The 71,187-nt window shown below is 41.5% G+C and overlaps 3 protein-coding genes across 6 annotated transcripts in view; 1 reads left to right on the forward strand and 2 right to left on the reverse strand.

Annotated features, from left to right (window-relative positions):
* Window positions 1-23,471: 23,471 nt before the first annotated feature.
* Window positions 23,472-39,797, forward strand: il12rb2 (interleukin 12 receptor, beta 2a; the record flags this gene model as incomplete). Its single annotated transcript, XM_080024490.1, has 15 exons — window positions 23,472-23,548; window positions 24,049-24,284; window positions 25,329-25,452; window positions 25,605-25,795; window positions 26,483-26,625; window positions 27,072-27,216; window positions 28,790-28,863; window positions 31,554-31,761; window positions 33,069-33,251; window positions 34,055-34,153; window positions 35,362-35,514; window positions 36,148-36,282; window positions 37,173-37,263; window positions 37,802-37,865; window positions 39,420-39,797. The coding sequence occupies 15 exons, from the start codon at window positions 23,472-23,474 to the stop codon at window positions 39,795-39,797; spliced, it is 2,301 nt and encodes a 766-aa protein (XP_079880616.1).
* A 2,948-nt stretch (window positions 39,798-42,745) lies between these two features.
* LOC307228723 (SERPINE1 mRNA-binding protein 1-like) lies at window positions 42,746-54,568 on the reverse strand. Of its 2 annotated transcripts, none has more exons than XM_079998492.1 (9): window positions 54,195-54,568; window positions 51,842-52,025; window positions 50,665-50,814; window positions 48,320-48,388; window positions 45,699-45,773; window positions 45,343-45,514; window positions 45,100-45,147; window positions 44,553-44,744; window positions 42,746-43,923 (listed from the first exon to the last, which is right to left on the reverse strand). In XM_079998492.1, exons 1-9 carry the CDS (start codon window positions 54,448-54,450, stop codon window positions 43,864-43,866), a joined length of 1,206 nt encoding a protein of 401 aa, XP_079854618.1. In that variant the 5' UTR covers window positions 54,451-54,568; the 3' UTR covers window positions 42,746-43,863. The 2 variants fall into 2 exon arrangements, with proteins under 2 accessions (XP_079854618.1, XP_079854617.1); XM_079998491.1 differs by having other exon boundaries at window positions 48,320-48,391.
* Window positions 54,569-63,411: 8,843 nt separating this feature from the next.
* Window positions 63,412-71,187, reverse strand: part of LOC307236376 (discoidin domain-containing receptor 2-like) — a 45,335-nt gene continuing 37,559 nt past the window's right edge. For all 3 annotated transcript variants that reach the window (XM_080008774.1, XM_080008775.1, XM_080008773.1), the window contains exons 14-17: window positions 71,112-71,187; window positions 69,418-69,652; window positions 67,572-67,721; window positions 63,412-66,957 (exon numbers count right to left, since the gene is read on the reverse strand). The exon at window positions 71,112-71,187 is cut by the window's right edge and continues 122 nt beyond it. In XM_080008774.1, coding sequence (XP_079864900.1) covers window positions 66,817-66,957; window positions 67,572-67,721; window positions 69,418-69,652; window positions 71,112-71,187 — 602 coding nt within the window. In that variant the 3' untranslated portion in view covers window positions 63,412-66,816. The remainder of the gene's footprint in view (window positions 66,958-67,571; window positions 67,722-69,417; window positions 69,653-71,111) is intronic.

Consider the following 71,187-nt stretch of genomic DNA (forward strand, 5'->3'; position numbering starts at 1 on the left):
TCAACCAATGATCAGGAGTTCTAATGTGACATACTGTAATCTATGATTTTTATGACAAAAAAATCTCCGATAGGTCGGTAATGAATAACAGTTATAAATAACTGAGCTAGCAGCCCTAATTTTGTTTCTAACTTGTAAAATAGAGTGCATTTGGAAATTTGGACAATAAATGACAAGACATGTAAGATAATTGTTTTATTAAACAGTTGTCCAAAACATCTGGAAGAAATAATCAAACAAATATTACAGCATTTATAAAGATCACATGACAATTAAGTTATTAAGTGTGTATTATTAAAATGGCAATCTTAAGTAATGTATAGAAAAAAGAAAATGGACGGCTTGTATTAAGTTGTCAAAGTAAACAGTGCTTATAAACATTCTGTTATATGTAGTTGTTTAACAAAAAAGGACAATGTTTGGTATGCACATTTTTACATCGACAGCTTGACATATGTGATGCATGTATTACAAAAACTAAGCCATCTTAATAAATGTAAATAAAGAAATTATTCACCTCAATTTTCCTTTTTTATCATTTGCTGTGTAATTAATATGATTAATTTAATATGTCAGTCACCATATTGTTGTTGGTGATCCTGACACAGAAGTAGCCACCTGTGATAAATTGTCGCTGGATGGCTGAAATGTTTGTCATGAAGTTGGTTTATTTTCTATTTGACCAGGTAACGGTGCATGACAGACACTATGTAATAGTGACTGTAACATCCAGCTAAGGTTGCATTGCATCATTGGTGACTTCTAGAGTGCCACTAATATTGCAGTTGTATTTCTCCGTGAGTTGGAATCTATTACAATTTTGGCAGGTGTGGTCGTCATTGTCAGTGTTGACATTTTCCTGATTTCCCCCACACTTAGTGCATACATGTGTGATTGTCAAATTAGTGGATGTTAGAAAATTGGTGCCGGTCAATGTGTGCTGGAAGATTACAATTTCCCAGATGAATGGGAGCGATTCCGGTCAAATATTTTCTGTGTTTATTGAGCTAAAAAATAATTGATAAGCAGGGTACATAACGAATGACATCAGTAAGGCATGATACTGTAGATGTATAAGAAAAATAAATAAATAAATAGAAAATATATTTATTATATCAATATAATATATATTTTACTATTTCAAATCAAATAATTTCCGTTCAGTCTTGTTGACATATTTTACACAATGAATATTTACTGTCTGCTTTGGGTCGGAACTTAAATATCCAAAAATGGCCAAACTATGGATGTATGTGGCCCTGTTGTCAACGATACTTAATCTTTCTGCCTCTCGTCTGGACGTTGTGCTTTGTCTCCACTCCGTGTTTGTGTGTCTACTGTGTTTACAAGTGTAACCTGTACAAGAAGAGGCCGGGAATTAGTTCTATATCGACAAACTTGGTTGCTAAGAGGTGAAGCTTTTTGGTCAGCTTTAGATCCTCCAAACCGATTGGCTTCCTGTTGCAACTTTCTGAGCACTGAAATGAAAAGATCTGCAGACTTTTTTTTTAAATCTAAATGTTCCACCCAGCATGATTCAAATTGTGCTTGGAAGGAATTATTTTCATCGGACATTATGACCAGGGAGATTTAAATATGTCCGACTTCAACAGATTTTCCCGGTCAAAAATCGTGAATTACTGGATAACGGAAACGTTAATTATGCCCACTATTTCTAACATTTCCTCCTCTGGGAGTTTCATGTCAGTTTCGTTTTCTGTGACTTCTACGTCTCGGCCCTAAAGAAGCAGTTACCATCGGCCACAATGGATTTTGTTTCACAAGGGTACTTCATTACTATAGCTTGATATATTATAAAATGATTATTTGAATGACAGATGTTAAATTTTAAACAAAGTTTCTTTTGTTGATATATTGTCAAAGGAAGGAATTGGTTATTATGAAGTATTTTTGCAGGTTTATGTATTTACGGAGGTTTACGATAGTCAAACTTATGTCATTTTAGTGGTGACTTCTTTCCTTGGATTACATTTTCAATAAGTTACATTTCCATGAAATATGAAAAACGTTGTGGTATTTCTGTGAGTAATTACCATATCACGGCTTCTATTTTTCGGACGCCTCGCTGGATCTTGAACGCATCACTCACTCCTAGAGTCGAGTTCACTCGACTGGACGTGGTCACAAGTTTTTGTGGATTCATGTTTTTCGTATTTTTTCATGAATTCCTTAAATAATGGGGACCAAAGAGATAAAATATCAATCGAACAGATCCACAGACATCTACCTGGTAAGAAGGTACATAAACATATACACAGATGACTAGTTTGTAATCACTAACCATTACAGCATAACAGAGTCTACACACTGGACGCAGTGCCAATGTACATTCTGCATCAGAACCTGCACATTTATAGTACATAGTATGATGTCATAAAGCGTCTTACTGTGAATCTCATCTCATTCATTTTGTTTATGAACAGTGGCGTGTCGGTGAAGCATCACCGTCCGGCTACTGTGGGGTCAAATTTGGTCGGTTTTCCTAATCCTCTTCTTCTTCTTCTTCTTCTTCTTCTTCTTCTTCTTTCGGCTGCTCTAATTAGGGGTCGCCGCAGCAGATCATCAAATTTCTGCTCTGTATGCGGATAGATTTGGATGAACTTAAACCACAAGATTTTTGTGACTTACCGGTTCAAACAACACCTCAACTGTGTTCGCAACCTCTGTCATTGTTGTGTTTCAGATACTTTTAGCCCTGTTGTAGATACTTTGGTGTTTGATGACTTAGACGTGTCTGTGATTTGGGTAAAATTTGGTCGGTTTTTCACTAATTTCAACTCTGTATGTGGATCAATTTTGATTAAAATTGAACCACGGGACAGCCGCATTTGTAAATTCTGCTGTTCTTCTGTTTCAAATAGTTTCAGCTTGAACAATTAAGAGAATTTTTCCCAAGCAATTACAACAGAGGATCCAGCGCTGCGGGTGCGCAGAGCACGGAGAGAGATCAGTTTACACGATCTAAAGCTGACCTTTCACCTCTAACCCATCACATTTGTCGATATAGAAATAAGCCCCACCCTCTCCCTCGTGAACAGGTTGCACTTGTAAACGCACACACACGGAGCAGCAACAGAGCGCATTATCCAGAGCTCTGAAGAGATGCAAAAAGATGAAGTATCGTCGACAGGGACAACTTACATCCATAATTGGATGGATATTTAAGTTCCGACAAAAGCAGACGGTAAATATCCATTGTGTAAAATATGTCCTCAAGACTGAACAGAAATTATTTGATTTGAAGTAGTAATATATATATATTATATTGATATAATAAATATATTATTTATTTACTTATTTTTTTATTTTTAAAACTGCGTTAACTGATGCGACATATTTTATTTTGAATATTCAATAGAAAATATTAAATCTACACTATCATGCCTTGCCGATGTCATTCTTCATTCTTTATATAGCCTGCCTATCAGTTGTTTTTAAGCTCAATAAACACTCCAAACACTCCAATCTCTTCCAATGGTCCGGGACACGGAAATCTTCCAGGACACAGCAATTTTCTCTGACGGAAACTCTGCTAATGATGCTGTGTAGTTTTAGCACACCCAAGATGGCGGACGAGGCTACTGCCTTTTTTTGGGGGGGCTGATAATTCATGTATGTGGACGTAATATAAACGAAAGAGTGGAAAGGAATATAAAGGAAGGCAGAAAGGAGTATGAAGCAGCTACAATATGCTCCGTGCATGAAGATCCGCACAAAGGTAAATAACTGGCGCATGATAGAGACGTCATCAACGCGCGACACCCACTCGCTCGTTGTAAATGCTCTGGACAATTACCTGCTTCGTTCGGACATGGGCTCAATCGGACATTACACAGACTTTGTACTAGAGTGCTGGCTGGGTAAAGTCTGGGCAATGTCCTGTCCAAATGATTTGGACATTTGCGTCCACACATACAGCTCCTCCGGGTAATGTCCTGATAATTTCAGGGTTGCAGTGCATGTGTGAAAGCAGCTATATATTGTCAGATGTTATTGATGCCATTTGCCAATACGCAGATTGGCAACACACACAAATAAAAAGAACAAAGAGCCCTTCTTTTGAACAGCTCTTTGAACAGAACCATAAGATCCGGTTCCCTCCAAAGAGCCGTAATTCCCATCTCTAACTTGCACCAGGCGCTCACCTTCTCTCTCCTCTCCTTTCACACTCCCCAGAGACCAGCCCCCTTGACACCTGGGCCAACTACCCACTATCCTGCCCTCCAATCAGATGAACTTATGCAAATTAACAACCCACCAATTAATTTGAACCTCTGTCTCCCCTCAAAGACATACACACAGAGCGTTACACTAGTTATTTATGGCAGACCAGTATTAAAAAAAGAGGGTTTTTTTATACCGTTTAACTTTTTTTTACCATTTAACACCTTTTCTATAATATAAAGATACTGAAACTGTACCGTTACAGTGGCCCAAAAACCGTGATATATAGCGAACTGCAGTCTCACTTTACCATTACATCCCTTGTGGACTTACGTCTGGACCAATCAATGTACACTTATGTCACTGCATGTTGCTCTTCTGGCGTTCAGTTTAAATATCCCTGGAGAACAGTAATTTAAGAATTACAATCGTTCCTGGATGAGGCAATGCGGACACAAAGGAAAACATCTTTGAGGAATTATAGTTTCTGGGATTTTGTAAAACGCAGCATGAGCAACCCCGGCTCAAGCTGTCTGTCTAGACACCGCACTCCCAGTTGGCTGGAGGGGAATAAGTTCCGAAAGATGAAGCTTGGACTTATAACTTCGGATGATAATATCACAAAGCGGCCCGCTCCTGACACGTTAAGCCCTAAAAAATGCCAAGGAGAAAAATAATAATAAAAATCCCAACAAAAACAATAGGGTTCCAGCCATGCGGACTGGACCCCTTATAACAATACATTTTATTTTTTAGTATCTTTCAAAGCATGAAGCACTCAATTCACTTTACAAGTTGTAAAGCTCGTTTTCACCTGCATCTGGATCCTCAGCATCCAGATTGAATATCAGAGTGAAAATCATATCTACACACACACACACACACACACACGCACGCAAGCACGCACGCACGCACGCACGCACGCACGCACGCACGCACGCACGCACACACACACACACTTTTGGTTTAGCTTCTTGCTCTTTGATCTTGTCTGCTTATTCATTTGATAGATCATCTGTCCCTAACTGCCAGTTATCGTCATTTCAGATTATGTTGTGGTTTGACTAAGCTGACCCAGTTATCTTCGATCTACTTCTTTGGTTTTGTAATGTCTCAGCATTGAATAATTCCACCCAAAACCTTAAGCACTTCTCTTCTAAGTATTTCAGCAAACTTGATCTGAGTCGCCTTTGACATTTCATTTTCTCAGCAAACCATTTGCTTGTTTGGAAACAAACCGAAATGATGTCCCATTCATGTTTGCGTTAAATAGTCAAAAGTTAAGTGTTCTACAAAATAACATTTTAAAAGGCCTGGGTTGGAAAAAAAGTGAACCTATCCTTTAAGCCAGTATTTAAATGAAAAAGAAAGACCAAGCCAAAAAACAGCAACAAAAGGAAGAGACAAACTTTTAAAGCAGCACCATGTAACTTTTGGTATTTGGGATTTGGCACCCCTACAGGTTCTGAGTGCAATTGCACTTTTACGCCACTGTAGTAAAACTCGGGTGTCCATAAATCAATTATTTTACCGGACAAACTTTAACCTTATTGGTCACGTTTCAATAACAGTCCATGTTACAAACACAAATATAATGTATTTGCGTAAAGCTGAGTTGGAAGCTGAGTTGGAAGCACTTTCCCCGTGTCATCAAGTTGCAAAACTCTTCCCAGGATTCCTGCTGATAACCTCAGTGAAATGCTCAAGCTGTGGTGGTTGCAGCATCTTGGGATCTAACATCAGATCCTGAGTGTTCAGATTGCAGTGGCTCTCAATGTGGTGTCCAGGGACCCTCGGGGTGTCCCCAGCAGAATGATGAACAGTTAAACTTAACAATTATTACATTTACAAGACATTAGAGAATGGATAATAATTACATCCTAATTACTTTACCTTATGTCATTTTGCAGACACTAGTTGCACTGATATCTATGTAACTAGAGTTCAAACACTAAATAATATCTAACAATAGGCGCCAGAAGATTGGGACAAAATTCTATCAAATGCCGTCTGTGGCCTAATGCGTATCAAATTGAGTTTCCTTAATCTGAAAAATATTAAAAACCCCCTTACGCATCTTTCACTCTAAGAGATATCCACATTAACATGCCTGTTGGGCGCGTCTGTTTCGCAGCCACACCAGAGACCCCCCGCATTGTGCACGTGGAGTTCTGGAAGGATGCCACAGCCGCTGTGCTACGATGGAACAGCCCGGAATCCGCAGATCCTTTCAAGTATTACACCAGGATCAGGACACGTAATGGACCCTGGGTAAGAAGTGCATAAATCGCCTTTTTTCCGGTTCAGCAACGCACCCCTCAGTTTTTGCAGTTTGTGGTGTATGACAGTTGATCCCTTTCATTTCTAATGGCATCAGCGTGTACAAAGGTAGGACTTTTTATAAAACACTCAATCAATAAATCAATCTTTATTGCCTGTAATGACATTCATGGCACTCAAAATAGAAAACACAATCCAAAGTATAAAACCACGGTACACAATGGTACAAAATAAATATACAAAATTCATGACAATGAACTTTGTGGAAAAGGGTTGTTAAAGTTGGCTTAAATGTCAATTCTAATTTGTGCAGATTGATGCGAATATGTCATTGAAAAGTTATGTTGAATATTTTAAAATTTTCTCCAAATGTAGCTAAGGAGGACTTTTTTAAAGTTTCGATGCTATTTGGGAACATTTAAATGAGGTATTATGCATACATTTGATGCAAAATTGGCCCCTTTCTATGCAAATGAGCCTCATTGCAAATAGCTTCCAATTCACAAACACTGGCGCTAATAGCCGCACACAGAGTGAAATTATTAGCGTCCGTAGAGAGCTGGTGGTAACTGCGCAAGACCAAAAAAAAGGCAGCCCTGCGCAATCGTCTGCAGAGAGCTGGTGCAACAGAAATGCATTAATATGGAGCGTCACACCCAGACTTTCCAGTGATCTGTAAATTATATTTTGACATTATTATTATAATTATTGTTACTGTCACCGCATCTGTAGGTAGAAGAACGAGCAGCAGTCCGTGGTGTCCGTGGTCCATGGTGCACTCCAAAAGCAACTTGTTGAAACTAGCGAAAAAAGCGTCACGAATGTTGACAAAACTATTCCATAATTCCTATTAAACTCAAAAGATATCAAGAAAACAACTAGAAGTTATCGGGAATAGTGATAGTGTTCAAAAGTACCATTAAACGACAGATGGCATCGACTCTCATAGGACCATGGACAGCTCAGCAGGAATGGTCTTTCGCAGCGACCCGGAACTTGGTAGAGTAAAATATATGAAATTAACCGTCAGAATTTCTGCATTGCAATATTATGATTCCGTGAGAACTACAATTCCTTAAGTAAAAATGTAAATATTTACACATTTTATTAATGCAATAAATGAACTGTGGGAAGAGTACGTTTTATTATAGGTTTACTTAATCTATTTGTATGTTCTATAGTCACTGCGCATAAACCTGAAAATACTCATTAAATCACCCAAACCTTCGCGCTGCCCCGAGTAAGACCTGGTGCTTCGGCCCAGGCTGTGGTGCGCTGTGCGGATGGAGCCTCTCCCAGACCGCTGCGTCTCTTTGTATTTTTTACCTTTTTTTCATTTACTGAGCATAAAGTGTGTACGTGGACAAATGGGCGCAACATTTTTATAAAAAATTACTTTCTGCTGAAACACTACATATTTTTTTATGTTAATTTTCAGATTCGAACAAATACAAGATTCAAGATTCAAGATTCAAGATTCAAGATTCAAGAGGTTAATTTATCAAATACATATACATACTTTCATACATATATGCAGTGAAATGTCAATGCAACGCACCCGGTGATTACACACAATATGTTCTAGACTGAACACAATAGCTACCTAGACCGGAGCGTCGGCGCATGCGACCGCAAGGGGCGGCGCCACTATCGCCTCCAAGGCTTGAAGTTAAATCAATGAGTCAATATTCTACTGTGATTGAAGGTTTTTCTTTTTACAATTCAATAAAAATATGTTATTCATATCAATTCATGCCTCAAAATAAATCGAATCCCCCGTCAAAGTCCCCCACAAGGCTTTCCCTACAATTTGACATTTTCATTATACGCTTTAGATCAAAAAAACGATTGTGCAACAATTATTTTAAGTCTTATATTTATTTAAGATCATTAGCCAAATAGGTTTTGCGCCAAGACAGCGCAGATAGCAGGCGCAATTGATATGTAATTCATGGTGTTATTAGTGGCCGCAATCCATTTCTTTGTGAATTTACCCCTCTGTGTGCAGGTCTCTGCTGGGAGATCTCACCTTTGGGAAGGCCTGGTGCAGCTGGAGGACCTGAAGCCCCTGACGGAGTATGAATTCCAGATCAGATCATGTTTCGCTCTGCAACGATCCAGACGTTGCACAGAACCTTCCTCTGATTTCGGGTTCACCCCAAAACCTCGATCCGTTTCTGGCCAGAGGCCGCTCTGTAGTAGATGGAGTGCATCGGAGAGGAGGATCAGCCCAGGAAAATGTAAGTTCTCATCCTGGCTCTGATTTCCTAAAGCTGGTGATCCTTTAAGTGTTTTTCTGAAGTCAGAGTTTTTCTGCTTGCTGAGCTTTAGGTCTCCACGTGTGGAGGACGGTGGGACACAGGGACAGCACTGGGATGCAGAATGTCACCGTTTTCTGGAAGGTAATGAATAAACACCTCAAGTTTTTTGTTTTTCATTTACATAAATAGATTAGCTATTTTATGTTGTTCTGTGGCAGTCGCTGTGGCAAGACGTTAGCAGCAAATCCTTTAAGTCCTGTAAGTTGCGAGGTGGGGCCCCAATGGATCAAGCTTGTTCCAGCACATCCCACAGATGCTCGATCACATTGGACCCTTACCCTGGCCATCTACATGATAGAGAGGAAAACATAATTCATCAGACCAGGCCACCTTCTTCCATTGCTCCATGGTCCAGTACTGATGCTCATGTACCCATTGTAGGTGCTTTCGGCGATGGACAGGGATCAGCATGGACACTCTGCAGCTACGCAGCCCCACACGCAGCAAGCTCTGATGCACTGTGTGTTCTGACACGTTTCTATCATAGCAGCATTTACTTTTTCCAGTAATTTGTGCTACAGTAGCTCTTCCGTGGGTTGGGACCAGATGGGCTAGACTTCGCTCACCACGTGCATCAATTAGCCTTGGGGATCCATGACCCTGTCGCCAGTTCACCGGTTGTCCTTCCTTGGACCCTTTTGGTTGGCACTAACCACTGCATACCGGGAACACCCCACAAGACCTGCCGTTTTGGAGATGCTCTGACCCAGTCGTCTAGCCATCACAATTAAGCCCTTGTCAAACTAGCTCAGATCCATACACTTGCCCATTTTTCCTGCCTAATATATCCCACCCCTTGACAGGTGCCACTGGAACGAGATGAGCAATGTTATTCACTTCACCTCTCAGTGGTTTTAATGTTGTGGCTGATCCGTGTGCACTCAGCAGGAGAAGATCTTCGCTGGTTGCAGGAGAAGAATGTTGCTTTTTTTCCGCCAATTTATGGCGGTGTTTTGCAACAAGTGACAGATCTTTCCTGATACTAGTCCCTCTTGCATTTCGCAATGTTTTTTTCTGATTGTTATCACAGATTACCCAAAATGCTTGATGTTGCAACGACTTTTCTCAAAACTTGCAATTTGTGAACCTTTCTGCCTTATCTTTCTGTGTCTTTGCAATAGAATTATGGGAATTTAACCGAAAATTGCACGTCAGAGAAACAAATATTTCTTTCACTTATGTAACTACTGCCAATGAAGAAGCATTTCACAAACATTTCACAAAATCACAAAAGCACCTGGAAATATTATATCTTTTTTATTTTCTAAACATAAAGAACCATGGGCTCAAAGTTACAAAAAAAAAAAAATACTGTGATTTTGCTTTTGAATCAGTGATAAGTCTATATATGAATAAACGCACAGTAAGCAACGAATTAAATCAGTACTGTATGACAATGTGATGTTGCCAACAAATTTAAGGGCTCTGTTGATTTGAACATTTAATAAAAAGAAGTTGAGGAAATTTTACAAAATTGCAAGATCTCACAAATAAATCTCGCAAGATTGGTGGAGTCTGCATTAATTATTGTGATCGCAAAATGGCAATTTTCTTTAGGGACTGTACTCAACCTTGTAAATAGCGTTTATGAAAGATTGAAACTTCAACTGTTGGTCTGCAACCCTTTATCTTCAGCCTCCGTCTCCAGAGGACTACAGTGGTGATCTGTGTCGCTATGAGATCGTCCTGGACGACGGTCGGGAACAGGAAGTGATGTTTTGTCCTGCTGCTGCGAGCCAGTGTTCAGTCCAGGTGTCTCATCAAGTCAAGACCCTGAATGTTACTGCTGTCACCTCGTTCGGAAGATCTCCCCCTGCTTGCGTGGACCTCAGACGCTCAGGTACAGCAACATGCTAAAGACAAGTCCCTGAAAACGTTGCTTGGGTGGCGTGTGGTTGTGGTAATTCTCAATTAATCCTCAATAGTTTAGGGCCCTTTTCAATGTCACATGTCTGAAACAGCCAAGACAAGTGAATAGTCACAACAATTTTGAACATTAACAATGAGTATAACGTCCCTTGAGTTGTAAAATAAGATATTCTACTCTGAATTTATATGAATCTAATCCGGTTTTCGCTTTCTTGGTTTTGGTGTAGGTGTTGCTGGACCTACTCTCACAGAGCTTGTTCCTGCAGGGAACGGTGACGATGTCTCCGTGTCCTGGGTTTGGCCTATGACTGACACCGGGTCAGCACCTGCAGGGGAACTGTCCGGCTTTGTGATAGAGTGGAAAGGCTTACACGCTGAGCTACACTGGCAAAAAGTGGATAATGTTCAAACCTACGCACTTATCACGGGTAAGGTTTTATCCGTTCACTGTGGTTTAGATTCCAAAAGCACCAGTGTCACATTTCTTATATTAAGTTAATTATAATAGCATAATTATATTATTTTAATTATATTAACACGAATAAGTAAACTTTACCTTTACTGCTATATTTTTGGCCAATGTTTTAAAGGTCTTCACGTAAACTCGCTGAACTGAGAATTTCGTGAGTCACATGGAAGATGTGGAAGACTGTGGCATCAAAAGATGAAATTGTGCTCTCTAGTGGTCATTTTGGTAAATCACATGTTTGTGCAGTAACCATTCAATTTAAGTGGTGGAAGAAGTACTCAAACCTTTTACTTGAGTAAAAGTACAAATACCACATTAAAGCCACCGCTAATAACCACTTATATTATGTAGGTCCCCTTTGTGCCCCCAAAACAGCTCTGACCTGTAGAGGCATGGACTCCATAAGAAGCAGTAGCAGATCCTTTACATTCTGTAATACCGTTTTCACGCCGAAATTAGTGGGTTGATCCAGGATTTTTAAACCTGGGTAAAAGCGCTAAAAATAGGCGATTGACACCTTTCCCATTGGCAGGAGAAATACCATTTTTTTCTGGTGTGTCACATTTGACGTCATGAACACATTGGAAAAGCGGTGTGTCATGCTTCCAGTGTGATTGGGAACAAAACTGAACGGTTCTTGCATGCACCGGTCCTTCAGCGTCGAGGAGCGAGGTGTGGCTGTCCGATGCTGGAGTGACTCGGAGCCCGGTGGGGAGCGTAAGTGTGCGTTCCCCACACTCCTCCACACCTTTCATGGTGCCCAATGGGGAAAAAAAGTCAATAACTTTTCAATAACTGGATTCCAAATATTTAGGTGCGGTGGGAAAGGGGATAAGTTGCGAAATGCAACTTATCCAACAGATGCTTGATCGCATCAGACCCTCATCCTGGCCATCTACATGATGTAGAGGTAAAGGTGATCCATCAGGCAGGCCACCTTCCACCTTCCCTCCTCCATGGTCAAGTTCTGACGCTCATTTTAGACGCTTTCAGTGATGGACAGGGGTCAGCATGGGCACTCTAACCGGTCTGTGGTGATATTGCCCCATACACAACAAGCTGCGATGCTCTGTGTGTTCTGACACCTTTCTTTCGTAGCCACCAGCATTTACTTATTGAGCAATTTGTGCTACAGTGGCTCATTTGTGGGATCGGACCAAACAGGCTAGACTTTGCTCCCCACGCGCATCAATGAGCCCATGGCCGCCAATGACCCTGTCACAGATTCACCGGTTGTCCTTCCTTGGACCACTTTTGGTCGGTATAAACCACTGCATAGCGGGAACACCCCACAAGCCCTGTCGTTTTGGAGATGCTCTGACCCAGTCGTCTAGCCATCACAATTTGGCCTAGATCAATGTCGCTCAGATCCTTGCGCTTGCCCATTTTTTCTGCTTCCAACACATCAACTTCAAGAACTGACTGTCCACTTCCTGCCTCATATATCCCACCCCTTGGCAGGTGCCTCTTGAATGAGATGAGCAATGTTATTCACTTCACCATGTCAGTGTTGTCTATATATATATATATATATCCTGTATATAGTAAGATTCTAAATCTAATGGCTAGTGTGGTAACCTGAGCATGTTTGAGAGACAGCCATAGATGAAGTAAGAGTCAAAGGTTTAAAAATGCAGAGCTGTTTTATGTTCCCTTTCAGGGTATATATGTGGTTAGCGGTTTAAGCTCTGCAAAGAGAGAACAGAAATGTTAACATCAAATAAAATCTCGGAAATGGTGTGCGATAAAGGTAAATCAAATATTAAATAAGGAGATTCACTTACAGGACGCACACAACATGACTGACGTCAAAAGAAAGAACAAAAGGAAGTGAAGGTGAAGAGAGAGAGCAAGCAACATCCCCAGTCTTCACTGTAGGTGAGTTAAGGATGAGAGCAATCTCACTTTGAAGCAGTTGACAGGGCTGTCCATACCTGGAATCCAAAGCTCTCACTGCTGCAGTATATGGTTGACAGTCGTAGACATAAGTTCTAGCCAATTGATACGCATGTGGATTCTTAAGGCGTTCAAGCGGGATCTAATACTTACACTGTTCGGAAAGACGGGGTTGATTGCTGAGCAGGCTATTGAAGGCCAATTTTAAAATAAGAAAGTCACTCTCCTTTGCAAATCCAAAGCATGGAAGCCACGGCTTTGGATTACCATAATAGGAGGAAACTAGGAGTTCACTTAAATTTGGACTGGTGTCGGGCTGTAGAAAGGGAACCTGCTGTCGAGGTGGAGGAGGAATGCTTGTGGGTAATATCTAGACCCACTGGACTACTGCTGTAATGGACGGAGGCTGAACTTGGGAAAGGGAAGGCCCCCTAGCTCTAGCTCTAAGTGAATGGTGCACTGGAGGAACAGACAGCAGCTGTGAAGGCTGAGAATGAAGGCCACTGTGGAGGCAGGAATGGAGAGTGTGTCTTGTAGCAGTAAAAGTCTTGGAGATCAAACCTGTGGCTCTAGTTGTGTAAGCTTATGGGCACCAGAGGGCATTTTGCCACCTAAAATGGAAGCGAAAGGAGCCTGAGAGAGGCTGTAACTCACACGGATCTCTACATTGGAGTTGGAACGTTTCTCGTGAATTAACAAAGACAGAAGCTTTGCTTCTTCAAGATCTCGCTCAGCCTGCCTGAGCGTCCTCACCCTCGACATGTGGTTAGTAAGGTATTCGCGGCCTTGAGTAGCCTGCTCATCAAGCTTTCTGTAATATTTCTCTGCCTCCTCCTCATGTTGCTGCCTGCAGAGTTCATGCAGCTCCATCTGTTTAACATGTTCCTCCAAGGCTGCTAGCTGTGCAGGATTTAAGGCCTCTATTAAAGCCTGGTTGGATTGCTGGCTGCCGGGTAAATAAGAACTGGTCACAGATGTCTACCTCTTGTGCGTGTTGATGTGGCAGACCTCCATCTTGGTTTGTCATAAAGCTGACCTCATAGTCTTTCAAGTGAGTTGAAATTCTCTTTTGCCTCTTATCGTGAATGATACTGGGGTCTGTCAGGTGAACTTTATGTCGGGCTCTGGGATCAGGTAGAGTCCACGCTGTGACTAAAGCTCAGGTTGTGCTGCTATGATCCGCGGGTGTGGTAGAGACTCAATAAGAACATCCGGAAGCTCTGGTAGATAGGCTTGGCAATCTTCATCCATTCTCTAAGTCTCTCTAAATTCCAGCTCGAAGGACTAATGTAAGATTCAAAATCTAATGGCTAGTGGGGCAGGCTGATGTATTTAAGAGAGAGCCATAGATGAGGTAAGAGTCCAAGATTCAAAAGGGCAGAGCTGTTTTATTTTCCCTTTCAAGGTGTATATGTGGTTAGTGGTTTAAGCTCTGCAAAGAGAGAACAGGATTTTTTCCATCAAATAATATGTCAGAAATGGTGTTGCAATAAAGGTAAATCAAATATTTAATAAGGAGAGCACTTATAGGACGCACACAATATGGCTTAGGTCAAAGGAAAGAACAAAAGGAGGAAGGCAGTGTGTGTGTGTGTGTGTGTGTGTGTGTGTGTGTGTGTGTGTGTGTGTGTGTGTGTGTGTATATATATATATATATATATATATCTCCTGATATTAGAAATATATTTGATATTTTCTGCACCGTTCCAGGCCTGTCTGCCAGTCTGAGGTATAACATCTCACTGTACGCTGTGACCTCCAGTGGCGTGAGCGACCCATCGTCTGGTCTCGTCTACACCAGAGACCAGAGTAAGATTCACACCTCACCCTTTACCTTCAACTCAAAATAACACCTGATACGATCTGATGTTTTGTTATTTACACAGAACAGTCCTTCCTAATTCACGTTACAGGTAATGTGGAACATGGATGGATGGATAGATGGGAGGATATAGACAGAGAAAAGTTATATAAACTAGGTTGAAATGCCGTATGTCTTATGTCTTGTTATTGTGTGACTGTTCAGAATGCAAGTTGGCTAAAAAGGAACGAGACTCTGTTACGCAAATGTCCTTTTAATTGAAGCAGTTATTACATACCTTGTGGTTTAGAAGAAACTTTGTGTCGTACAAACACTGCCGTCCTGGCCTTAAAGTAAGGACTTCTAAAGCTGGTCTATCAACGGGAGAAATGAGGAGTTTTCACTTCATCCTTTCTGTCGCCGTCATCATCTCTGTGTGTGTTGCAGGATTTTCAAACATTTGTCTCTCTTAACAACACTGGATAACGCTGACGGGCTGTGTCTGTGTCTCAGAACCGCTTTCGGGTCCTAATGTGTCGGTATTGGTGCGTGAGGCCGGACGGATTCTGATCCAGTGGGAGGAGCTACCGATGGAGCAGCAGAGAGGTTTGATCTCAAACTACACCGTCTACCGCCGAACACTGGACTCCAGCCACAGGGAACACCGCAGTAAGGATTTGTCTCTCTTTCTTGATTAAAAAGAGAAGAAAAGAGATACTTGCAGATACAAACGTTGTTAAGTGGTGGCTTAGGGACTGAAAGAGAGCCTGTGTTCCTATACAACATTAGCTTAGTGGATCTTCACGAAAACAATACGGTCAAGTTCAAGGGCCAGTGAGCTCAAAATTATGCTTTATTGAATTAAATATGTACACATTGTTTTACTCGCCAGGGAGGCTGTGTTCAGTCTGGCTGATTGAAATGTTCCTTCACATATTTTAGCGCTGCGCCCTACTCGATGAGTCAAATAATCAGTCGGAAACCTCTCAGCCGACTTTGATTCTTCAAGCTGAGCAACGTTGAACACGAAACATTGTCGTTTTTTTTGTTTTTTTTGGGGGTTTTTTTTTGTCACTCAGTGTGTATAACAATAACAGGATAAAACAGATAGGAGATTACAAAATGTGCAGGGACAACATTTCAATAAGGAATCATCACTTTAATTGTCAGGGATGCGGGTACCTTAGCAAGCGCTACGGATGTTAGCGACAAAAACAACAGCAAATTATGTCATAATGTCAAATGACGTCATAATGACCTAGTGCTTGTGACGCAGTGACACAATTAGAAAATTCCCAGAATTCCATTTCTGCATCACGAGCGTCAGACCACACTGCAAGTTGGTCAAAGCCTCCTCGACGATGAGGAGGGAGGGCTCGGCTTGAGGACGGTAGCTCCTGCTGCTGGCAGTCACACACAAGCACACGTACACACACTCACACACATACACACAAATACACAAACAGACACACACAGGATATAGAACAACAGAACAACAAAACAGAAGGAGTAGCAATAGAAAAAAAAAAGTTTAGAAACAGAAAACATTAAAACACATCAAGGAGTCCTCCAACAATGATCATTTAAGAGGCTTTCAACAGATTTGTAATAGCCAAGTTGAACACGAAACATTGTCGATAATGGCCACCGAAGAGATTTTGAGAAAAAGGGGTTACAAATGTTTGGGGACAATAGGCGAAGGGAGCTTCAGCTGCGTCAAACTGGCCCGGTCGAGGAAGCATCGCTGTAACGTTGCCATCAAGATCGTAGATCAAAGAGCTGCCTCACCAGAGTTGGTCAGCAAGTTTTTACCTCGGGAATTGGAAATACTCAAGATGGTCAAACACGACAATATAATATGTGTGTATGAAATCATCATATCCAACAAAGGGAGGATATTTATTGTGATGCAGGCAGGAGACACTGACCTGCGACAGAGAATCCAACAAGAAAGCAAAATCCCAGAGGAGCGGGCCAGGACCATGTTCAACCAAATCATCAGCGCTGTCCAATACCTCCACCAAAACAACATCGTCCACCGAGACCTGAAGTGTGACAACATCTTACTCACAGCCGACGACCAGATCAAAATCTCTGACTTTGGATTCGGGAGGTTTACAGACCAACAGCTGACTCGCACGTTCTGCGGCTCTTTGGCGTATACCCCGCCAGAGCTGCTCACTGCCGTCGCGCATGACCCTAAGAAGTCTGACATTTGGAGCCTCGGGGTGATTCTCTTCACCATGACCACAGGGTGTCTGCCGTATGACTTTTCCAGCCGCGGCAAACAGCTGGAGGCCCAGCGTCGGGCGGTGGTGTATCCGCATGATGCAGTGCTGTCGCAGTCCTGTAAAGACTTAATTTCTTTTATGCTGCGCATTAGCCCTGCTGAGCGACCCGACATACAGCAAGTGGCTCAACACCACTGGTTACAACAAGCCGTTCCCAGATATACTGGGGCTCATTAAAGTTTGGGCTGTCTGCGTACTTACCTGACTGTCTGTCCATGATTACATTATTACACAGCTCTGTTGAACACTTGATTCATATTGGACAATTACATCAATCAGTGCTCAGCTTTTTCTTAATGATTTCCCAAATAAATATTCTCTGCCTCATTTAGCACCAGCATAGGAACTACAATGGAAGACTTAAATCAATATAGAAATCCCCAAGAACGTATCCTGATTCTGATCACATTATCCTATACTACCCACTACATATTATGCCATATTTTCCATATTTCTTTCAATAATTGTCGAACAATCATACATGTATCAATTTAAATCAATCGACTCCATAAGTGATCCCCCTGTAGAACCTTTTAATTGGGGTAATCAGATGATCAGAGGCCGGCAAAGATCCTGTGTTGTCCCACCAAAAAGGCTTGAGCGTTTGCTTTTCGGGATGTCCGATCGAACATCAGGCATACTCACACGAGGTCAATGGATCAATGGACTTTGTGAATAATGGTCCAGAAGTCTTAAAAGCTGCTTATTCAAACTAAAATGAAAGGGCTACTTTTGGGAAAATTTGTCTTATCTTTCCCATGATCTGATGAGGCCAATTTCACCCTTGTGTGTCCGGTAGCACGATAGCAAGGGGCTGCATGCTAACTGTGGCTCCAACTAAATTTCCCACAAAACTGGAGTATCCCTTTTAAAAACAGTTTGGAACTTAATGTATAGCCATTTGCTAGAGGCTATAAAAAATTTGGTATATGCAAACTCTGATGAAAATGAACTACTTATGTCATTACTAAAAACACAAATGCTGTGTACGGTAAATCTAGGAACTACCCTGAACGTTGGTCACACCTTCCACCTCTTTTTAGCTGAAAGAGAAAACAAGCCCCATTTGGTGCCTTCATAAACAAACAAGAAAACGGACAATTCAAACCCCAGCTTTCATATTTAGAACTCCGGCTGCAACTTTAGACAACTGCAGACTATTCTAGAAGTCACTTTAACCACAAAACAGGAAGTTCGCTGCACGTGAAACTGTGGTGATGGTTCCGAACACGAGAGGCCGAGGCGCCAGCAGAACAGCGGGCTCTGAAGGTGCACATCAACCTGCAGCTGGTCTTCACTCAGAAGCGACCATTTGGAACAGACGCTGCTTACACAAAACACATAAGGTGGTGGAAGTAGTACTCAGACCATCTGCTTCAATACAAGTACAAATACCCTGACACAAAATAGTTTTAATAAAAGTGAAAGTAGCCCATTGATATTTCTACTAAGGCAAAAGTATATAAGTACCTGCTCTCAATTGTACTTATCAATTGTAGTATGTACTTAGTATCAAAAGTACTTATCATATACAGTGTCCTGATTCTATATTACTTCATGAAGTACTACTGTAGCTTTTTTCCTGCAGATGCTCTTGCTGATCCGGATTTATAATTTCCAAAAAATGACTATAGGTGGTGTCCTAGTCATTTACAGATATGAAGGTAAAGAATCATTCATGAGCAGTTTGAAGGCTCCAGTCCCCGATTCATTTTTGCTGTTTGTTGACTGTGTTATAAATGTAGTAGATCTAAAAAGTATCTATCTTTGAAATGTGGTGGAGTAAAAGACAAAAGTCCCCCAAACGGAATACCATAAGTAGCGCCACTGGAAACTGGAGCTCTGAGGTCCATTACACATTGTCAAAGAATCACCGCTGGGATTTAGCATCTTTTACATTTTAATTATTGTCCACATGGAGTAATCTCTCTCTCTCTTTCTCTCTCTCTCTCTCTCTCTCTCTCTCTCTCTATCTCTCTCTCTCTCTCTCTCTCTCTCTCAGTGACTGTCTCTGGGCCCGGGCAACTCTGGCTGGACTGCCCTGACCAGGGTTTCCTGCTCTGGATGACTGCGTCCACTTCAGCTGGAGAGGGACCACAAGGAAACGTGCTCTCCCTTCGACCCGTGGAGCATCCAGGTCGGTCGGTCAGTCGGACAGAAACGGACAGTCAAGACTGTCATTTAAGTTACTATTAAAGCCCCTCTCTCTGTCCGTCCCGCTGTCTCACTCTCTCCCCTCCAGTTGGCCTGGTCACTGCCTCTGTCAGCTCCATGAGCCTCTTCATGGTGATCGTCGGCAACCTGATGTGCTGGAGCTGTGTGAGGAAAAGGTCTATAGCCATACATCACTTCCTAAAACTCCTTTATACAGAACATTTCTTACACATGGCATTTCCCGCCTACTACACATGAAATATACTGTACATCGAAACAAACAGAATGAATAACAGAATAAATAATGGTTCTAAATAAACAATAACAAAATAATTAACTTTTTAACTAAAAACAAAAGACATAAAAGGTAGACGTAGCGCATATGGCAGATGGAATTAGGACCCTAGAGACTGAGAATGGAAATAAAGACAGCAGGCACTTATTTCAGGAAGTTGTATTTATTTTTAACATTGTGGATTGAGTTACTGAAATTTGTCTCTGGTCATTTGAGACTTTAAGCAAGCTACTGTCAAACTGTAACATACTAAAATGTTGTTTATTTTCAATGCAGAATCAAAACGGCATGTGTTTCACTGGGACCCACTGTCTGTCTGGGTGAAAACTTGCCAAACCTTGGAAACAGTAAAGCCATCAGAATGCTGAAGGTAACAGGCAGTTACACAAACTGCTGACACTGATGCTTTCCTCTTTCTGCACAGCACATACTCAGAAAAACCACAACACCAGCCACTGCAACTGACAAATTTACTTTTTATAATAGACTCTGGATATTTGCAGAGCCACGAAACTGACTTTCAGATCTGGAACTTTTTATTTTATAACGTAATGTGGTGCACTAGGAACCTCTGTGTAATTTGTGGGCATGCAAAGGGTATGAGTTTTGTGCATTTAATGACGTTTCTGACTCGATCCTGCCTCTGCCAGAAATGTTGCCCATTTCAAGCCCTTTCTGTCAAAACTGCAGATGTTCATCCATGCTTTTATTTCCTCTCCCCTAGACTGTGTTTAATTCACTTTTCTCTTGCCTCAGCTGGTCCTCCCTGGCCCGTCTAGAAGTGGTCCAAATCGTGCTGCTTGGCTATTTTTCTCCACCCTAGCTTCCCTACATTGGCTTCCTGTTAGGTTTGGAATTTAATACAAAATAGTTGTGATCAGGTATAGAGCCCTATATTATGCGGCACCTGCCTACATCATTGACCGACTCCATCCTTACACCACAAAGGGATCACTCAGGTCTTCTGAGTGATGTTCGTTGACCATCGCTCAGCCAAGACTGAGCTCCAAATCAGTGGAACTCAGTTTGTTTGGACTTCACATTACTGTTCTTTGTCGATACCTTTAAAAAGCGGCTAAAGACAAAACCTGTTCAAACTGGCCCTTGTGTCATTTCTGTCTTTGTATTGTGTGCAATAGCAGTATCTCTTTTCTTTTTCCGTTCCCCAACAGGACCACAGTGACCCGGATCTATTCTGGTCATTGAGCCACAGTGACTCCTCCCTCTCCCAGCACTTTGATCACGTGGAGGTCGTCTGGGCCGAGCCTAAAGAGGACCCAGCATCTCAGCAGGCTGACCGTGGGATGGATTCTTCTTATAGACCGGTGGAAACCGTGAGCTATAAACCCCAGTTGTCCAAGTACACTCTAGGGGTGGAGGACGAGGGTGAGGCCGAGGTTGCGGCTCGTGACGAGGATCCGAGGGACATATCATGTGGAGTTTTATGCGGTGGGGATGAGTATTTTTCTGGCACCTTTCTGAGGCTCGCTGGCTGCTCCGGAGGTCCTTCTGGTCCCAGTGCTCCTCAGACATCGAGTCTCCTCTGTGAGGGGTTCCTTCTTGGGGAGCTGGCGGCCGAGGGGGAGGCGCTGGGGGGGGCTGGTTCCCTGGGGTCGCAGCAGACGGACGCGGTGGCTCCAGACAAGGGAGAAGGTTTCCTGCTTCAGAGTTTGGTCCAGACCCCTTCGCCCAGGGGTTACTTCCCTCAGGTCGCTGCTGGGAACGGCGAGACCTGGGGGAAGCAAGACAGTGAGACCTTTACTTTGAAGGGACACACTCTGAACTACTAAACTAAAGAACTTTGTGAGGCATTATCCAAAATCCCACCCATTTAAAAGACCAAGCACTTGATGCCCTTACTAATGAGTTTGTCGGTGATTTTATTGTCATGATTTGAAGAGAAGAAACGCCTCAGTTGTCCATACCTCAATAAACAAGAAATAATGAATATGCAGTTTTGATTTGGAAGTTGCTGACATACTGACAGGTACTGACCAACACATTGGTCGTTAACCACTTTGGGTCTGGTACTGGGAATGTTTGATGCCTGGTCATTCCCTTATGGTTCTACCACTAGAATAACCTCTGACCACACAGAACTGGTAAAATGTCACTGGGGCTTGATCATCTGTTTCTTTGTCATGTACATCTTAGTACTGTGCGCGCTAGGAACAACCATGGTATTTATCTTCGGTTCTGGTATTGGCACCATGTGAGGGTTTAGCCGGCTTAGTCTGTTTTGCTATGATTTTGAATCCAGAATAATTTGAAAAATAGTCATCTTTAAATTATCTCTTGAAAAATGTATTGAGTTATTAAACCTAAGCTTAAACAGTCTACAGTCTGGATCTGTTACCACTTCGTCCCCATGTACCACCTGCTCTAAAAAGCCATTTTAAAACTTCCTGATTGACCCTTTTCACTTCCTCACTGAAGATCTCAACCCGACAACTGTCAAAATGCCCCAAACATAGTACTTGTTGATATTTCAACTGGTTAACACCTTGATTTATATCCCCTCTCAATACGTTAGTTGTGCACGTTTAAATGGTGGGCTAGGGGAAAACCCCCCAAAACAACATCATCCACCACATGTGGGTGTGGGGCGGCAGGGGGTTAGTTGATGATTCAAAGCCCTAACCTACCAGTTTTTCATGAAGAATGAAAACTAAGGTTTTTAGAAGAGTTTTTCAAAAACATTTAAAATGACAACGACATGAGAGTTGCCATTGAGCTTTTATAGTAAGGAATCGAGATATATACTTATGTTTGATATTTCTATGTTCAGTATTGTATAGTTCTAGTTGGGTTTGGAGTTTAGTCATTTGATTATGGACCTGCGACCTGTGGAGTCTGATAAAAAAAATTGACTTTTTGTTTATTCTTGGGCATCTCCTATTTGAACGTGAAGGCTCGCACAGTGTGAGTGTATGACTGTTGAGTGCTGCTGGATTGCTGCTTTCACTTCTGGGGAAGTGAGATGAGCGACAGAGCTCTGAAAGGACGAGCAGAAGCAGCTCCACGAGCAAAAGACTAACATGAGGATTCGTCGAGTTTCAAGTTTCAGACTGTCTGACCAGCCAAACAGCTGAGATGCTGTGGGTGATAACAGCGTGCCTGCGTGAGTAGTCCAGTTTTGGCAAATTCTTTGGCGAGTATGTAATTTAACGGACATTATTTTAGCCGTTTTCATTGGGCAGCGTTGTAGCTTTAAGTCAACTGGGTGAAACCAGAGATCAGTGTCAAAGACCTTCCATTGGCTTCTTCCACATTAAATAGGTAACATTATTTTAGCATCTTAAAACCAACGCCACTTTCGACTTACTTCACCACATTTTAAGAAAATAGCTATGCTTTACTCCACTGCATTTCTAACAGTCATGCTTAAACAGTTAAATATAGATTTCAGCAAAAACGTACCTATCAAACTGCTGATGCTCATCATCGATTCATTAACTCCATATCCTTGTAAATTGCTATGAAATAAGCTATGGTATTTTCTTGTAAATTGTAATCATGATCTGCATGTGGTACATAAGTACTTTCACAGCACTGGATAGGATTAGTACTTTTAATACTTTAAGTATATTTAAGAGCAAGTACTTGTGTACTTTTACTTAATTACGAATGAAAATGTGATACTTTCACTTTTTACAGTCATTTTGTGTCAAGTAAAAGGTCTGAGTACTTATTCCACATTATTATTGCCCAGGAAATCTGCCCATCAGTCTCAAAAACTGTTGCTCATAGTACGCAGCACAGGCCTTATACTGTAGGTGACAATGCGATTGCAACAGAATATCTGACTCCTCAAATAGTATTTTTCTTTTATTTTTCCTATTCCTGTTTTCATTCTGTTATGAATTAGTCATTGGGGGCCATTTAAGAGTGGCATAGTGGAGCGTTCCAGATGACTGATGGCTCCTATGTCCCCGACATGGTACCTCCTCACTGTCCTCACTGCTCTGGCTGCCCATTGCTGTACAGGTGGGTTTTATCCTGTTTATATAGATAATTATTTGACATCCGTACTGCAAATATGTATGAACGTAGGCCCACACAATAGTGTGACATAATAACAACTGACTGAACAAGGTGGTTCATCATCATTGCACACAACTTTGCCCAAGAATTAACGTAAAGGTCCGCTATTTGGAAATTTACCACTCTGCTGAAGCTTCTCATTGTGCTTAAATGCAGTACATTGTGGTGACGGCTTTAGCGTTGAAACAAACCTTAAACCTTCTTTTCACTGTTTAATTCCTGCATTTAAAAACTGCAGCAGAGTGTTATGTTTCTCAACAGTCAAGTGTTCAGTGAGGCTGTGCTATAAACAGTTATGAATCATCAACATTTTGATAAGGATTGGTGTGAAAATAGCAAACCTATCCTCTAAAGCAAACTACATTCACATCTCACCATGAAAGTTCAACGCAGTCATTTTTTTTTGATGTTTCAGGTGATAAATCGTGCGTCATATGGTCCAGCGCTGAGCCTGTGGTGATACGAGGCTCCGGTTTTAAAGTGTTCTGCAGGTTTGAATGCAAGTGTGAAAAAGCCATGTACGTAGGCAACGCCTCAAGCCCACGGAGCCACGGGGTGTTGAATTCCAGCACCTTCTACCTGGACGTGGAGAAGATCGCCGAGCACACGACCTTCAGCTGCAGCTGCAACAGCTGTCGCCGACCCCAGGAGCCGTGTGGTCTAGATGTCCTGGCCGGGTGTGAGTATGGGATAGTCTATGTGGGAAAGAATGTGAAATCTGTCTCATGTGAAGTGGTGGTGGTGGGGGGGTGGGGGGTGCCATCTCTTGTACCTGGATTCAGAGGAGAAGGTCAATGGGAATTTCATCCCTATGTGTTCAATACAGCGATACCATCGGGCTGCATGCTAACTGTGTTAGCGCAATGCATGGCTGCAGAGGGGATCAACTAGCCTAGTTCCTTTGAAGATTTTTCAAATGAAGGACCCACAATTTGACCCCAGTCTGAGCAGATTTTATTGTCAGATATGATTCACTGTCTAAACTTGGATCCAAACGGCACCGTGAGAGACTGCAAATGAATGACTAATATCTTAAATTAATTAATGGTGAAGTTTGGCTATTAATTGTTTTGCTGGAGACCCCCCTGGGACGTCTTGACTGCCCCCTAGGGGTCCCCGGACCCTACATTGACAACCACTGATCTGTTCGAAGTCACACTTGACACTGTAACGTCAACATCTGTGGGTGTGTCAACACCCACCAAAATAAGAGTTTGGTCAGAGGGCTGGGGCTGTGAAAAACAAAATACCAGCACAGCAATCTGCAAAAGCTCACCAACTGCTTGTAGAAAACGATTCATGGAATACAAATCCAGTGTTAGGTTAATATTAAATAATTGGAATCAATTATTATTAAATAATTGGAAGCAGAGATCCGATCAGAGAAATAGAGACAGGTACAGAAAAGCATAGATTGTCAAGAAGAAAATGAAGTTGTTTTTCTTTATAAGACATCAGAGTATGGCTCTTAGTAGGCTATAGGATTTTTGCATTGAGGCTATTCTTAAATACAATACAACCGTTTATTGTGTTAAATGCTATCCAGTTTGTATGTAAACAGTGGGAAGAGGTGAATAACATCAGTAATTCATCTGTTAAGGAAATACTGCTATTTTTTGGAAAGGAATTCAACATGTTTCTGAGATAATTCAGCTGTGAAGTTCAAGCTTGGTTCCTATTTTACCTGATTAGTAATTTTCCTCGTGTTCCTCGCGTCCCGCAGACCCTCCAGCCAAACCTGTCAACTTGAGCTGCGTCCACAGCGTGGTGGACATGGGAGTGGGAGACGTAGTGTGCACTTGGAACGGAGGAAGGAAGACTTACATCCGGAATACCACGGTGCTCCGGTGAGTCGGCAAGGAAAACGAAAGCACTACGATGATCCAATCCGAGCTAAGCTTGATTCCCCGATGTTTTACGCCAGTTTTAGTTGAATTGGTATCTACGGAACATGAGTTCATGGTGTTACTGATGGAACGCCGCGGCTCTTGTGTTCCAGGGTGAACACCACTTCGGGGAACCGGACCACCGGGCCCCTGAGCCATTCAGGGTCCGGTATCGGCTCCAGTTTGGTCTCAGTCAAGTTCAATGTGTCCAAATCCGCCCGGATGATTTCCGTGCGGGTCCAAACCCACAACAAATTGGGATCTGCAGAATCCGACACTTATAACTTCACGCTGAGCGACATTGGTATGAGAGCACTGCGTTGCCAGTATTCCCTTTTTTTAACATTTCTATGAAATGCTTGAGAAACGTTTCCTGTGATATCACACGTGGGTTATCTCTAGAATGCATACGATGGATAAAAACAATTTCCTGGAGGGTTGTTTTCTTGATTTATGTTTCAAACTTAAATATTTTAATTATCTAAAATTCTAAGAATTCCTTAATCAAGATTTTTTTGACCTTGTGAGCTCATTGGGTCTCAGTTAGTTGCATTAAACATGAATAAATCCAATAGTATGTACAACCATAAAAATTAATAAAGGCTAGTTAGGCTAGGCTAGTTGATCCCCTCTGCAGCCATGCATTGCGCTAACACAGTTAGCATGCAGATGGTATCTTGGTTCTGGACATGGATTAAAGTGGTATCGACCTTCTCGTCGGAATCTGGGTACGATGGACAAAAAGCTAAATTCCCAAAAAACTGGAGTATCCTTTAAGCAACGTAACATAATTGAAACGAGACGATTATGTTTGTTTGTTTTTTCCGTAGCTTTTTTGGTGAAGAAGGCGTTTGTGAATCTGAATGTTTTTGGCTCATAATGTACTTTCCAGCCAGTGGGTGATGGTCTGTAAGAGTGAACTCTACATCTCTTATGTCATCCAGCCCTCCAGTAGTCTGATCATTCCTAATAGCCGTTCTTGCTCCACCAGTGATGCCGGCTCCTCCTGTGTTGGTCCCGGCTCACTGCTCCTCCAGGGCCTGTGAGTTCAACGCAGGTCACTCTCTGAGGGATCGGCATCTAGAAGTCCAGTACACAACAGAGGAGCAGGCCTGGAGGACCGTCCCAGACCCAGTAGGTCCTCAGATGTGAGCTTCATGTTGAGACTTTGGTTTCTGATTTTATCCGAAATTCTGTCCGTCTCCTCATGTTTACATCTGTTTCCCCTCGGTGGGAATTCAATAGTATATTTGATTGTGGCAGTTCCTCCTGCCACACGCCACCTGAGTGGCCTTTTTTGGGCCCTCTGGCACAGACACAAAGGCGATGATGTTGCAGACACACCAGTTTATTGTAGCAAGTGGGCTAGGTGTAACAAGCCCAGAGCAGATGGACAGCATGTCATAACAAGGGCTCGTGTGTGTGTGTGTGTGTGTGTGTGTGTGTGTGTGTGTGTGTGTGTGTGTGTGTGTGTGTGTGCGTGTGTCAAACAATAAATCTGAACTGGCTGAGGCAAAAGGTGTACAATACTGCACAGTATAAACTGTTGAGAATACTGAATTTGATCCATTTATCCACAGCACGGGCAGGCGAGCTCCCTGGGTGTCCTCTCTGTCTCCCCACTGGATCCATACAAACTGTACTTGTTCAGGGCCAGAGCCCGGTTCAGCACTGGGCTGTGGAGTCACTGGAGCAGTAGTATCTCCGACTGGACACAGGAAGAAGGTCATTCATATCAGCTTGTTGTTTTGTTTTACTGCATAACGAGCTATGTATTTAAACCAGTGATTCTCAATGTGGGGTCTGGGGACTTCCACGTGCCCTTTAAGGGGTTCCAGGGGGTCCCTAGCAAAATGTTCAATACTTGAACTCTTGAAATTGAACTTAAAATGATGTTAGCACCATAAGAGAATGCACAATAATAACTCCCTAACTACAGTATAGACACTTAACGATATCCTACAACAACAAAAAGGTTTTCTCAGATTGGATCCCGGAGACTAAATCTTGCTTTTAGACAGAACAACAACCAGCCAACGCCTAGCAACAGAGGTCACTGTGGTTCAATAGAGAAAACAGTTCCTTTATTGGACTGTACATAGTAGTGTGTACAGTATCTTGTTTAACGAGAACGTGCATGGAGTGTCACTCTTCTTTCTCACTTTCTCCTCCACATTAGATGTATTCCAGCGTGTGTATATTGCACGTCATACTGTAGATCATAGTTCGTTTAAGCAGCAAAATATTCATGGGAGTTGCTTTAATGCTCCTGAAGCCTTCTTCTTTGAATATATCAATATCAACCAGCAGCTTGTGTGCGTTGCTCAGACAATTGTTTCTGTACCTGCACACACACACACGCACACACACACACACACGCACACACGCACACGTCTCACGCCTCTTTATCGTCCCGTGGAAACCTCAGTCAGACCTCTGGTGCCCCCGGAGCAGTTTGGGGAGGCAGTGGCAGGATACTGCAGGGCTCAAATGTGTTGCTGTTCTCCGAAAATAGTATCTGATGCCATCTTTCCTACCGTGGCAGTATATTTTTGTGTCTCATGTCTCTTCCTGTGTGCTTAAAAGCCACTATACGGTTAGGTGTTAGTTTTAGTTCGTTTTTTGTTTTTTTTTGCTCAGATCCAATTTTATCCCATTTTATCCCACTTTATTTACTTCCCTTTTTCTTGCTTCGGCGAGAGCTTTATTTATTTGTTTATTTGTTTGTTTGTTTGTTTGTTCATTTATTTATTTATTTATTCATTCATTCATTCATTTATAGCAGCAGTTGCCAAATGCAGAGAGATGCGGCCGCCTTCCGCACAATGTGTTTCAGTATCATGGTCTGAGTCACAGCATCTTGAGCATTTGCCGTCAGAGGAAACGGTTTTTAAATCCAAAAGCCTTCGTCTCACACCTGCACCATGAACGGAATGAATTAACAATCATTTCAACCAGGAGCACTGTTGTTGGATGGTTTGATTGATTGATGTTCCTATTGCCTCCATTTTTGGATCAGTTTTCATCAGGTTTTGGTTTGGGGGTCGTCAAGTGAAATGTTTTTGAAAGCTCGTTTAAAGACAGTGGAGTTTGGTCAAAGTGCCGCGCAAAGTGTTTTTGTTTTTTTGTACGCTTTCAAATGTAGAAGATAAAATGACAACGCACAATAAGATTGAATACAGTCTTTAAAAGTTCATGATAAACACAAATAAGCAACAGTACAATGGAGCGCGGGGGTTATGAACCCGACTGTGTTTGTGTTTACAATTGCTCTGTTTATTGAACCGTTGTGTTTCAGCTCCGGACACAGCGCTGGACGTGTGGTTTTCTGAGCCTGGCACTGGATCTGATTCCCTCACTGTTTTCTGGAAGGTAAGGAGCCTCAAACCACACGGAAAATAACTTTTTTTTTTTTTTAATCTCATTTTAGAACCTTTACTTAATACAAAAATCCAGATGCTAATACAGACTTGTCTGTATTTTTGTACCACGTGTTCCTTCAACCTGCTCCACCTCTCTTTTATAAGCACTGAGTTCAACTAAGTGTTTCATTTCGTTTAGTTTCAGGGTTAACTAGCGAGCGTCACTTTTAGATTCGGTTTTCTCTTGCAGTCATTGGCCAAAAATAACATTTTTAGTTTCCCTTTCTGCTCTCGCCGGAGCAGCAAACAGTCACAGCAGGGAGTCGCAGCCTGGAGTTTTATTCTACTTTCTACTTCCATCACTGCATTCAGCTTCATCTATTGTTCATACTAATTGCACGCATGTAGATAATAACTCAACCTGATTTTTTTAAATTTATATATCAAAAAAAAAAAGAACACCATAATGACTGATACATAATCCATTTTCTTCGTGAGACTCGTGAAATGTGTTGTCACAAAGCAGACATTGTGCTACTGTAGCTTTTGCTTAATATCTGACACATTTGATGTGACTCTTGGTCTTGATGATTGTTCGGAACATTTAACAATAGTTTAGTCTGGTATTGCAGTATTAGTACTGGTGAATCCCTACACATCTGACTTAACTTAACAAATATACATCCTGTCAACCTTGTGGCTGTGTGTACGTGCGTGCGCGAGTTCAAGATCAAGAGGTTATTTGTCGCATACGTGTGTCATTGAAGATTTTAACCACAGTTACACATTCAGAGATGGCTGCTTCACTACCCTTGTCTATACAAACTAAAGGTCAACCCATCACCATTGCTGTGGTTTCTCACCCACACACACACACACCTGATGAAGTCATGGTATGAGAAGGTTCTGAAAACCCAGGTCCGACAGACTATCAGTTTACAAGAAATAGAGGAGTTTTTCAGTCTTCACTTCAACACTATTTATTTTTAAAGTTCAAAATTAGTCACGGATTCCGCGACTGCCAAACTCTGAATCCACACGAGGTGGATTTCCTCTTGCCTCTAAAACTGTTCCTGAGAGTGAGCTAGAAAAGATGACAGCTAGGTTACCATGGCAACTAATGCAGCAGGATGGATGGACCACACACATCCATTTTTAACATTCCTCGTTTCTGAAAATATGTTCCTACCTGTCTTACATTTATATCATGGTATAGTCTATTATATTAGTGGGACTCAACATACACAATATGTAGTATACACACAATGCAACAATTGGTCAAACATTTAATTTTTCTTCTATCTGGGGTTCAAAACTCCAAGTTTGTGGACTTCTATCAGTTTAACTACACCTATTATGCAGGAAAGCAACTTGATATACACGGAACGTGCAGATCACTTGAGTTAAAGTGGAAAGGCAATCATTGCAACATTGTAAATTTCAAGCAATCGATTGCCAGGTTGCTTCTCTGTCTCTATTAAGAGCCACAATGTTCCTATTTTAGTATTATTGTGTTTAAATTTGAATTTAAAAAAAAAAGCACCACATTCTATTGATTTGCTTGAGATGAAAGGGTGGTGGCTTCAAAACCATAATAGTAATAATAAATATAGCTGCAGGCAGCAATTAGCGGTGTCCACAAGAGTCGGCCCCTCGTTAAAGTTCAACGGACAAGTGTGCTTTGGCTCTCTGTGTGTGTTGTGACTGCAAAAGTTCATACATTCCGGCCTGGTTCCAGTGTTATTCTATGATCGGGTGGTGTTTGTGGCTGTGGGTGGGTTTCCTGTGCTGCAACTAACGGCAGTTATCATTCTGAAGTACAGCTGCATGGTTAGGGCTGATACGATAATCATGATTATTTTAGTCAATATTGTGATCACGATTATTGATCACGATTATTAATCCATATTCTGGCACAGAATTATTTTATCGCACTTTGTAAATCAACAGAAAACTGAATTCACAATATTAATGTATTTTAGAAAGCCAGAAATAAATAAACTCAAATGTGTGCCATCTTGGTGAGGCTGCGATTGTTGATCACAAACTTCTTCCACATTACTGAAGCGCTGATCTGGATGAAACTTGAACAACGCCATGTTGGAACTGCTCCAAATACATACTGTATCCCACAAATTTTGTCTGTGGGTTCGTCGGATCCATGACATCTATAAAGTTATGAAGTTTTTTTATTTTTGCACATTTTAACTGTACATTTTACACTTTACCATGTGTATATAGATATGTTTGTATATATATTTATATATAAATATGTTTCTTAATAATTATTATATGTTGTATGTAAATATGTTGTATGTAGATTTGGAGTTGTAACAAAAGTAATTTCCCCCTGGGATTATTAAAGTATTTCTGATTCTGATTCTGATTCTGAAGTCAGTCATATCTGCACGTGTCGCCATCTTAGTGATGTCCCGACTGTTGAGCAATCACTAGGACTGCAATGATATCATGTGTAGGTGTATGTGCCGTCATTTACGCATGTGCGCACATTACGGCAATGATAAAAAATATATTTTTTCCTAAATTATTCCACAATAATCGACCGATCTGGATCAAACTCGGACAATGGTGCGTCAGAACTGCCCCGAATACACATTTTATTAATAGGCCTCCCACCTCTTCGGGGCTGGACCCCTAATGAAAATACGAACCTTGCCCTAAATGCGTCTCCACCTCCAGAAACTGAGACACCGCGAGGCCCGAGGGAAGGTTCTGGAGTACGTGGTCTGGGTCCACGACCCTGAGACGGGGGCGGTAAACGTGACCGCTGATGCCAACGCCACCTGGATGACGGTGCGGTGGTGTGCCTCCTGCCGGGTTACTGTGTCAGCACGGAACTCTGGAGGCCTTTCTCCCCCCGCTCTGCTCCCCAGTCTGACCACCTCTGGTAGGATGCTTCAACCACTAAAGGACTGGTTTGGGCTTATGTCCAAAGAGTACTCTGTTGAAAACAACTTAAACCAGACTTGCAGCAGTTAGTGAGTTTGAAGACTGTGTTGTAATGCATTATGTCATAATAACATTTATAATAACGTACAAAAATATATAATAATAACCGATTGTAGATACTAGAATATATACGTATATAATACACACTCTCTACTGGTCAAAAGTTATAGAACACCCCAAATTTTCCAGTTATTATTGAAATTTACGCAGCTTCATGTCTCAATGTACTCTGAAATTAAAGCATAGAACGAATGAACAATTGGAGAAAAATAAATAATGGAATCATTTTATTGAACAAAATTGTATCTACATTTTAACTCCTCAAAGTAGCCACCTTTTGTAGACATAACAGCCTCATTCTTTCTACAATGAAAGGGAAAGTTCTTCCCAACACTGTTGCATTAGTTCCCACATATATATTGCACATATGTAGGTTGCTTTGCTTTCACCCTTCTGTCCATTTCATCCCAGCGTAGAACAACCCTGCATGATGAACCCTCCGAAGACTTCAAACTTTGTTCTGTACTGTACTGAGTGACACTCGGGCTTTCTTTGAATTAATCTGAAGGAAAGAACTGCACTTTTAAGGATTATAACAGTCTTCCTTTGTTAATTGCCTTTTTCTCGCCATTATGACCATAATATACCACTTCCTGAGGTGCAATAATGTCCAAATAATGCTTCAGAGGGAGTCTGTTCCAACACTGCTATTATACAGACAGAGACACCTGTAGGAATTGTTTGCATCAAATTTCAAGGCTTCATTTACTTCCAATGCTGCAGAACAGCTGTAAGTTGTTAACCCATAACTTGTTCCCAGAAAAAAAAATCCCTATTTTAGTTACTCAGAAATGTACATTATTTTTCAGTGTTTGGTAAACTAAACTTTATTTTTAACCTCTGGCAGTTTCCCGCTTACCTTCGTACCATTTCAGGTTATTCACTGGAGTTGAACTGCTTAAATTTTAATAGAAACTGGAAAAATGGGGGTGTTCTAAAACTTTTTAGAACAGGGTTAGGGTTAGGTTTGGTAAATGCTATCTCGATGATCCCCCCTACCCGGTCCTTTTACCTGTTTACTTTATTGAATAGGAGAGATGATTTGTCCAAAGCTAAGTCAAAAGTGTTAAAAATTGAGTCTCTGCAGAAACCCTGGTGATAATTATAATAACTATTGCTATTAATTTGGTTATATACTTCCTCTATTCCCTTTTTAAAACGCCATTTGTCGACGCCTTTCCTCAGCCCCGCCCCCTCAGGATGTGCGCGTCATCACACATAACAACAGTGTCGCCCTCTCCTGGAGGACCCCGGGCCCTGAAGGCCTGATCACTGGGTGCGTGGTGGAGTGGCACCCACAGGACCCAAAGCGGGAGGAGCTGCACTGGGTGCGGCTGGACAGGAACCAGAGCCGCGCCCTCATCACTGGTACAAACACATTAACACTGTGCACAGGCCCTTAAAAAGTCTTAAAATGTCTTTCATTCAGTTTCCCAAATATTAGGCCTTAATCAGATTTATTGGCCAAGTATGCTGCACTCTCAATAAAGGTACATATAGATGAATACATAGATAAATATGGAATATTTCTCGTGGGTGAATGTTTACAGGTGTGTGGTGAGAACAACACATTGATTATTCTGGACACAGGTGTTGGAGTGAAATGGCACGTGGGAGTCTTTAAATGGTATAAAATTAAAAGTAGAATCAAAAAATAATTCATAAATAATTTCAACATTTTGTTTGGTTTATCCTTTTTTTTTTTTTCAAGGTCAGTCTCAAAATTAGATATCCAAAAAATAATTCCTAAACTTCATTAAAAAGTATAAAATGTAATTCCTGACATAGAAGTTATACCAAATAGCCAAATATAGTCCCTATGTCATCAACTTATATAATTTTATTAAAGCTAAACATCTTTTGAAATGTATTTATTTTTTGTTAGCCGATAATTATCCCTCTTTAGCTGCTTTGAACCTGTTTAACTGCAAATATAAATATCACACTATATCATATAGTATCATATAGTCATCATAAATATCACACTGATCCCTAGCAGGACTTGGAGTCCAGCAGATGGAAGAGACGGATGGAAGATCATTATTCTCATGTTGTTTTACCCACAAGTCTGTGACTTTCGACTTGATCACATTTTTTAATCTTCCGTTTTTTTTAATAAAAATCTTCATGTATCTGGTTTCTCTCCTCGCCTTCCCTCTTCTCCTGTGCAGATTTGGAGCCGTACGAGTGCTATGAGGGAGTGTTGTACGTCTTCTATAAATACTCTGTCGGCAGGACACGGTTTACAGGCGTCAGCTCTCTGGAGTCAGGTGAGAGCCCTCATTTATTTAAGATGTTAAAACTGAAGCAATATGTTGTATGGTCACATCACTAGGGATTATATGAAAGACGTACCGCTCTCTGGTGAAACACATCAATCCTGCGCTGCACGTTTCTTCACAAATGGGATTAAATCGGCGTAAGTGAGCGTCATCTGCTGGTCGAAAAATGGATACGGGATTAGTACCGCACCTTTTAGTGGCTCTGGTCCAATCCCCTAACCTGGAGCCATGTTTCACTGGCTCTGCAGAGTACGTCTGGTCACCCTCCCATTCAAACAGATAATCCACCCGACCTCGCCAGGGTCGGATCAGTCACAACCGTTTATCTAAAATGAGGCGGGTTCGATACGATGACGATGGGGAGGAGTGCCGTTGAGGCACCTTACCAAGATGGCTGCCGCTGACGTGGAACGGTCTGTTGTATCCACTGTCCTGACAGGATTAAACAAACTGGATGGTATATTTTCTCTGAAACGCTTTTGTTGATAAGAAAGATGTATTTACCAACTCACTCGCTCAGTGTACGTCACATGTTTCGTTGCACCGATTGATTGTGGGTCTATCTAATTGCTTCCAGAGACATTTTGGTGTGCGCCCGTTGATAACGCCCCTTGGAAAGCGAAAATGAACCGAGAGATTCCAGACTAATACGCATTTGCAAATAGGTCTGACAATGCAAGGCTTCCAATCCCCACCAACTGTCCCATATTGACTGAGGGGGCACTGTGAAGCCACGCCCCCTTCTGGGCAAGTTCAAGTTCAAGAGGATATTTGTCACAGTCATATACCTATGGTCATACATAAATGCATTGAAATGTCTTGACACCAGGTGTTTACGCACAATAAGCTCTAAAACTATATTTCCAAACTGCACAGTGGGTGGAATGGGCATCAAACCAGAGGGTGAAACTACTCTGGAAGCAATTCAACGTCATGATTTTAATTGCAGATAACTTGGAAAGAGTGTTTGTCATAACCCCGTACCTTGTATCCTTGTTTTATGATGTAAATGGACCATATTAATGTAAAAGAATCTACTGATCAATACAAAAGATATGAAAGATATAAAAGAGTATAAAAATAATCATTCAGTTCATTCACATTCAGCCCTGCACAAAGTCAGGATGGAGCCTTTCTACCATTTAGTTTTTCCACATCTGTTCGGACCAACAGTCTTTTGCTCTTTGGGTTTTCAGCTCCGATAGGGGTTCCGTCCATCAAAGAGCAAGTGGAGGGTGACGGCGTGACGGTGTCGTGGACAGCGGTTCCCAGGGGTCAGCGCCGAGGCTGCATCAGCGATTACACCATCTACATCCAGAACAACAGGAAGTCCAACGACACACATGTTTGTGAGTAGAGCATCGCACAACACATAGTGGGAGATGAACGGCTGCTGGATATCAGCTCGATAGCAGGATACACACCAAACAGAGTCAAAGACCCATATAACTATAAACTTACACAAAAAAAAGGAGCCCATGTTTTAGACAAGATATCCAAATATTTCAGATGCCTGTTATGGAGAGCAACAGATTATTCTCCACTATTTCAAAAGACTAGAAAATTAAAATAATTCAAGAGCAGTATTTTCCTGAGGATTGACAGTAACAGTGACAGTGACCGACATTTTTAGAACTGCTTGGAAACTAATAACTCAAGAGAAATAATGATGGAAGATCAAGTCACGTTTATAAGCAAGTGTTGTATAAAGAATCCATCATGGAGGAATGATCGCTATCCTCCATGGTCTAAATTGACGTTGACTCAAAACTGAAAGAGTAATGTTTATTATACTATTGATGCTTATAAAGTGAAGCACTTTGAGTTGCATGTTGTGCATGAAAGCTAGTTTACAAACTCATATTATGAGTCAATTGTTTTGTAGTGACCCCAAACTACAACTCTCTTATGAAAACAAAGGAGCGATCAGTACTCGGTTTCGATCGATGGGTCAGATCAATCAGCGGCCTCTGTGTTTTCAGATCACATCCCAGCGTCGGAGGAGAGACGCTTCCGGGTCTCCAACCTTCCTTCTTCCTCCTACAACCTGTGGATGACGGCGTGGACGGCCCAGGGGGAGGGACCGCCCAGTGTCACCATCAAGTTCATCATCCAACGTGAGAAACTTCATCCACATTGAGAGCAACTATCAGGGTTTTTTTTGTTTTTTTTTTAACAGTTTTGGCCGTATGGAGAAGATGGTTGGAAAAAAAATAAGAGTAAACTTTTTTTTAGAGGCAGAATGGGCAAAACTACAGGAAACGTGTTTGTAGCCGGCTGGCTTTGCAGAATGATGGAGGGAGACAGTTGGCCGGGTTTTATTCAGGTGTGGAAATAACGATAATAGTAATAAAGATGTTGTCCCAGCGCCAGTCAGTGAGAACTCCCTCAGGCTCTCACTGAAAAACAAACAGACTTTAAGAAACCTCTCCCCAGCCGCCGTCAATGTGGGATGCAGGGAGAGCCAGCCTATGGCTCGACCCCCACTCTGCCACACTGTGAAGTTCGTCGGTAAAACCCCCCCCCCCCCCCAAAAAAAACGAAGCCAGTGATGTCACAGTAGCAGGGTGGTGGTCAGCCTTTAGTGTCACAGATATTTATGATGGTGAAGTGCTGCGTTACTTATTTAGAATTGTAAGAGTTTTTACAAAAAATAAAGTCCCACACCGATGGGTGTGATGCGGGTTTTGTTTCGCTCGAGTAGAAAAAGAAGGAAAATAAATCTTAAAAAAAAAACACCACCATCACTTTTTTTCTATCCGGCTCTGCAGCCCGTCTAAACGGATGCTTACATTCCATTCAAGTAGGAAACTCTGAAATAAAAACACTCTGAGCATCTCTTGCCACGTAACCGCTCACTGGAAGCGCTAGCTCCAGCCCCTCTCTCCCCGTTACGTCACATGCGCGGGCAACACAACTATCTCCCGGTGAAATGTGGCTATTTCCTGTATCCCAGTTTTACAATAGTGATAAAAGTCAATTTATTTGTACTTTCTGAACATTCCAGTGGAGAGCCAGGCGCTGCTGCTGGTGTTGGCCGCCATCCTCCTGGCCGTGGCCGTCCTGTGTGTGTTCAAGGTCCTATCTCTGCACCACAGGTGAGGAGCGCGGGGAGTCGGTTCTTGACGAGTCGTTCTACTTTCCAACGCACTGCACTGTGAGCGAGATGACGGCGCACACAGGAATCCTGCCAAATACATGTATTTGTGGAATTCAAAGTGTAAATCAGTCACATTCAATATCAATTACGTGAAATGCCTCCCCCCCCCCCCCGCAATAGTTCCATACCAAGTTATTATTTTCAGTTTGTGAGTTACAGCTTCTCTCGCTCGCCCAATCACTAAATTGAAACTTTAAGCCGCTTGATGAGCTTGTGGCTGAAATGTTTGCGGCTGTTCTCGTTCGCAAATGGTGATTCAGTCTCGGTGAATGTGTCTGCCTGTGGGTACAGTCATATAAAAGATTTGAGTCGTGCGTCGCTACAGCCAAAACTCAACAGTCCTTGGAAAGAGAGAGAGCAACAATCATGTGTTGAACCCCTTGAGGTCGCTCCCATTTCTGTGGCACTGTGATAAGGGCTGACATCAGATAAATCCACCAGGAGGCCGCAGATAACGTGTCTTTTTGTTCTAACAGCATCTTCCCAGACGTTATAGACCCAGGCAACAGCAAATGGGCAAGGGAGTACGTCGATGAAAAGGTAAGCAGTTCTCAAAAACATCCGTTCGTTTACACGCCTTTGAATAAGCCGGGTTAAACCAGAAATAGGCGCAAGCGCGACCTGATGAACAGGCCTGGATTTCTCCTCAATTATTCCATTTATTGCGGCATGTTGCACCTTAACCCAGATATGATCGTTGCCGTAAACTGCCGCGAGTTATTTCGGCAGATAAACATCAGGCACCATGGCAACCGCCACTAACCGCATGCACTTTTGGTCAGAAAGTGAAACTCCGGCAGTAGATGGGGGTTTTTCCCGACTGGTGACAATCCCATCAATAGCTTGACTCCGCCGTGTTAACTTGTGTTTTTCAGTACAGTGGTACTTTGATATACAAGTTTAATTCTTTCCGTGACAGAGCTCGTAATTCAATCTGCTCGTATAGCAAATCAATTTTCCCCATTGAAATGAATTGAAATGGCATTAATCCGTTCCAGCCCCCAAAAAAACACCCCAATTTTTTTCTGTTACGTGTTTTTTTTAAAAAGAAAAATGTATTTATAAATAACAAATATTGTATTAAAACATAATAAAACATAATAAAAGAGAATGTGTAGATCATTTTTGCCTTCTCGCAGATGATACCCTCCGTCCTGCGAGCTGCTTCTCCGTCAACCACACCAACAGCAGATTCTCCATCTTTTCATGGACAGCGGTCTGCAGCCTAGACATTATTTTAAAGCCCTTGGCTGGCGTAACACCCTTTATCGTCTCCTTCTGCTTCAGTATGGTACAAATGGTAGAAGTACTACGCTCGTACTGTCTCGCCAATTCCATCACACGCACACCTCGCTCATGTTTTTCTATTATTTTGTGCTTTAAGTCAATGGACATCATCTCCTTCTTCTTCTCAGCACTTACTTTTTTCGGACCCATGGTTCGAAATTTTTTTTTTGGCAAAATAACTGCACAAAAAGCACAAAACGCGAGCACAAAACACAAAAGTAATGCTTTCACGCTCAGGTAACCACGTGAAGTGAAGGAGTGAGACGCGGGATGTGGCCGCATTCGCTCGCCGCGCCGACCAGCGGCGGTGCACCTGAAGCTCGCTCCTCGTAACTCACATTTTTGCTCGCAAATCAATACAAAGAAAATCGACGGAACGACGGCTCGTAACTCGGAAAACTCATATGTTCGTGCGCTCGTAACTCAAGGTACCACTGTATTTCGATTATTCCAAACACCTTAATCACAGTGACTACCTCTGTTTCCCAGTAGAACAGTTCCTTCTCTAGAGCTTCGTGGAGCAAATGCAGGGGGTCCTCAGCAAAATGATTGCATTTGTTTATTCATTGTTGTTGGACATCATTTAGTTCAAACATCCATAACGGTCTCTACCATAGTTGGGGAGATACATAAAAAAAAAAAATCATCAAAATTGTTCTTATTGCACATTCTTTAACGGCACTAATGTCTTAAATACAATAAGGAAGTTTTAATCATTTTGCTGGGAACCTCTGGAGGCTCCCAGACCAGTCGTTGAGAACCACTGCTTTGACGCATCTCGTTCAACCTATAAATCTCCCTCTGCAGCTGAGTGACTCGACCTCAGTGCTGGAGGAGGAGGAGGAGGAGGAGGAGGAGGAGCCTGTTGTCCTAGATGTGGAGGAGTTGCCAGAGGAGGATGCCACACCCTACAGCGAGGCGTCATCATCGCTCCTCTGTGAGCCCAGCCCGGGCTACGCCTGCACCGCCTACATCCAGAGCTGCTCGCACGACTCGGACAGCTCCCGGGACACCAGCACCACGGTGGGCTACATCTCCTCGCACAGCCCGGAGGAGAACGGAGCGGAGGAGGAGGAGGAGTACGAGGAAGAGTACAACCACATGTTTGAAATGTTACACACTGGGGCGGGGCTGACGCTGGACGCCGTCAAGATCGACTGCAGAGACCTATGGCTGAATTGGTAACGCCTGGAGCAAAGGTGTAGGGCGGTTGAGGGACTTGGGACCACACTGAGTAAAAAACTGTACATAATATATATTTTTAGTAAATAAAGGAACATAAAGTAAATGTAAGTGATTATGGTTTAATTTTATGTTCTAGTGTCTTGTGTTTATTTTTTAAATATGGTGAGTTTTTAAAAACAATCCCCAATGTAAACTCCCAATGTATTGGGAGTATTCTCTGGGATACCAAGATCTGTCCCGGTGAAATTAGTTGAAAATTGGTTTAGTTTTGCACCATGTATATTTTGCATATTTTCTTGGGGTAAACTGTGATGCGCATTCACTATCATTTGCACTATTACACCTCATTTTAGGGCAGACATTAACTGCAAAGATTAGCGCAATTGATTCGAATTGTGAGTTGCAGACCAAGGCAGAAAAAATACACCAATACATATTCTATACAGTTGTCTCAAAAGCTACTGGCCAGATATGGTAGACGTACAGCGGGGGCAATAAGTATTGAACACGTCAACATTTTTCTCAGTAAATGTATTTCTGGGGCTATTGACATGAAATTTTCACCAGATGTCAGTAACAACCCAAGTAAGCCACACATACAAAAACATATGTCCATAAATGACGTTATGTGTAATAAAGTGGAATGAAACAGGGAATACATATTGATCACATGAAGAATAGGAGGTGCAAAAAGGCACAAGAAGCCAAGAAACCAGCTGAAATCTGTCAGTATTGAGGTAGCAATCCTGCCCCCTATCAGTTCAAATTAATATCAGATGGTTTAGTCCTCATTGATGGCCTATAAAAAGGTTTGTCATTACCATGGTGTCACACAAGAAGCAGCTCATGATGGGTAAAACCAAAGAGCGCTCTCAAGACCGTCGCAACCTTATTGTCGCAAAACATGCTGACGGCATTGGATACAGACGTATTTCTAAACTTCTGAATGTTCCAGTGAGAACCATTGGGGCCATTATCTGGAAGTGGAAAGAACATCATTTCACCATCAACCAGGTGCTCCTCACAAGATTTCTGACAGAGGAGTCAAACGAATAATTAGAAGTGTTGTCCAAGAACCAAGGAGCACTCGCAGAGAGCTTCAGAAAGACCTGAAATTAGCAGGAACAGTTGTTTCAAAGAAAACAATAAGTAATGCATTCAACCGCCATGGCCTCTATGCACGCTCACCGCGCAAGACACCATTGCTGAAGAAAAAGCATGTTGAGGCTCGTTTAAAGTTTGCTGCACAACATTTGGACAAGCCAATGAAATACTGGGATAAAAGTCTGGTCAGATGAGATCAAATTTGAACTTTTTGGATGTCATAGCACACACCATGTTTGGAGGAGAAATGGCACTGCACATCACCCTAAAAACACCATAGCAACAGTGAAGTTTGGAGGTGGAAACATCATGGTGTGGGGCTGTTTTTCAGCATATGATACTGGCAGACTTCACATAATTGAAGGAAGGATGAATGGAGAAATGCCGCGAGACATTCTTGATAAGAACCTGCTGCCATCTACCAGGATGCTGAAGATGAAACGAGGGCGGACGTTTCAGCAAGACAATGATCCCAAACACACGACCAAGGAAACTCGCCGTTGCTTTCAGAGAAAGAAACAAAAGCTTGTAGAATGGCCCAGTCAATCACCTGACTTGAATCCAATTGAAAATCCATGGAAAGAACTGAAGATCAGAGTTCACAGAAGAGGCTTGCGGAACCTTCAGGATTTGAAGGCAGATTGTGTGGAAGAATGGACAAAAATCCCACCTGAGCAATGCATGCGACTAGTTACAGGAGGCGTCTTGAAGCTGTCATTACCAACAAAGTATTAAATACATTTCAGCAAGCGTGTTCAATACTTTATCTCTGTTTCGTACCACTTTATTACACAACGTAATTTATAGACATATATGTTTTGCTTCATTTGTATGTGTGGATTACTTGGGTTGTTACCGACATCTGGTGAAAATTTCATGTCAATAGCCCCATCAGAAATATATTTCCTGAGAAATGTTGTGTTCAATACTTATTGTGCCCGCTGTATATAAACTGGAACATACCTTCAATGCCATTTATACACATCAATTGCTTTCACCTTGCTATTTTAAATGAGTCTTACTAATGTTTTCACATTAGTCATGCACTTATTGATATGGCGACTCAATGCAAATTTTATTTTAAATGTTTAGTCATTTTGGGTGTGATGTTCTGACCAGTGCACACAGCAGCAGGCAATGGTTTAAGAATTGGATATGGGCCTGACTTTTCCAGTTCATAGAATCTCATTCCTATATTTTTGACAATTTCTATTTTTCAGCTACTTGTGTATTTGGCCATTAAAATTTTTATTTTGACTTGACTTATTCTATTTCTTCCCCAAGAGATTTAAATACTAATAGCTGCTTCTGGCATTTGGTCTCTGGATTTTCTTTCCCAGTGATAAAGGGTCATCTTATCAAATTATCCTCCCAATTTCTAATGTTTAGAAATCACATTTGATTGCATTTGTAATTTTCTAGCCAAAATATAATTAAAATGAGTCATTGTATAATAGCTTATTTAAAAATTATATAGGTATGTATTCTCGGTCTCAAATACAGCATGTAATTTCCAACCTGAAATGGTACAACACTTAAAAGAAGAATGGTAAAGCAGCGGTACGATTTGCAAAGCTGGAGTTCAAACCTTACCTTGGGTTACCATCAGCCCAGTTTCTCTCACAGCTCAGTGCGACAGTAAGCCTGGACAGGAGAAGCAGGTTTAGGAAAACTGTATAAACAGCTCATTTTGTGACTATCGCTACACACAACGACAAACCATACCGATCGATCCGATGGCCCAGGATCCTAAACTTCAGATCCTGAAACCAGAGGGAAGACATGTCGACCAAAATATTTCCACCTGATGTGGGAAGGAGGATAAAAAGGACAATGCGAGAAAAATGAATCGACCATCTTTATTTATCGACAGAGGTCTCCAATAGCAGGGCTGGAGTTCACACATCCTGAAGAGCACTTGGCTGTTCAGACAATGAACAGCTATTTCTTTCAGACAGATTATGCAGTGGGGGCTGAACAGCGGGGCCGTACAAAGTAATAAAGCTCAAGGTCCGCAGAGAGGAAAAAAAAAAAAAAAAAAAAAAAAAAAAAAAAAAAAAAGAACCAGGGCTGATTTTTAACACCAGTTTGTCAGAACAGCGGAGTGTGTAAACAGTGGTTTGAGAACGCCTTATTGACTGGTCTGAGGGTACACCGGCTCCCTGCCTCCTCTTTTGATTAGATTAACACCGAGGCGTCACTTTGCTCGTACAAAGCGTCCGATCAGTGCACTTGAAGCAGGAGAAGCAAGAAGGTAACTGACAATGCAAGGCAAAATGCTCCGCTGTAAATTTATTTGGCATTTTAACCAGGTCTTCGTCTATTCTCCACTCTGAAATGGCATCTCACGAGAATTTCTTAGGAAAATAATTGAGATTTACAGGAGGTGGTAGAGGAACAGACGTTCATCATATATAGATATATATAAAAAATAAAAATAAAATGCCAACCAGGCCCGGTGTCTGAAATCTCAAGAGAGTTAATGAGGCAGTAACTTTAACACCCAGTGTGGTACAGTGTATGAGCTCAGTGCTGGTACTGGAGCAGTTTAATAATCAAGCAAAGCTAATTTTAGGGCGGGGGGAATACACTTGTACTTGGAAATATTTTCAAGCAGCAATTACAAAGAAAATAAAAATAAAGTATCCATGAACAATGCATAACCTCTGAAAAAAATACTGTATGAAAACGTCCCTGCTACTACGTTTCTAAGTACAAAACCTCTACCAATAAGCTGCTCCGGAGTAGCAAAGAAGTCCTTTTCTTTTTTTCTTTGTTTTTATGTGTTCATTTGTGTTTTTTTTTTTTCTTCTTCTTCCCGTCTTCCATTTTTTTCCGTTTTTTAAATTGGGTAAAATTCAGTCCTCAACGTTTTCTCCATCCAAAAGGTTTTTTTTGCTGAAGGATCCAGGGACATGCGAGCCTCGTAGTGGAGGGGCCTTGGGGGCTCAGCAGCCTGGGCTTAGGCCAGGGCTGGGAAGGCCTCTGGGTCGTCCACGTTGGGCACGATCACACCGCTGGCCTGGGGGAGAAATAAAACAAGAGGAATATATCATATGGAGACGGAAAGTTGTAAACAGGCAGGCAATTTTACGTGTTGGGCTATTCACTAGTGAGGACTCACATTTTGAATTACCAGAGCATAACTCACATTTTTGGATTTAATATAGCCTCTATTTTGGGGTTTTGGAAAATTCAAACATGACACGACATGGTAAGAAACCTTCCTTAAAATCATCTTTTGGACCGGCTGATGACTACAGTTACACATTTGTCGTAATTTAGCATTTGTTATTTCACCTTAAAAAAGGCCACTGCTTTAACACAAAATTAACAAATAGAAAATCAATGTCCGCCAGCAACCTTTAGAGGCGGTTGCCATATTTTAATAATTTTATCATTTAATGAGGTCAATAGGTTTGTAAAAAGACTGAGGCACATGACAAAGCGACCAGGAAGAACAAGAATACTGCCCGGTGCCACTGGGCAATAGCTTTTGGAGGTTTCTCACCATAATGTTTGACTTTTTCAAAACATGAAAATAAAATTAATACATTAAAAGTCCAAAAATGTGAGATGTGGTCTTTAAACACCCCTAACAATTCAAAAATACAAGCTTTTTAAACCCATGTTGGGAGCTTGGTACATTACCTTCTCGCCCCTGCCTCCGCCACGTGGCGGCCTGGGGGCCACTCCCTCACGGGCCTCGCCCCGCCCACGCCCACCCCTGCCACCGCGGGGTCCCCCACGGCCGCGGCTTGGACGCCCCAGGTCTCCAAAGTTTATCTCCAGCTGGGACGTGATGTCGTTGGCTGGCTTGCGGAAGTGGTGTTCATCGTCAACCTGAGATAGAGGGGGAAAAAAAACAAAAAACATGAGTGGAACATGTGACCCTTGTTTCCATTGCAACACAGCTTTTAAGGTTGGGTTGTGTTCACGAGTTCAGAGTGGGATGGAACCATAAGAGGGATAGACATGGGATCAGTGTCTGGGAACATTCATGATAAAGAGATCACACACCCATAAGTCATATGGCTGACATTTAGGTGGTAATCTGTGAGACTGCTTAAAAATAAAACTGATAACACAAGAAGGTGACAACCATGATGTTAGAGGAAAAAAATATAAGTTTTGAATGGAATTCTGGGACGTTTTTCTCAAAATTAGAGTGTGCTGCAAGTGGTGAAGCGCTACACACCTTGGGGGGTTCGTCTGTCTCAGCTTCAATGAGAGCAGCTTTCTTCTCCTGTGGCATTGAAAGGGGGAATTTATCACATTACATGTGCGACACATAGACCTCAAAACAAGAGCTAATAATAAGCTAATAAGGCCAAATCCTGCCCTTTAAGCCAAAAGCTGGTCTAAAAATATAATTGTGATGGATCTTAATAAAACAATCTTAACCCGCATAATCAAAACAGAATAAATACATTTCACGCACATCCTCCGCCTTAGATTTGTGCAGCACATATCCTTTCTTCCAGTCGGCGCCGTCGTTGGGCTTGCGGATGTTGAACTCCACCTTGGCCCTCTCCTTGTCCTGCATGGCCTTCCATTCATCCAGAGTCATCTCCTTGGCTCCTTCCTCCTTGACCTCCTCTACCTCGTTCTCCCTAAAACACAATGTAAGTAACAAAGTTAATCTTTATTTTTATAGCCGGACCTGCATTTCACTGTTCTCTAGTCCTATTCTCTTCATTTAAGTGAACCAAACACATTCTTCCAACAGTTGTGCAGATATTCTGGAGAAAATAACAAACTCAATAGTCAAATATGTGTGATTGTTATAGGTCTTACTTGTTCTCAGAATCAGCAGGTGGGTGCTCCTCCCCCTCTGGGTTCTCCTCAGTGACATTAGATTGGTCAAGCTCGCTGCCAAATAAAAAGCAGTTATTCCTTAATATTCACATTCAGGATAATCACTATTCATCTTTTAATATTAATGAAATACTAAATCACACACAAACATGTTTAACTTGTTCGTATGCTTCCAATATAAGGAATGTATCTATCACACAGTGAGAAAAGCAGACAAAATTCCTTCTTTGGCAACCTGATCCATGATGTCAGAAGGCCTGTTTTGAGGTACTCTGACATCAGAGTACCACTTTGTGGCAGAGACGCACTCGCCCCTTTTGCAAGTTAAGAATTTCAAATTTGTGCAATTACTCCTTCAATGAAATCAGGTCCCTAAGCCAAGTCAGTGTTGGGTGCTCCAATCAGTTTTTGGAGCCAATCACCGATCGATAGAAGCAGTTTTGGCCAATACCGATCACAGCGTCTAGTTGAAACCTTCCATTTTTATTGTGTAGCATTATTTATTGAACAATTTGAAACAACATTGTACATTAAGTATTAAAATTAAGTGATGAGAAAGTATCATGAATTGACAACTGTTATTTATTGTCAGGCAACATATTCCACTCACTCTCTTAAGCATGAGGGGCAAAGCCTTGCTTTAGACCCTGTTTTCGGCTGGCACATACGTCTTTGGTGATCACAAGAGATCAGCTCTAATGCCAGGTGTAAACGCACCTAATGCGTCTTCAATGGAGTTTGATCCAGTCACTCAGAACAATTTCAGTGGTCTTGGCCACATTCTTTTAGCAGTGTAAACGAAAATGTGTGCTGGGCCACATTGAAGGACCGCCTACTCAATTGATGTCCTGCGCATAAGTGGAACTACATACTGTTTGCAGGCCAACAGCGTCATATTTAAGTCTGGTCGGGAAAGTCTCCCCATTACAGAAGTGCAGGATTTATTATTAATAAGCATTTACACAAAACATACAGTTTACGAAATTAAGTCCCATTGCAACAGAAAGCAATGTGCGGACGTGAGTGACGCGGCATGGGACGCAGGTTCTTTTTTTCATTTATTCCATTACGCAGTGATCAGGAGCGTCCCTTAACTCAGTTGTTTTTTATTTTAATTGTTTCATATAAATCTGTCTACACCGCTGTCTAGACAGTGCAGTGGATCCTCTCCACTAACAGAGAAATCCACAGCGCACCAATGTAGAGGAGAAAAATCTCCACTCCAATTCTCTGAGTTATATTCACATCATATATTACTATGAGTGTGATAATCAGAATGTTATTTATATTAGTCACCTCGCTCTCCATATCGGTCGGCCACGAGCGTGCACGCACACTAAGGGGGTGGGCACCTTCCACAGATCTCTCCTCGGGCTCCAAAAAGCCTAGGGTCTTAAAATGTATATTTTTGTTTTTACAAATGAAGCCTGAAATAGTTTTAAAATCCAAAATCAACTGTTGGAACGTCACACAACAAAGAATTTAGATAAAATAGGCAATAATAATAAAGTGATGGCACGGGGGGAATTCTCACAGGATTAATTTCTGTCAGAATGATTTATTTTTATTTTGCAAGGTGTAAATCAGTTCCATTCCCTATTAATTTTGGTAAATGCCGTGGACATTAATTTAGCTTTAATGGACATAAAATAGAAGCTTTGTGACATGCCAGGACTTCTACTCTGTGTGACATGCCAGGACTTCTACTCTGTGTGACATGCCAGGACTTCTACTCTGTGAGGTGAGTACTGGAGCTAAGTTTCATTTAGGAGGATTTAAATGTATATTTAATACAATATAGACAATTAATACTTTTATATAACCTAGAATCGCAATTGTGGCGCCGCCCGTGGGAGCGCCTTGTGTCGGTTACGCACATTTTAATATTTTTGGAGCTTATTGTGTGTAATCACCAGGTGTCATGTCATTTCACTGCATATATGTATGACTGTATGTATATGTATGTGACAAATAAACTCTTGAATCATGAAACATTCAATCTTCTAATATTGCAACGTGTGCACATGACGCATGGCTCCTCCCCTACCAGCTCCCACACTTCCATTCATTCCTTAAGATCCCGTGTGTAATACTGAACAGATTTCTGTCATTCAAATTTCTCTAAGTCTGATTGTTAATTCCTTGTGTCATTTGTTATGACCCGTGTATCAAAAGTTACAATTTGAATGAATAACGATGATCGCGATCGGTGGCCAATCGATCGGAGCACCCTTGTATTAATATTTAGTGAAAAACCCTACTACTTCTTCCTGGAATAGCACTGGGCTGAATCTATTGCTATTGTCATGGCTTAGGGTTATATAATATATATCATAATGTGAGTGGTCTACCCACCTCAGGGAATTATTTTTACAGAAAATTTTCTTTGGCAAATACAGACGATATTCTACATCAGTTTAAGTAGGGGTATAGGTGTAGTCATAATTTCATCATGCTATAATAAAACTGAAAGACAACATTAAATTACCACTCAGCCCTAATCTAGGATATTAATTAAAATTTGCTGAAAAAACAAATCTTCACACATCCCATGAAGCAATTATCCACTCGATTCATTATCCAATCCAAAAATGACTTACGTCATTTCGTCTTTGACGGTGCCCCAGTTGTGAGATCCACTTCCACCGCGCTTCTCTTCACCTTTCAGGCTGCTGAAACAACATTTGCTTTAGCTGGGATGTGAAAACCCAGGTACAGAAGACTTAACTCACTCCGGGGATAATGAAGTGTTACCAAATCCCAGAGCCAGGGCTCCAGCCTGCAGCTGGCCGCATATGCAACCATTTTATGAGAGTGTGCGAGCTTATATTTCACAATGTCGCATTTGTGCGAGTGCATGATGATTAGGCTTTTTGGTGCCCTGTGTTTTAGTTTTAAACCGGATACAAGACAACTTTGAAACACCTCTTCATTGTTATGACACCGAAGTGTGTTTTGTTATAGGACAGTTTCAGCACAGTGATAAGGTACACGAGTAGGCACAGGTCTGTTTTCCAGTTTACAAGAGCTTCATTACTACATCTGTTGAAAGTAGAACTACGATACTGTTTGACCACTGGTTTACTGTTTGACACCACCTTCGAGTGTTTCTGCTGTATTATTAAAAACAGGAAATTGTCATTATTTGCAGAGTTGAATTCTCGAGGAGGCAGACCATTAAATCAGCAAAATAAAAAGGACAAAGAACATGCAAAAAAACCGACCAAATCGTGTGCTGGTGCGACCAACTGAGAAAGTAGTGGAAATATTAGTCTGGAGCCCTGCCAAGGGGAAACTCAGGTGTTGTGGAGGCAAAGGTAAAAATGCAAAGATGGGAAAGTAAAATACAAGCCTATATGAAATGGGGCTTCATTATCCAAGGATATGAAATACTAAATAAATAATTTTGTACCAAGAAGTTTACCAAAAAAAGTGGAAAGCGAAAAACTATTTGCTAATAGATATTAGGGCTGCACCCGACTAAAGGTTTTCTTAGTCGACTATTTGTTGTCAGTGTAAGCCATTAGTCGACTAATCACCGCACATTTATAATATTAATTAAATATCATATATAATATTATATACTGAATGTGTCATAACAACCAGCAAGGGGAATGAACATTTAATGTATCAGTAACCCCAACACAATAACTTTAAAAGATAAAATGTTAATATAAAACCAACCTTTAAAACATAAATTTAATTTACAAGCGCTGTTGTATGGTTGACTATTTGGGGGCAACCCTAGAAATAATTGATATGACCATCCCAATTATTATGTTTCAATTTCTGAATAGTTTTGAAAATAGTAATATTGATATTTTGGAAGTTATGCAACACTTTTCCCAATTATATTAAATAACACCAGTCACAAATGAAGTGAAATATTTAATTTCTGTATTACAACGAATTTGCATAAGCAATTCTAACTGTGTGCAAAATTACATTATATTGATTTAGGATGCAACAGTACAGAGGGCTGACGGTTCGGTATGTGTCACGGTTTTTGGGCCATGGTAACTGTACAGTTTTGGTTTCTTAATATTTAAGATTTTTTTTTTAAGCTCCAAAAACAATTTTTAGAGTAGTCAGCCATAAATAAGCCATGTAATGCTCTGTGTACGACTGTGGGTGGAGGGGTGAGATGGGGGTTCAAGGTCATTGGTGGGTTGTAAAACTTGGCAAAAAAGAAAACTGCCCATCAGCGAGGCTATCTTCATTCCTACAAAAGAGCTGTTCAAACGGATCGTTCATGAAATACACAACACTAGTGCGAGCGGAAGCGCGAGAGAGAAGAGAAGTTAGTAATAAAAAAGGGCCGTGGCGATCCAAGGTGTTATTTCCTGACTGGACACCGCAACCCCTCGGTAGTTGTATATGTAGTAATATATGTTTGTTCAATAAGTAAATCAGACAGCAGCTCTAGGTCTCTGGTACAGTGGAGACTCAAAATATTTAAATTGATTGCACTCTTTATAAAAACATTTCTATGTAGTTTTATCTAATGTTTCTATGGCAGAGGCTCACGTAGCCACGCAGTGAAAAACAAAAATTGGCCACTCACGCAAAAATAGAGAAATGTTGTGCGGGCCCACCCAGCTGGTGTGACCAGTGGAGCTCCAACAATGGATTCATTAGGAAGTGGGCACTTACGACACCCCGCGCCGCACACTGCAGCAAAGCATCCGGTGGACTTCTACCATGATACCGCTGTTCAGGTGTGTATTGAATCGTAGGGGGCATACCAAACAGTGCGATAACATACCGTGTACTGTTGCATCCCTTATATTGATATAGAACCATATCGGGAGCCTTAGTAGCAGAATGGAATTGTGAAGTCTTGCCCAATATCCAGCCCTAATTGGATTTTTTTTTTTTCAATTAGAAGGCTGCCGATTAAAATGTACAGAATCCGCACACAAAAGGAGTCCAGAAAAGGACTTACGATCGATCGCTGCCGCTGTGTCTGTCAAATTCACGTTTTCCTCGGGAGTCGAAACCGTCACTGCGTCCCATGCCCCGCCCTCTGCTGCTGCCGCCGCGACCTCCTCTGGCTCCACCGCGACCGCCTCTCATTGGCCTATCACCTACGGGCCTGAGGAAACGGATAGAAAACACACCAATTAAATCACACCATCAAAGGACCACCCATGATATGGGTGGAACAACAGATGTAACATGCACATGCTATGCATGATGCACTTCCTGATGTGTACACTGTATTTCCTAAAATCGGGATCTGCAATTTTATTTAATTCAACTGCAGAAGGTACCAGCCTTTTATTGGAAGCAGGCTTACATTTGCGTCAGGATTTTATATCTATAACCAATCCAAAACGCTTTTGTCTTTACGTCTGGGTGCCGTGCTTAAAAAATATCTAAAATATAAACACTGTTTTTATTTTAAGAGTTTTCTTTGTCATTTCTCAGCACTCACATTTTTCTTTTTGTTCAGAGACAGGGGAACGACCAAAATGTTGGTTTCATACAAGCAGCAACTGACACACACACACACACACACACACACACACACACACACACACACACACACACACACACACACACACACACACACACACACACACACACACACACACACACACACACACACTTTCCTTTTAGTGAAATGTACTTGCTAAAATAAGGACAGCCTATGTCAGTTGTTAGCCAATGAAAACTTAGTCATAACGAGTCTTTTATATACTTTACTCAAATTAAAAAAAAAAGTTTTGACAGCTAACTTGCTTATCTCCAATTTCACTAGAATGACTACATATTCAAAGTCAATATGTACAATTTGAAAATTCTGTCTTTTTTTAATAGGGCGTCCAGTCACTGGACTCAACACAGACAAGTTAAAGCTGCAATTTTAACATTAAATGCTGCTGAAGTTTATATTCCCACTTTGTTAAGGCATTTCTAGGTTTGAACTTTTATTAATTGTATTTCTAAGAACCTAAATTAAGATTTAACAAACGACAATATTGACCAATTAATAAACTAATAGAACCTAAACTATGAATATTGAACAGGGAGGTTCCCGACAATTCCCACCCCTACAGCTAAGAACGCAAACTAATCTACTGCTAAAATGGATTCTCTTCTACTGCATATGAACTCACTTCTCCACTGAGAACTCTCCTCCCTCAGGCTTCTCCCCAGCTTCGCCAGCGGGCCTCTCATAGCGCCGTGGGGGCCGCCTCTCAACAGGCCGTCGGTCTGTGGGGGGGCGTCCATCTCCCTGGCCGCCTTGGGGCCTGGGGCCGTCACCCTCTGGCCTACGGCCCATCCTCCTCATTCCGGGACCTAGAGGAAGGGAAGGAAAAAAAACAAAACAAGGATTGGGGAACAATTAGAATCAATACATTGGCGTACCAAAACAACCCAAGGGAAAGGGAAATATGTTTAAATGGAGCATTAGGCTCATTGACGTTGATAGCAAACTATCAGAATCCTTACTGGTAGAACTTGATTAGCAGCCATACGTCTTGTGTTCAAACCATATCTGCTCCTTCTACAGGGCCTACAAATATATGGAACAAACTATATAAAAGCAGGGGTGACAACCAAAGCTATACATTTGGATAAAAGACTAACATTGGTTGTCAAACTGCCATAGGTTTATATCGTCACAATAACCACTTTTGGCCATGAGGGGGCGCACCTCTTGGTATAATATGCTCTGATACAAGTCATTCGGCATCGGTAAAGACTGAGTTCCATTGAGAAACCACTTTCACTTAGCCTACCTTTTGTTTGAATTTGTTAATATCCTACATTTTTAAACCAGCCAAAATGTCTAACCGTGGATTACTTTTGAGGATTTTGTACTCTACATTAGTTGTTAGAATACCCCCCCTCTTCCGAACAAGTTAAAAAAAATGTCTTGGTGTCGAAGTTTGTTTTGATTTCTTTAATTTGATTTTCAATTAAATTTATAGATTCCATAATTAGCGAGACGCATATTCCAAAACCTGTTGTGACAAAACGACAATTCCACCCAACTTTTAAAATTGACACACGACCCTACTAGAAATACTACACAGTGAAACATTCCCAGTGTCTGGTCCGGCAGAACCTCCTGTACCCCAGTCACATGCGACCAAAATAGACCCCAGTGCCACTACAGCAGCTGAGGGCACCTGTCTCATCTCCTCTCCACCAACCAGACCCAACTGTACTTAAGGATCACAGGCAGATAATTGCCAATAGGCTGACTATAACTACATATCTGGGTTGAGTGTTTCCAAAAAATGTACTACCAAATGTTGAATCATTGCAGTGTATTGGGATATTATAATAATTCGGTCCCAATTCTTCCATTGATATCTGTGTCCATATTTATCCAGAATCCTGTACAGAAATATGTCAACTATTTTTATATCTATTAACAGTTAATACCTGCAACCATCCACTTAGCACCCTGCCATAGCCTTAAAATGTATATTTTGCATGTTCTGTAGATTTGGCTTCATAGACTTCACATTTTTTTTGGTTGCATATTGTCTAAACACCTTTGCTTCTTACGATGTACGCATTTATTGCGTTGATTTATTACTTGTATATATTTATCTGACATATATTATTTTAACATTATTATTTACTCTAGCTACTTTGTTTTGAACCGCTTTTGGAGTATGATCACTTGTATGGTGCATGTGACAAACATGCTCAACCATCACCCGCTGCAAAAAAACCCCACGCACATTGTTTGGTGGGCCTTGAGAGGCGCATGTTGCACCAGAATAAGCCAGAATTCTGCATTCAGCATGGCTAACAAAACACGAACAACCAGTGTGTTGCACAGGCTTTTTGGGTGAGGCGGGGAAGGGGGGAGGTGACAGTGTTCAGACTTTTGGGGGAGGGGGGGGGGGGGTGACATCACACCATGAGGGTGTATTGTGAAGCAGCCACGAGGTTTGACAATTCTAATGGTGGCAACGTGCGCTGCCAATGCAGAAAATAAGTGCACAATGTTTCACCAGGTTGAAGCGTTTGGATTTTGGTTAAATAGCGAGTATTCGACGCCACAGTTCCCTCCCATGTTCCATGAGCCACCTTTCCACCTCCTCGGCTGCAGATAAACAATGGTAATAGTGCAATATTTAAAACCTCTCGGTGAGATGCATGGAGTTTTGACACATTTAAACAGGGTTTTTTTCAGCCGCGCTTTGGCTGAACAATGAGGTTTGCTGAGCCGAGGCAACGAGGCTTATGGATGCTGCCAGTGGAACAAGGCCGGAGGGGGACAGGCCAAAACAAGTTAAGTTAACCCGCAAGGTGTTTCAGCGTGGCTTTGCTGTGTTGCGTTCAAACCCCGCATTTATGGTCGAGATGCGGGTTTGGAGAAGTGCGACCAGTGACAGCGGAGAAGCGGCGTGGACCTCATGTCCCCATGGCTGCCATAACCAGCGAGCCGCACCGAGCGCCCGCACAGGGGGGTTTTGTGTGTAGTAATTAACGATTAAACGTTACCATCTTTCTTGAGGGGAACGGGTGCCTGGGTCTCTTCCTTTTTGTCGGCGAGTGGGTTCTTTCTGTCCTTCTGGGTCTCCTTTTTTGGCTGCTTGGCCGCCTGAGCCACGGTCTTGGCAGCACCGGGAGCGGGAGCCTCCTTCTTCTTGATCTCCGCCTGCTTCAACAGCTCGAACGGATCCGACTCGTCGTCAAATAGTTGGTCGAACCGATTGGCTATGGCACAGCCAAAACCTTGTTGCATTTGTCCGGGCATGATGGCGCCCCTTCAGCAGGATTTTCCTCCGATTCTACGAGGCTTGGTGCGAGCACTTCGCTAGATGAAGCCACAAGATGGCTGGGGAAAGGACCTTCTTCTCTTCCGGCGCGGTAGACATCCGGGACCTCGTGGTTGGCGCGGAGGTGGGGCGTGTAGTTATTTTACAGTGAAACTGAAAAGGAGCATGGGTGCTAAAAACGACAATACCCACAATCCATCTCTCCCGTTTTGTTGTCATCCCCTTCGCTGAAAAGCGTTACTGCTGCGTTCAATTGTTGTCGTTACTCGGAAAATCAACCCCGCTACTGGGGAAAATGTAAAGCAACGGCCCTTTCAGTCGAAATTTCGGGTCAGATCGCTCGAGTCTGAGATAAGAGGCTCGACGTCAACACGACGACCCACGCCGTTAACACTGACTAAAAGTTCCATTTGCACGGGTTGAACTAGAAAACACATCTACCTTCGATCTAAAATAAATTGTAGTTTTATCTCCCGCGCAGATACTTGTATAATTCACCCGTTTACCAAACAAACCCCATTTACCGCGGGCGTCCAGGTTTTCCCCAAACAGAAAACAGTGGAACACATTTAGCTCGACACCGCGGACCGGGGACTCGGAATAACCGAGTTTCAAGGTCCAATTGAATGCAGCATAACGCTGGGGTTGTCAATTATAAAGTCGTTTTGTTCTCAAACTCTGCGAGATTTCGTCCTCAAACTCTGCGAGATCACAAGTTAAATATTAACATTGTTGAAACTATTCGGTTGATCTGTAACTTAATAGGGGAAAGGTTATTTTCGCACATTTCGTAGTTGCATTATATGTTCAGATTGAGGAGGATGACAGGTGGTCAGTGGCGCTGGAAGAAAGGTCATCAGAGGTCAACAGGTGGTGATGGCACAACTTACAAAGTTGTCACATTTATTTGAATCAAGGTCACAATCGTGGGACAAACGAAACACAAAATTAAGTTTTGAGGTCGTCTCTGAGAAGATGAAGCTTTTTATTGACCATTTGAGATATTTGGAGAGTTCCCTGGTCTCTGCTGCTTGTACATGTGGCTATGAGACATTTCCCTAATAAGGACATTTAAAACCAGCAGATGAGGGGACACGGAAGGGTGGTCTAGTATTGACAGTGCCAGGTTTCATTCCAGATCAAACCAACACATAAAGAATGGTTAATCGAGGAATTAATGATTAAAAAAAAAACGAAAAACCTCTCAGTGAAATCTCTTTTGTGATTGGTTTTAATATTTATTTTTAGGCCTATTTTATCTGTTCTTTAAACAAGCTAGTCCCTCATTCCACCCTCTGAAGTGTGATAATTATTTTCTAAAGAAACAGTCCGCACGGCTGACACCCTATTGTTTTTGCTCAGGTTTTTATTATTACCAATCTTCTTAGCATTTTTCGGGCTATCTAAGTATCTGAAACAAGACAACAGCAGTATGCAGCGACATGGTTGAGGTCTCACTAGAACGGTGACGTTTCACTTCTTGTCGATCATGTTTGATCAATATCGATCTACATTCAGCTGAACAATGTTTGTGAAGAGCCCTATGGAATCTGCGTTATTAAGGCCCTACACTCCATGCGTACTGCCCTTGACTTTGCGGCGCTACATTCATTTGTATTGAAATTTCAGTGATAATATCATGGTTACGCATCTGTCAAATAGAAGCTTTGTGACATGCCGGGACTTGTTCTCTGTGAGGTTAGTACTGTAGGTAAGTTAAGGTAAGTTTCATTTAGGAGGATTTAAATGTATATTTAAAACAACACAGACAATTGATACTATTATATAATTATAGAACCCAGAATCGCGATTGTCGCGTCGCACCGCCCCTTGCGGCCACCTGCGTGAGTGCCTCATGTCGATTACGCACATTTTAGTATTTTTGGAGCTTATTGTGCGTAATCACTGGGTGTCATGACATTTCACTGCATGTATGTATGACCGTATATATATGTATGTCACAAATAACCTCTGGAATCTTGAATCATTCGGAGCAGAAATGAGTGAAAAACTGTTGTCATTCTCGTGGATAGTTTGTGGAGGGGGCTGCTTTGTGAAATCATCATCCAAAGTCCAAGCTTCATCTCTCGGAACTTATTCGGCATTTGATTTTGTCCAGCCACTTGCGAGTGCGACACCTAGATACACAACTTGAGGCGATGGCAGCGTTTGAATGATACTCTGAAAACTGTAACTCTTGCTGCGTTTTACAAAACCCCCTGAAACTGGAATCGCATGGATTCCAGATCCAGGAAAAATAGTAATTGTTAAAAAAAACATTTTTGAGGGATATTTTAACTGAACGACAGAAGAGGAACATGCAGTGATGTAAGAGCAGGTTCATTGGTCCAGATGTATGTCTACGGTGATTGGTCAAACACATGAGCATGAGAAATACTCCTGTGAAAAAACACATTAAAAATTACATACCTATAAATCATACATAAACTAAGGTAAGGGGTTTAACTGACTTTAACTGTAGAGGGTATATAATTGTTTGTATAATTTGTTGTAATTAGAGGGGATGGTAGCTCAGGAGGTAGAGCTGGTCATCTAGTAATCTAAAGGTGGCTGGTTCAATCCCAGGCTCCTCCTGCTAGCATGCTGTAGTGTCCTTGAGCAAGAAACTTAACCCCTGACGGCTGCGTCTCTCGGTGTTTGAATAATTGTAAGTTGCTTGTAAAAGTAATTGGAAGGGAACCCAAAATATTCCTTGTTTTACGTAATTTCTTATGGTTATTGTTACTAGTAATTATAATTCAGGAAGATTGTTTACATTGATATATATTTAATGTCTATAAATTCTGACAGTGGTGTTATTAGGTTTTTATTTTGTAGAACTTTCTCTTACTCATGTCAGTTGTCCTCAGAAGCGTATATATTTGACGTTTAATATGCTGTTCTTTGTTTAATCGAAATGTCTTCAGGTAAAATAATACCTGTCACTTTGTAACTGCGTATGGTTAAGAGTTCGTATCTTATCTTCTTTTAGTTAAAACTTCAGTCGCGACTACAAACTCCATCCACAATACTGAACTGATCGGGATGACACTCGAACGACGCCATGTTGTAACTGCCCTGAATACAAATCTCATTCAGATTGTCTGTGGGTTCGTCTGATGCATGACGTCCATAAAGTTTTGACGTCAGTTACAGCCACACGTGCCGCCATCTTGGTGAGGACCCGGTTATTGACTGAGGACCCGGTTATTGACCAATCACTAGACTGCAATGCTATCATGTGACCTGTGTGCGCCGTCATTTGCCCATGTATTGCGGTAAATTTGATTAAAAAAAAAAAAAAAAAAAAAATGTTTTGTTTTTTTACTAATTTATTCCACAATAAGGGAGCGATCTGGATCAAATTCGGACGACGGCATGTTGGGACCGCCCCGAATACAGATTTCATTAATTTTGTCTGTGAGTACAGCGGATCCATGACGTCCACAGACTACTGACGTCAGTTTTTCATTAACAAAAACAATAGCAGAATCCCCATCGCGGCTGTACCCCTAATAAGACACTATTATCATCATTGTTGTTACTATTATGATGATGATGACGATGACGATGACGATGATGATGATGATGACGATGATGATTATTTTTATTACTATTATTGTTGTTATTTTCATTATCATTATTATTATTGTCATCATCATAACCTTCATCATTATAATTATAACTATCATTATTATAAATAGGTTTGTGTATTTCCATGCCCATCAGTTGCTATCGCGTTATCTCGTCGCGCCACACACAGAACAGCATCTGCTGTTACGCTGTGAACTGCTGCTGCTGCTCACACCTCATTTAAATGCTGTTGTTTTCCTTTCTGTGTCTGTTTGCCATGTGACTTCTGACTGCAGACGGCTAAGGGATCCAGTCACAACGGGGTTTTCCTCTCTCCCGTCCCCCTCCAGGATGACCTCCCCGGTCACCAAAGCCATGGTGGAGTCCTACGCCCTGATGGTGCTGGTGATGGGGACGTTCTTCGCCTATTTCTGCGGCATGGTGTGGGCTTTCTGCAACCCCAAGCTGAGCGGAGCCGAGGAGGAGGGGGGCGAGGATGGGAAGGAAGAGGAGCGGGGCGCCGTGTCCGGGGAAGCGGGGCAGACACCGGGGAACAGCATCTGGGTGAACCCCCCGAACCCAGACCCTCCGGAGGGGAAGATGCGGAGCTCCTATTCCAACTTCTGGGGAGACACGGACACACTGCTGTCGGATCGCGTCCAGTTCGGCTGTGACCACCACGGAAAGACAACCTCTAGGAGCTGGGACAGTCAACTGTAGTGAAGAGTGGATTTTAAAAGAAAGGACACGTTGATTTAAATGATTTGTCCTGAAGAACTGATCTGATACCTGTCCGGTATGCGAATAAGCAATCATGTTCAGTTTTATTTTGCTGCAGAGGCTACTTTGTTCAACACTTCGTTGTATTTAAAGGCATACTGTGGAGTAAATACTCGAAGTATTTGCTCTTAAGTGTTCCAATTAAAAATACTTGTCATATCCTGTGCCCTGATAGAACGGTCTATAATACAGCATAAAATACTACTGTACCCTTTTAGTTTTTAAAATACTGTATAGAAATATAAATTATAAATATATATTATGAAATTAAATTATAAAATAAATTATTACAATTCTAAGCTTAGGAAACTTGTAAAAAATATACATACTTGCTTTGAAATGCAGTGAAGTAAAAGTCTAAAGTCTCTAAAATGGAATATTGGTTGATATTACTGATACAAGAAAAATGTATTAAAGCACAGTAACAAAGTACTTCGTTACTTTCCCCCGCTGTTACAAACTGCATCACATGAAAAAACAGTCTCACGCATTTTCGTGCTCATAGTGACGAAAATGAATCTATTGAATCGTGGAGTACGATTGTCCGACTTTATTCGTGCTACGCATTTTTAGGGGTCCAGTCCGCAGTAGGCACAGACAATCGCTGAACCCACGGATATGGTTGAGGTCTCATTAGAACCGGGACGTCTCAGACATCTCATGGTTCAAGTTTGATCCGTATCGATATACAATATTATATAAGTACCATTTCCGTCTCTGGGTGCGCATTCACCGGGTTGCGCTGTGTTCGCCACAGTGGCAAGACGAGCAACTAGAAGACGACAGACTGTGGAAGCTGATGATAAGCTTGAGCAGCGGGGCGCTTTGTGACATCATATCTAAGACCAAGCTGCATCTCTTGGAAGTCATTTGCAAGCAGCCACTTGCGCCCTGTGGACTGCATGGCGTATGCTACATGTAGACAGACAACTTGAGCTGATGCTGCGTTAAAAGGAAACCCGGAAAACTGTAACTCGTGCTGCGTTTTACAAAATATATAATCGGTTACAGAAGGCGTTTTCACACCGAAGGAAGTTCTAAGAACCTTTGGAGGAGCTGTCCCTTTCTTTTGTGTCCGCACTACATGATCCAGGAATGATCGTAATTGCTAAAACACCGTTCTGGAGGGACATTTACACTGAACAATACAAGAGGAACTTTCAGTGACTTAAGTGCAAGAGATTGGTCCAGATGTAAGTCCACGGTGATTGGATAAAACACATTAAAAAATAAACTACTTAATTTAAAGTAAACATGTCTTTATTTATACACAGTTTACATCCAAAACATTAAATCTACGTTTAAAAAAACCCAGCATCCCTCCTCCCGACCTCGCAGTGGACACGGCAGACTCCCCTGACTCACGACAGCTTTTCCTCAGGTTTTTTTTTATCCGTCCGAGAAAGCGAGATAGACGTAGACATGGCGTGCACACGGCTCTCTGGTTGAAAGGGGTCCAAAAACAGGAACGTATGGTGCGTTCATGGAACTCTGAAAACTCGGAAGTGACGCTGCATTCATTGGAACTCTGATAACTCATTTGTGTTGTTTTCCCCTGGATATTTATTTTATTTCAAGAGATGTTTTTGTTGAGTTTAGGGGAAGATATTAAAAAGGGAGCAGGGGAAATTCAATTTTAATTTCTTATAGTTATAATGTCTTATTTCAATTAATGTTCTGTTTAATTGGTTGGGTTTTCATGTACAATTTGTTCAATAAAAGCATGTTCGAAATAATTTATTTAATTTCTTAATTCAGTGGGCAAAGCCTATTCAATGTTTGCGGTCTATGTAAGCAGTGTACCTGTTAAAGAAAGACAGGAACTGTATAGCTAATATGCACACTTCAATATTTGTTTATTTATCGCAAGTCATATTGTAATTACAATATTGAACAATGTTATCGCACATGGCAGATTTTCCTCATTGTACAGGCCTAGCACGGTGTAGACTCCTTCACAGAGACTTGCTTCACAGACAGCAGGAGCCGATACCGCGTTCAATGGAAACTCCGAAAATTGTAACTCGTGTTAATAGTAATGCTGTTATTAGTGGTCCAGCACACAGACAATTACAATTACAGACAATTTATTTGATTATATGTGATGTTGAACTGTATAATTTGGTCATATGTCATCTTGAATTGTAGTTAGTTTTGAGATTAATTGTAATATATTATTTTCAAAGTGTTTGTCATTATACTTTATCACTTTATGTGACGTTATCACATAGCTATAATAAATTACACAGTGAAAGTCACTTGTATCTATTGTTTTCATGTTATGAAATAATTGTATTGTTTGTGTGTTTTCGTGTTCCAGGTGCCAAAGAGAAGCCGAAAGTCTAAGACAATAAAGAAGCAGTGGGCAGAACGTTCACCCTACATTCCATGTGAACTCGGAAATTTGTTGTTTCTTCCTTTCAATGTTTAGTTTTCTCTTCCCTTCCTCCTCCTCTGTGTTTTACATCTGAAGTGGTACGGGGCAGGAGGGAACACTGTTTTCTTTTAATTATTTGTCATTAAAGCACACGCACACGCACGCATGCACGCGCGCATGCACGCAGACACACACACACACACACACACACACACACACACACACACACACACACGCAAACCCACGCACACAAGCATACACATCCACACTGTCAATACACCCTTCTCATAATCCCAAATGATTGAAATGATTAATTGATCATTGTATTTAATGCCCCACACTTATGGAACTCACTCCCAGAGAGTCTCAGCAGACATCAAGTGAGCAAGCTTAGATTTTAATTTGTCGTAGACAGAAAAAGGAGCGTAATTTTCCAAATGTTTTAAATTTATTCATTACATTTATTTTTAACATTTTGCTTGATGCACATGCTATGTTTTATCATTTTCTCATTGTCTTTTAATGTTTAACGTTGTACACTTTATTTATTTATGTACATCTATTTATTTCTCTGAGCAGGTGAGCAGAATGCTGCAGAGTTTCTTTTCAGAGTGAAGTGTCAGCGCTGCCCTTCAGGACGGGACAGTCACAGAAGTCTCCATGTTAAATATTTAATGAGTTTCTGAGCAATGGATGGATCTGGTGTCTCCACTGCTTGAAGGGTGAAAGAGCCCAGAGGACTGTGTCTCTCTCTGTCTCTCTGTCTCTTTCTCTCTCCAAAGGTTGGTGGGCCAATATCACTTTACATCCTCAGAATGAATGACAACTCTATGTCTAATTCATTTAGTCTAACCCTAATACAAACAGTGGTGCACATTGAAAGTTTCCTGTTTTTTCTTGTTAAAGTTTGATGTGCAGCTTCACCCGTATAATTGGTCGTCCCAGACGGATCAGATCTCCGATGGTCCCGAGGCCCTTCTGTCCACATACTCCACCTCTTATCCTCATTTGGCTAAGCCGCATAATATCATTAGGAAGATGAAACTGGCGGTCAAAGTCGTACACCGTGGAAAGACACTTTTTGTGACTCAGTTGCAGAGCCCTGAAGGCCCGCTGCCTGTGGGCTCTGTTAAAGTTAATTAAAATTACACGTGCCGTGGGTCCAAATTGCACCAAATTCGACACTGCATGTCCTTGAGTCTCCAGCAATACACCCGCTAAGTGTGAAGTAGATCCGAAGAACGGTTGTCGAGATAATCGAAGGACATACATACAAAGACTCCTTCCTTTCTAATTAAATTACATAAGATATTGCCATTTTCTTTTTTATATTTTTATTCCATTGCTCTATTATTATTGTTGCCTATTTTTTATGTGAGCTGCTGTGACTGAAATTTCCCTGTGATTAATAAAGATATCTATCTGTCTGTCTGTCTGTCTGTCTGCCTGTCTGTCTGTCTGTCTGTCTGTCTGTCTGACTGTGTGTGAGTCCGTCCGTCCATCTATCTAGAAACCCTTCCTACTCCTCCATCGACTGGATTAACTTACATAAGCTGTTCTCCTGTTAAGCTATATTTGGACACAGGTTCTCCTCTTCAACACTGTGAAATGATGATGTTATGTCATATAAAACTTGATTTTTTTCTCCCTCCCTCCCACCTGAGTTTAACCTCGTGGGCTGAGCTGAAGCAGAGTCACCCTGGGGACCTCCGGGGTCAGAGGTTGGCAGGGTGGTTTGGACCCGACACGTGGTCCTGCAGGCCGATCGGAGCTGCAGTCAGTTGTCCACTGTATACACCAAAGTATACACACCGGTATTCGAACAAACACTGAATGGAAAAGACAAATATATGCCATATATATGGCATATTTTATTACAATAGTAACAATTTCATCTGACAAATATGAGGATAATGACTCGCTAAAACAAAATCTAATTTGCATACTGATGACAGATTATTAGGACTTTGCAATAACAGATTAAGACTCTACTCTCATTGAAGGCAAATGTGCTTTTAATCACTCTCACTCAGATTCAGACATAAAGGCGGATACCATTTTCATCTTGTGTGTCCAGTACAGATATGACAGGCTGCGTGCTAACCGTGTTGGCTCAATGCATGGCTGCAGATTGGATCAGCCAGCCTAGCTCCTGTGACAATGGGAAATGCACCTTCCAGCCTTTTAAAAAGCTGAGCTATTGAGGACTGAGAGGGTAAAGTAATACACCATGCATCTTTATGATGAATGAAAATAAAAACATAAAAATTAGATCTTAGTTGTAATACAGTTTCACATGCCCTCCAATGTTTTGCAGAAAGGCTGGAATTGTACATGTTCGGGGTATTGATAAGTTGAACGGTGCCTCTAATAGCTCCATATCACAATGCTCCTTATTTTGTCTGTTTTCCCTCCATTTCCCTGGGGAACGGAAACCATGGCAACACTGGTGTGAGAGGAAACGGATATATTCTAAAACTAGTTCCAGTAAATTAAGAAAATCTGGGACTGAAGCCAAGATGGAGGAGTAGTTTTCATTTTGTCTTATGGTTGTACTGTATGGTATATAGACAGGAAACAGCCCAGCCTCAGCAGTGACATGGTTAAAAAGGTTGTAATTTCTATATTTATTCTGTTTAACACAGCGTACAAACATTGACCACACACTATTTGCTTCCGCTTTATATGCAACATTTTTATTGAAAAACAAAGGTGAGTATAAAATCTATTAAAACTAAAGAGATAATTAATTTCAGGGGTCAAATAACATTTTTACAACTATACAATCAAACTATTCTCTTTATGTTGGGTCATAAAGTTTTCATACACCGAGAGGACCTTCAAATTAAATGCCTTTAAACGGTAAACCTTTGTTGGAACAAAATATTGCATGCATCCTTTTTGAAGTGTTTATCTTCCAGATGTATTATTATTTTAAACTTAAATGTACAGACATTTTCAAAAAATGACAAAGGAAAGGAAAATTAAAGACAAAAAAATGTGTTAACCAACGTTACTTTGCTTTGCCGACAAAGAGTTTGATGTCCTAGTTGGTTCAACTACAAACGGCAAATGTACTCCACTAAAAATAAAAGTCGCTTCGGACAAAAGCGTCTGCTAAATGATTTAATGTAATGTAACTGTAATGTAAATGTAATATAAATGTAAGGTAATTCCAAAATGGCAGAAACCATCGCATTTGAGAATACAACTCGATGTGTGTGTGGAAATCTCAAGGGGTCAAAGGTCATTGGGAAGGACCAGTTAGAGCAGTTAGACCGGAGCTCCTGGTCTCTCTCAGGGGAATCAGAGACTCCGGGACTCAGGGACATCCACAACATCCACACTAAAATACACCAAAATATGACAAATTCCATCATGAACTGATGATCAATGATGAGTTGATATTTCAGTTGATGAGTCATTATCTGGAACAGTTTTCTTATTCCAGTCCATTCCGCTGTAGGTATCCATCTCATCTACATACCATATTTCATTTATCCTTAATTTGTTTTCTGTGAAACTGAGACAAACATTTCTGTGATATCTCCACGTCCCTCAGATCACCATCTTTCCAATGATGCGCTTTGTACAAACACTTACATTCACACGATCTGGAGTTTTGATAATCCAGATTTTTGCTTATTTGACGTTATAGTGAGAGTTATGGATAGTTTCGGCGCTTCTATAGTCATTTGCTTGGTTAGTTAAATGCAGTGTCGGCAGATTTGCCTTAGCGAAAACCTTCCCTCTAGTGGCAGACAAGAGGACTTTCAATCTCAATCTATTACAGCCATGCTTTCCTCCTGCTTAGTTACCGAAACTAGGGTGTGGCACCTGTTCGTCTTGAGAGCCAGATATCGCTGCAGCTTAATAACACATAGTTGACCGTCTGGTATCTATCAACTTTTCCCGAATCTTTTTCCAGTCCTCGTTCCTACATTACACTAATAATACAGCTTTTAACATACTCAATATTGAGTATTTGACTATTGCAATTCAGTTTAATGTGGCGTTTTCCAAGGACGTCCATCTACACATGAACAAAAGTCATAAACCAGACAAAACAAAACAAATATGGACATATAAATATACATACAAAATATTGAGATTTTATATTTAGAAATATGTACCGAAAAATACACAGTCAAATACACTGATGGTCCAATAGCGCTGTGAGAACACTGCAGTGGGAAGTAAAATGCACCAGTGGATCAAACTGCTCAGAGTTTGTCTTTGGAGACGGAGATGAATGACATGGAAGAGTGTGACGTTAAACAGTGACGGTTTGCTGCTCCTACAGTTCCTCTACATTCAAGCAGTCCTCCAACAGAAAAAAAACCCCACAAAAAACTCCTTCATCCATCATTATTGCATAACATTATCAATACTTAAAGCCCTTTAATAAAAACATTTCATGATAAAAAAAAAAAAAGTCATTATAAAAGGAGATAACATTTTTTTTTTTTTTTTAAAAGTGCCAAATATTAAATTGCTACATTTCACTTTGGTTTCTATGGCGCCCCACGATGATCAGAGGAGAAAAGGGTTATTGATCCTTCCCTCTAATCACTCTAACCACCCAATAACCCTACTTATCCATTACCCTTGAATTACTAAATTCTGCCCTCAAATCAGTAATCAGCTCATTTTTGGTCCACACCCTCAAATCAATACCAGTTACTCTCAAATAACGATTTTTCTGGCCTCAAATTGACAATTAGTCTCCTCATTTAAACTTTGAGGGTTTTTTTTTTTTTAAGAAGAACCATCATTTTATTGGTCTCACAAGCCAGGTGCAATGCATTTCATAGAATGACTTTCAATTTCCATTTCCTCCCTCTCTAAAAACTGTTCCCTGCAGGGGAACGGAGCGTGCATGCAGAAGCCATTAACAGTTTGGGTGATTGAGGACGTCAGCTTAACGTAATTCCCTCTAAATATTGCTTGAAAAAAGATGGACGGCAAAGTCCTCACTACATTTACCGTCAATGTATAAACACGTCACAAACATTAAACCTTTCCTAAGTACTACGTGCTGCCATTAAAGGTGGGGATTGAAAGAATTAAAAGAAACATTAACTAGGAAAATGAATCATAAGGCCACAGGTTAGGCATGGATCATACACTCCAAGGAATTAATTAAATCATTTGTGGGCCCAGATGACTAAATCTATTGGCAATGATTAGCAATTTGGGGTATTGATTGCTATTTTGAGGGAACAATTTATAAAAGGCGGTTCCATAGGATTCTTTAAACTACACTTATGACATATTTAAAATCTTGCTTATTAATGTATTGTTTTCGCCTCAGGCAGTGGGAACGGACGCTTTTGTTGAAATATGTGTGAGTGTATGTGCTTCTTACATGTCTACCTGTATGATGATAAACACCTCAACCAATCAGAGCATGCCAAACCCCTCGGGGCTCATGGGCTCGAGTGTCTCTGGTCATCCATCTTCGTTTGGAGTGTGTCGTTCCATTTGACAGTGTTACCCAAGTGGCAGCCTGAAGCCGGTTTAGACTGGAGGCAGATCATTTAAACCTGGATTGTTGTGTAATCTACTTCATGCATGGGTTGATATGAGAGATGGAGGGGGGGGGGGGGGGGTATCACTGTCCTAGACACTGGCTCTCGAGGAGGGCTCGGTGGATATCCTGGAAGGACGGCCGCTCCTTGCTGTTCCTCCTCCAGCAGCTCAGCATGATCCTGTACAGCGAGTCCGGACACAGCAGCGGCTGCGGCAGGTAGATCTGCGGAGCAGGACGGAGGGATGGAGTTTGTTCAGGGTGTAAATCTGAAGCCTAAAAGATGTAGACGCCTAATGCATACTCTAATACATAAAGGATGCACGTGAGTCATGATTTGACTTCGTACTGACTGCCAACTGATTAGATCATAAAAATCAGCAGCACTTGGCTCCATCATTTAGAGGGCATGAGGGGAAAACCAGAACATCCATACTTTGCACAACCATCCAACAATACCTAGTACTATCTGTTACACCATGCACTATATGCTGCTGTTTTTATCTGGTTAGATGCTGCTAAACTATATGTTGTTGTACTGGTACTTGTACTGTGTTCAATAACAATAAAGTTTAATCAAACTAATCTAATAAATTTTTTTGTTATTTTTTCCCCCCAAAAAACATTTTCTCCCATTATATTGCTTCAATTGACCAACTTGATATATTGTCCAGAACTGGATCACAAGGGTGGCAAAAGGGTAACATTTAAAAATTGATTGAGATTTTCTATTTTGTTGAAAATGACACAATCCGTGAATTTGTTTTTGTTTATGATTTCTGTCTAATTTTCCCAAAAAGAAAAGCTGTCAAAAATGTGACAGACAGACAGACACTCACTTGTCTTTTCTGGTCCCTGAAGAACTCTCCTGTGTTTTCGATCACCTGCTCGTCAGTGAGCTGGGAGTATGGCTGCTCTTTGCAGAAGGTCAGCGTCTCCCATAGCGTCACCCCGAAGGCCCACACATCACTGGCGGTGGTGAACTTACCCTGGGGGGGAAACACACCACGAGAAATTAAATTATTAATATGAAACACATATAATTTTGTTTATACAAGTAGAGACAACTGACCTATAAATGGAGTAGAGACGGCCTTGTCTCTCTGGGAAACCTTTGACTCAAGGTTGAGTCTCAATTCTGTTCTTGAGGTGATATTTTAGAGATGCACAACTGCATTCTAGGATATGTTTATTGCTGATAAAAATCTGCATAAAAAGCAGAATTCCACTTTGCTCCAAATCTGCTTCCTGTTATGAGCCAGTCAGGTTCTGCTCTGGCAATAGGACCATTAATATGCACCATCAATAATCAGTATATATACATTCACTGGGCTGGAAAGTTTGGAAAGGTACATAAATGCATTTCTATATTTTTGCTAAGACCAAATTATTATGGTAAATATGAGTCCAATTTATGAGTTTATGTTTTAGAATTGCCATGAATTATCTGTGGGATTGTGGGAAGAGCAAATCTAGCTTGCTTCATAGAGACTAGAACAGCACAAAACTAAAATACCAGATCTAAATGGGAGAATAAGACTTTTTTGACTTGTTTTTCTCTTTTATCTCCTTAGCATTGAAAAGTAATCATTTCCACTAGGGTGGCTTTTGGTTGTGCCTGTCTGTTTGTGAAAAAAATTGTGGACAGGTTTCGTACGATTGAATGTCCGGGGTTGAGTTATTTTGCGTGATATGACAAAATATTATGTCCAGTGTCATGCAGTCAGTGGCAGCAGTGAGAGTTATGGTTCTCCAGATTTGATTTGTGCTGTTCGGCCTTCTATATTAGGGGTTCTCAATGTATGGGTCCCGACCCCCGCGGGGTCAGGAAGTGTTTTCTGGGGGTTGCCCGATTATTTTCTGAAAAAAAGGGAAATGTGTTAAAAAAAACAAAACCTAATAGTTTTTCAAAAATATTTTTTTTTTTTCTGAAATACTTCTCTCAGTTACTGCAAATTATTCAGTAGATGCACAATGAATAACTCCAGTAGGCTACATTTTCCATAAGAGAGACGGACAAAGAGCCAGCACAAACCAGTGTGTGCGTCCTTGTAACCATAGCAACTCACTCTCCCACTCCTGTCCCCGACAGCACAGGAGAAGAGACACTTGCTGATAGAAAAGCTGCTGCTGCGCTGACTCTCTGCGCAGCACGCATGGAAATAAATGTCAGTATGATAGAAATATATATATTTCAATTTACAAGCTTCCCTTGGTCAAAATGCGAGACATTCCATCTGGTTGCGGGACAATTGGTCAGAATTGCAGGACATGGGATAAGTCAAAATGTGGGACTGTCCGCACAAATTGGGACGTTTGGTCACCCTAAACACAAACATAGCACAAACAAACAAGACTATTTTCAAGCGATATGACCGATGATGGGGTGGAAAGTCACATAACAGCTCATGAAATATAATGTTAAATTAATCAAAAACCATAGCGGCACAAATTAGCACAAACGCAGCGTGGATGGCAATGATTTTATTAAAAAATGTAATCACATGAGTTGCCAACTCCATGGAGCTTTGTATGTACTTAGCTGAATATACGTTAGTTACGTACAAACCTTGTACGTAATAAAGGAATGACGGGTCACGAGAGAAGTTTGAGAACCCCTGTTCTAGTTAATAATATAACACTGTGAGTACTATTTTATAGTATACTAGTGTTAGAGGGGCTTACCAGCAGAATGCTCTCCCAGGACATCCAGCGTATGGGCAGCACCGCCCTGCCCTGGATGCGGTAGTAGTCCCCGCTGTACAGGTTTCTGCTCATGCCGAAGTCGGCGATCTTTATGGTGAAGTTCTTGCCCACCAGGCAGTTCCTCGTCGCCAGATCTCGATGGACAAAGTTCAGATATGAGAGGTACTTCATCCCTGACGCGATCTGAGTGGCCATGTAGCACAGGTTGCTGTAGCTGCAGAGTAAGGGAGGCGGGATGGTGACACAGACTCTGAAACACCAATGCACTTGAATTTATATCATACATGTTTTGAACCATAATGTTTTTTAAACGTATTAGGCAGGGCCATTTCTTGCTATACGTATGTGGACTATGGGGTCGCATAGGGCCACCGAATCCACCACGGGGCCCCCAAGTTGCCATTTTAGCCTTTTTTTAGATTTAGATTTTTATTAAAATGACTTCTCTCGGTAGCCAAGCGCCCTTTTAATTCTGTGCAGTGTCCTAATTAGTTTTATTGATTGTTTCTTTTGGGGTGGGGGGTATTTTTCATATGTTTAGCATTTATCAGTTGCAATATTTTCCTTAATTTTGATTCCTTAACAAATTTGCTCCAAACATTTAAAATCAACATGTGGTGTGGGGGTGGTTGCTGGATTTAAGCAGCCACACCTGTCATGGGTCTAAGTAATTGGGCCTGGGATCAGAGGGGCTGTACGCTTGTTGCTGGTTAGAGCAATCAGTGAGCAACAGGTAAAACCCCAATCCCCACACACACACAGGAGAGGGGCCTCTGTCATGACATGTTTTCCATCTCCTCCGAACTTGGAAAATGCAGCATCTGTCTCATTTACGCCCATTTGGGAGATGTTATAATGCATATTTGATAAAACCTGTACGTTTTCAGAACTTTCTTGATGTAGATAAGCCCCAGCGTTTCCCATTTTTTATCATTTTCTGTAGGTTTAAATTGCTACGGTCAACTTGAGATGTTTGAATTTGAGAGGAAAAAAAATATGTTAAGAGTTTAACACAGATCTAGCCTCTTTTCCTCTTAGAGTGCACCAGATTGATGCATTTAAATGTTAAATGCATGCCCCTGGATCACCTTAGAGGGTTTGGAAGCCCCCCACCATACTTCCACAAAATAGAGGCACCCAAACAACATTTTGCAAAGGACTAGAAACGGCCCTGGTATTAGGGACATTTGTATCAATTGTGGAGGTGTCAGTGATCTTGACGTGGCAGTGATTTTTAAAGTAAAAATTCCATTGCAAATTACTTTCCATACATCGATCAACGCTAATACAATGCCTGTTTTAGTCCTGTTAAAGCTCACATCTTCTGTAACTCGCCAAAGTATTTCTTCACTTTTAAATGAATTGCAACAACCATTTCCGGTAGAGAGTTATGTGAGAATTCTGGGTGAAAAATTGGGATGCATCCAACATCGAGAGCATTAATCTGCAGTTGAGGGTAATCACATAAAATTTTGTGTCTCCGTAATTTGTTAATTATATGCAGGTAATATTTCTCCAGATTGTGAGATGCAACCTTCTCGTCTGGCTTCGTACCTTTAAAGAGAATCCTGAGAGCGTCCCTGACTCGTTCACCCACCTAGTAACTCACTCACTCACTCACTCACTCACTCTCTCACCTTCCCACTCACCCCCTCACTCCCTGACTCTCTCACCTGACAGTGGGAGCGATGCTGAGCGAGGCCAGCGGGCCCTCTGGCTCGTGACGGGACAGGAACTGGTTGAGGTCTC

The sequence above is a fragment of the Zeus faber genome (genome assembly GCF_960531495.2).
Source record: "Zeus faber genome assembly, chromosome: 1".
Classification (NCBI taxonomy): Eukaryota; Metazoa; Chordata; class Actinopteri; order Zeiformes; family Zeidae; genus Zeus; species Zeus faber.

Bases quoted from the DNA above. Each gene is read 5' to 3' on its own strand.
- LOC307228723 (XM_079998491.1), bottom strand. From the start codon at position 54,450: ATGCCCGGACAAATGCAACAAGGTTTTGGCTGTGCCATAGCCAATCGG. The intron at 48,392-50,664 runs GTAAGTCCTTTT...ATGTTGTTTCAG, and splicing joins CACAGCGGCAGCGATCGATC to CAGCCTGAAAGGTGAAGAGA. The intron at 43,924-44,552 runs GTAATGTACCAA...TTTCTCCCCCAG, and splicing joins GCGGAGGCAGGGGCGAGAAG to GCCAGCGGTGTGATCGTGCC.